The sequence below is a fragment of the Akebia trifoliata genome, chromosome 10 (genome assembly GCF_017979445.1).
Source record: "Akebia trifoliata isolate Shusen 1 chromosome 10, ASM1797944v1, whole genome shotgun sequence".
NCBI lineage: Eukaryota > Viridiplantae > Streptophyta > Magnoliopsida > Ranunculales > Lardizabalaceae > Akebia > Akebia trifoliata.
Window position 1 is genome coordinate 9,246,071 of NC_141384.1, and position 72,089 is coordinate 9,318,159.

General features: G+C 38.9%; 3 protein-coding genes across 3 annotated transcripts; 1 reads left to right on the forward strand and 2 right to left on the reverse strand.

Annotated features, from left to right (window-relative positions):
* The first annotated feature begins 32,955 nt into the window (after window positions 1-32,955).
* On the forward strand, window positions 32,956-40,527 carry LOC147393085 (metaxin-like protein). The gene is made up of 6 exons (XM_086455715.1): window positions 32,956-33,314; window positions 35,203-35,543; window positions 35,712-35,788; window positions 35,963-36,023; window positions 39,638-39,809; window positions 40,020-40,527. Exons 1-6 carry the CDS (start codon window positions 33,158-33,160, stop codon window positions 40,205-40,207), a joined length of 996 nt encoding a protein of 331 aa, XP_086311841.1. The 5' UTR covers window positions 32,956-33,157; the 3' UTR covers window positions 40,208-40,527.
* Window positions 40,528-40,975: 448 nt separating this feature from the next.
* LOC147393086 (nitrate regulatory gene2 protein-like) lies at window positions 40,976-45,817 on the reverse strand. Its single transcript, XM_086455714.1, is given in 6 exon segments — window positions 40,976-42,037; window positions 42,385-42,608; window positions 42,718-42,929; window positions 43,016-43,666; window positions 43,669-44,221; window positions 45,718-45,817. Coding segments are annotated over 5 exon segments (2,247 nt in total). The 5' UTR covers window positions 44,111-44,221; window positions 45,718-45,817; the 3' UTR covers window positions 40,976-41,319.
* Window positions 45,818-57,917: 12,100 nt separating this feature from the next.
* Window positions 57,918-70,798, reverse strand: LOC147393087 (uncharacterized). The gene is made up of 4 exons (XM_086456509.1): window positions 69,145-70,798; window positions 67,484-67,888; window positions 67,079-67,284; window positions 57,918-58,410 (listed from the first exon to the last, which is right to left on the reverse strand). Exons 1-4 carry the CDS (start codon window positions 69,560-69,562, stop codon window positions 58,168-58,170), a joined length of 1,272 nt encoding a protein of 423 aa, XP_086312635.1. The 5' UTR covers window positions 69,563-70,798; the 3' UTR covers window positions 57,918-58,167.
* Between the last annotated feature and the right edge of the window lie 1,291 nt (window positions 70,799-72,089).

Below are 72,089 nucleotides of genomic sequence, written 5' to 3' on the forward strand. Positions count from 1 at the left end.
AGGATTGTTAGGTGGCAAGTACTTCTTTCTAGGTCATTTGGCCACCTGCGGGTAAAAAGTTAGGCATTAATATATCGTTTACACAATGAAAACGCATGATAATTTATTTAGGTCAGATTGGATTAAATGTTAAAGTTGCATTAAGAAAGCCTAGAATTTGGTTGAGGTTAAAAAAAAATTTTTTTGTTAGCACGAAGCTGGGATTTGTCGACACGGAACTAGATATTTATCAGCACGGAGCTGGGGTTTGTCAGCACGGAGCTGAAGGTTTGTCAGCACGGAGCCAAAGATTTGTCAGCACGGAACTAAAGATTTGTCAGCACGAAGCCGAGGGTTCATCAACACGGAGTCGGAGGTTTATCAGCACGAAGTCAAAGGTTTATTAGCACGGAGCCGAATGTTTGTCAGCACGGAGCTGGGGGTTCATTAGCACGGAGCCGGAGGTTTATCAGCACGAAGCCGAAGGTTTGTCAACACGGAGCTGGGGGTTTATCAGCACGAAATCGAAGGTTTGTTAGCACGGAGCCGAAGGTTTGTCAGCACGGAGCTGGGGGTTTATCAACACAAAGCCGAAGGTTCCTCAGCACGGAGCTGGGGTATGTCAGTACGGAGTCGGAGGTTTGTCAGCAAGGAGCTGGAAGTTTTTCGACACGGAGCCAGAGGTTTATCAGCACGGAGCTGAGGGTTTATCGGCACGGAGCCAATAGTTCATCATAGATTATGGACATGGTTGAGATTGAAAGATTGATATGGTACGGGTTGGGGATCCGACTCGAAATGGATATGGGTCGTGAACCCATCTGAAAGTGAGTATGGGTCGTTGACCTAATTAAAAGTGGATATGGGTCGTGGACCCATTAGGATATAGATATGGGTCATGGAGCCAATTGGAAGTGGATATGGGGTGTAGGCTTATTTAGATATGGATATGGGTCGTAGACCCAATTGGAAGTAGGTATGGATCGTAGACCCATTTGGAAGTGGATATGGGTTGTAGACCCTATTTGAAATTTGGAGGATTGTTAGGTGGGAAGTACTTCTTTCTAGGTCATTTGGCCACCTGCGGGTAAAAAGTTAGGCATTAATATATCGTTTACACAATGAAAACGCATGATAATTTATTTAGGTCAGATTGGATTAAATGGTAAAGTTGCATTAAGAAAGCCTGGAATTTGGTTGAGGTTAAAAAATTTTTTTTTTGTTAGCACGAAGCTGGGATTTGTCGACACGGAACCAGATATTTATCAGCACGGAGCTGAGGTTTGTCAGCACGGAGCTGAAGGTTTGTCAGCACGGAGCCAAAGATTTGTCAGCACGGAACTAAAGATTTGTCAGCACGAAGCCGAGGGTTCATCGGCACGGAGTCGGAGGTTTATCAGCACGAAGTCAAAGGTTTATTAGCACGGAACCGAATGTTTGTCAGCACGGAGCTGGGGGTTCATTAGCACGGAGCCGGAGGTTTATCAGCACGAAGCCGAAGGTTTGTCAACACGGAGCTGGGGGTTTATCAGCACGAAATCGAAGGTTTGTTAGCACGGAGCCGAAGGTTTGTCAGCACGGAGCTGGGGGTTTATCAACACAAAGCCGAAGGTTCCTCAGCACGGAGCTGGGGTATGTCAGTACGGAGTCGGAGTTTGTCAGCAAGGAGCTGGAAGTTCTTCGGCACGGAGCCAAGGTTTATCAGCAAGGAGCTGAGGGTTTATCGGCACGGAGCCAATAGTTCATCATAGATTATGGACATGGTTGAGATTGAAAGATTGATATGGTACGGGTTGGGGATCCGACTCGAAATGGATATGGGTCGTGAACCCATCTGAAAGTGAGTATGGGTCGTTGACCTAATTAGAAGTGGATATGGGTCGTGGACCCATTAGGATATAGATATGGGTCATGGAGCCAATTGGAAGTGGATATGGGGTGTAGGCTTATTTAGATATGGATATGGGTCGTAGACCCAATTGGAAGTAGGTATGGATCGTAGACCCATTTGGAAGTGGATATGGGTTGTAGGCCCTATTTGAAATATGGAGGATTGTTAGGTGGCAAGTACTTCTTTCTAGGTCATTTGGCCACCTGCGGGTAAAAAGTTAGGCATTAATATATCGTTTACACAATGAAAACGCATGATAATTTATTTAGGTCAGATTGGATTAAATGTTAAAGTTGCATTAAGAAAGCCTGGAATTTGGTTGAGGTTAAAAAAAATTTTTTTTTGTTAGCACGAAGCTGGGATTTGTCGACACGGAAGTAGATATTTATCAGCACGGAGCTGGGGTTTGTCAGCACGGAGCTGAAGGTTTGTCAGCACGGAGCCAAAGATTTGTCAGCACGGAACTAAAGATTTGTCAGCACGAAGCCGAGGGTTCATCAGCACGGAGTCGGAGGTTTATCAGCACGAAGTCAAAGGTTTATTAGCACGGAGCCGAATGTTTGTCAGCACGGAGCTGGGGGTTCATTAGCACGGAGCCGGAGGTTTATCAGCACGAAGCCGAAGGTTTGTCAACACGGAGCTGGGGGTTTATCAGCACGAAATCGAAGGTTTGTTAGCACGGAGCCGAAGGTTTGTCAGCACGGAGCTGGGGGTTTATCAACACAAAGCCGAAGGTTCCTCAGCACGGAGCTGGGGTATGTCAGTACGGAGTCGGAGGTTTGTCAGCAAGGAGCTGGAAGTTTTTCGACACGGAGCTAGAGGTTTATCAGCAAGGAGCTGAGGGTTTATCGGCACGGAGCCAATAGTTCATCATAGATTATGGACATGGTTGAGATTGAAAGATTGATATGGTACGGGTTGGGGATCCGACTCGAAATGGATATGGGTCGTGAACCCATCTGAAAGTGAGTATGGGTCGTTGACCTAATTAAAGTGGATATGGGTCGTGGACCCATTAGGATATAGATATGGGTCATGGAGCCAATTGGAAGTGGATATGGGGTGTAGGCTTATTTAGATATGGATATGGGTCGTAGACCCAATTGGAAGTAGGTATGGATCGTAGACCCATTTGGAAGTGGATATGGGTTGTAGACCCTATTTGAAATTGGAGGATTGTTAGGTGGGAAGTACTTCTTTCTAGGTCATTTGGCCACCTGCGGGTAAAAAGTTAGGCATTAATATATCGTTTACACAATGAAAACGCATGATAATTTATTTAGGTCAGATTGGATTAAATGGTAAAGTTGCATTAAGAAAGCCTGGAATTTGGTTGAGGTTAAAAAAATTTTTTTTGTTAGCACGAAGCTGGGATTTGTCGACACGGAACCAGATATTTATCAGCACGGAGCTGGGTTTGTCAGCACGGAGCTGAAGGTTTGTCAGCACGGAGCCAAAGATTTGTCAGCACGGAACTAAAGATTTGTCAGCACGAAGCCGAGGGTTCATCGGCACGGAGTCGGAGGTTTATCAGCACGAAGTCAAAGGTTTATTAGCACGGAACCGAATGTTTGTCAGCACGGAGCTGGGGGTTCATTAGCACGGAGCCGGAGGTTTATCAGCACGAAGCCGAAGGTTTGTCAACACGGAGCTGGGGGTTTATCAGCACGAAATCGAAGTTTGTTAGCACGGAGCCGAAGGTTTGTCAGCACGGAGCTGGGGGTTTATCAACACAAAGCCGAAGGTTCCTCAGCACGGAGCTGGGGTATGTCAGTACGGAGTCGGAGGTTTGTCAGCAAGGAGCTGGAAGTTCTTCGGCACGGAGCCAGAGGTTTATCAGCAAGGAGCTGAGGGTTTATCGGCACGGAGCCAATAGTTCATCATAGATTATGGACATGGTTGAGATTGAAAGATTGATATGGTACGGGTTGGGGATCCGACTCGAAATGGATATGGGTCGTGAACCCATCTGAAAGTGAGTATGGGTCGTTGACCTAATTAGAAGTGGATATGGGTCGTGGACCCATTAGGATATAGATATGGGTCATGGAGCCAATTGGAAGTGGATATGGGGTGTAGGCTTATTTAGATATGGATATGGGTCGTAGACCCAATTGGAAGTAGGTATGGATCGTAGACCCATTTGGAAGTGGATATGGGTTGTAGGCCCTATTTGAAATATGGAGGATTGTTAGGTGGCAAGTACTTCTTTCTAGGTCATTTGGCCACCTGCGGGTAAAAAGTTAGGCATTAATATATCGTTTACACAATGAAAACGCATGATAATTTATTTAGGTCAGATTGGATTAAATGGTAAAGTTGCATTAAGAAAGCCTGGAATTTGGTTGAGGTTAAAAATTTTTTTTTTTTAGCACGAAGCTGGGATTTGTCGACACGGAACCAGATATTTATCAGCACGGAGCTGGGGTTTGTCAGCACGGAGCTGAAGGTTTGTCAGCACGGAGCCAAAGATTTGTCAGCACGGAACTAAAGATTTGTCAGCACGAAGCCGAGGGTTCATCAGCACGGAGTCGGAGGTTTATCAGCACGAAGTCAAAGGTTTATTAGCACGGAGCCGAATGTTTGTCAGCACGGAGCTGGGGGTTCATTAGCACGGAGCCGGAGGTTTATCAGCACGAAGCCGAAGGTTTGTCAACACGGAGCTGGGGGTTTATCAGCACGGAATCGAAGGTTTGTTAGCACGGAGCCGAAGGTTTGTCAGCACGGAGCTGGGGGTTTATCAACACAAAGCCGAAGGTTCCTCAGCACGGAGCTGGGGTATGTCAGTACGGAGTCGGAGGTTTGTCAGCAAGGAGCTGGAAGTTCTTCGACACGGAGCCAGAGGTTTATCAGCAAGGAGCTGAGGGTTTATCGGCACGGAGCCAATAGTTCATCATAGATTATGGACATGGTTGAGATTGAAAGATTGATATGGTACGGGTTGGGGATCCGACTCGAAATGGATATGGGTCGTGAACCCATCTGAAAGTGAGTATGGGTCGTTGACCTAATTAGAAGTGGATATGGGTCGTGGACCCATTAGGATATAGATATGGGTCATGGAGCCAATTGGAAGTGGATATGGGGTGTAGGCTTATTTAGATATGGATATGGGTCGTAGACCCAATTGGAAGTAGGTATGGATCGTAGACCCATTTGGAAGTGGATATGGGTTGTAGGCCCTATTTGAAATATGGAGGATTGTTAGGTGGCAAGTACTTCTTTCTAGGTCATTTGGCCACCTGCGGGTAAAAAGTTAGGCATTAATATATCGTTTACACAATGAAAACGCATGATAATTTATTTAGGTCAAATTGGATTAAATGGTAAAGTTGCATTAAGAAAGCCTGGAATTTGGTTGAGGTTAAAAATTTTTTTTTTGTTAGCACGAAGCTGGGATTTGTCGACACGGAACCAGATATTTATCAGCACGGAGCTGAAGGTTTGTCAGCACGGAGCCAAAGATTTGTCAGCACGGAACTAAAGATTTGTCAGCACGAAGCCGAGGGTTCATCAGCACGGAGTCGGAGGTTTATCAGCACGAAGTCAAAGGTTTATTAGCACGGAGCCGAATGTTTGTCAGCACGGAGCTGGGGGTTCATTAGCACGGAGCCGGAGGTTTATCAGCACGAAGCCGAAGGTTTGTCAACACGGAGCTGGGGGTTTATCAGCACGAAATCGAAGGTTTGTTAGCACGGAGCCGAAGGTTTGTCAGCACGGAGCTGGGGGTTTATCAACACAAAGCCGAAGGTTCCTCAGCACGGAGCTGGGGTATGTCAGTACGGAGTCGGAGGTTTGTCAGCAAGGAGCTGGAAGTTTTTCGGCACGGAGCCAGAGGTTTATCAGCAAGGAGCTGAGGGTTTATCGGCACGGAGCCAAAAGTTCATCATAGATTATGGACATGGTTGAGATTGAAAGATTGATATGGTACGGGTTGGGGATCCGACTCGAAATGGATATGGGTCGTGAACCCATCTGAAAGTGAGTATGGGTCGTTGACCTAATTAGAAGTGGATATGGGTCGTGGACCCATTAGGATATAGATATGGGTCATGGAGCCAATTGGAAGTGGATATGGGGTGTAGGCTTATTTAGATATGGATATGGGTCGTAGACCCAATTGGAAGTAGGTATGGATCGTAGACCCATTTGGAAGTGGATATGGGTTGTAGGCCCTATTTGAAATATGGAGGATTGTTAGGTGGCAAGTACTTCTTTCTAGGTCATTTGGCCACCTGCGGGTAAAAAGTTAGGCATTAATATATCGTTTACACAATGAAAACGCATGATAATTTATTTAGGTCAGATTGGATTAAATGGTAAAGTTGCATTAAGAAAGCCTGGAATTTGGTTGAGGTTAAAATTTTTTTTTTTGTTAGCACGAAGCTGGGATTTGTCGACACGGAACCAGATATTTATCAGCACGGAGCTGGGGTTTGTCAGCACGGAGCTGAAGGTTTGTCAGCACGGAGCCAAAGATTTGTCAGCACGGAACTAAAGATTTGTCAGCACGAAGCCGAGGGTTCATCAGCACGGAGTCGGAGGTTTATCAGCACGAAGTCAAAGGTTTATTAGCACGGAGCCGAATGTTTGTCAGCACGGAGCTGGGGGTTCATTAGCACGGAGCCGGAGGTTTATCAGCACGAAGCCGAAGGTTTGTCAACACGGAGCTGGGGGTTTATCAGCACGAAATCGAAGGTTTGTTAGCACGGAGCCGAAGGTTTGTCAGCACGGAGCTGGGGGTTTATCAACACAAAGCCGAAGGTTCCTCAGCACGGAGCTGGGGTATGTCAGTACGGAGTCGGAGGTTTGTCAGCAAGGAGCTGGAAGTTCTTCGGCACGGAGCCAGAGGTTTATCAGCAAGGAGCTGAGGGTTTATCGGCACGGAGCCAATAGTTCATCATAGATTATGGACATGGTTGAGATTGAAAGATTGATATGGTACGGGTTGGGGATCCGACTCGAAATGGATATGGGTCGTGAACCCATCTGAAAGTGAGTATGGGTCGTTGACCTAATTAGAAGTGGATATGGGTCGTGGACCCATTAGGATATAGATATGGGTCATGGAGCCAATTGGAAGTGGATATGGGGTGTAGGCTTATTTAGATATGGATATGGGTCGTAGACCCAATTGGAAGTAGGTATGGATCGTAGACCCATTTGGAAGTGGATATGGGTTGTAGGCCCTATTTGAAATATGGAGGATTGTTAGGTGGCAAGTACTTCTTTCTAGGTCATTTGGCCACCTGCGGGTAAAAAGTTAGGCATTAATATATCGTTTACACAATGAAAACGCATGATAATTTATTTAGGTCAGATTGGATTAAATGGTAAAGTTGCATTAAGAAAGCCTGGAATTTGGTTGAGGTTAAAATTTTTTTTTTTGTTAGCACGAAGCTGGGATTTGTCGACACGGAACCAGATATTTATCAGCACGGAGCTGGGGTTTGTCAGCACGGAGCTGAAGGTTTGTCAGCACGGAGCCAAAGATTTGTCAGCACGGAACTAAAGATTTGTCAGCACGAAGCCGAGGGTTCATCGGCACGGAGTCGGAGGTTTATCAGCACGAAGTCAAAGGTTTATTAGCACGGAGCCGAATGTTTGTCAGCACGGAGCTGGGGGTTCATTAGCACGGAGCCGGAGGTTTATCAGCACGAAGCCGAAGGTTTGTCAACACGGAGCGGGGGGTTTATCAGCACGAAATCGAAGGTTTGTTAGCACGGAGCCGAAGGTTTGTCAGCACGGAGCTGGGGGTTTATCAACACAAAGCCGAAGGTTCCTCAGCACGGAGCTGGGGTATGTCAGTACGGAGTCGGAGGTTTGTCAGCAAGGAGCTGGAAGTTTTCGGCACGGAGCCAGAGGTTTATCAGCAAGGAGCTGAGGGTTTATCGGCACGGAGCCAATAGTTCATCATAGATTATGGACATGGTTGAGATTGAAAGATTGATATGGTACGGGTTGGGGATCCGACTCGAAATGGATATGGGTCGTGAACCATCTGAAAGTGAGTATGGGTCGTTGACCTAATTAGAAGTGGATATGGGTCGTGGACCCATTAGGATATAGATATGGGTCATGGAGCCAATTGGAAGTGGATATGGGGTGTAGGCTTATTTAGATATGGATATGGGTCGTAGACCCAATTGGAAGTAGGTATGGATCGTAGACCCATTTGGAAGTGGATATGGGTTGTAGACCCAATTGGAAGTAGGTATGGATCGTAGACCCATTTGGAAGTGGATATGGGTTGTAGGCCCTATTTGAAATATGGAGGATTGTTAGGTGGCAAGTACTTCTTTCTAGGTCATTTGGCCACCTGCGGGTAAAAAGTTAGGCATTAATATATCGTTTACACAATGAAAACGCATGATAATTTATTTAGGTCAGATTGGATTAAATGGTAAAGTTGCATTAAGAAAGCCTGGAATTTGGTTGAGGTTAAAATTTTTTTTTTTGTTAGCACGAAGCTGGGATTTGTCGACACGGAACCAGATATTTATCAGCACGGAGCTGGGGTTTGTCAGCACGGAGCTGAAGGTTTGTCAGCACGGAGCCAAAGATTTGTCAGCACGGAACTAAAGATTTGTCAGCACGAAGCCGAGGGTTCATCAGCACGGAGTCGGAGGTTTATCAGCACGAAGTCAAAGGTTTATTAGCACGGAGCCGAATGTTTGTCAGCACGGAGCTGGGGGTTCATTAGCACGGAGCCGGAGGTTTATCAGCACGAAGCCGAAGGTTTGTCAACACGGAGCTGGGGGTTTATCAGCACGAAATCGAAGGTTTGTTAGCACGGAGCCGAAGGTTTGTCAGCACGGAGCTGGGGGTTTATCAACACAAAGCCGAAGGTTCCTCAGCACGGAGCTGGGGTATGTCAGTACGGAGTCGGAGGTTTGTCAGCAAGGAGCTGGAAGTTCTTCGGCACGGAGCCAGAGGTTTATCAGCAAGGAGCTGAGGGTTTATCGGCACGGAGCCAATAGTTCATCATAGATTATGGACATGGTTGAGATTGAAAGATTGATATGGTACGGGTTGGGGATCCGACTCGAAATGGATATGGGTCGTGAACCCATCTGAAAGTGAGTATGGGTCGTTGACCTAATTAGAAGTGGATATGGGTCGTGGACCCATTAGGATATAGATATGGGTCATGGAGCCAATTGGAAGTGGATATGGGGTGTAGGCTTATTTAGATATGGATATGGGTCGTAGACCCAATTGGAAGTAGGTATGGATCGTAGACCCATTTGGAAGTGGATATGGGTTGTAGGCCCTATTTGAAATATGGAGGATTGTTAGGTGGCAAGTACTTCTTTCTAGGTCATTTGGCCACCTGCGGGTAAAAAGTTAGGCATTAATATATCGTTTACACAATGAAAACGCATGATAATTTATTTAGGTCAGATTGGATTAAATGGTAAAGTTGCATTAAGAAAGCCTGGAATTTGGTTGAGGTTAAATTTTTTTTTTGTTAGCACGAAGCTGGGATTTGTCGACACGGAACCAGATATTTATCAGCACGGAGCTGGGGTTTGTCAGCACGGAGCTGAAGGTTTGTCAGCACGGAGCCAAAGATTTGTCAGCACGGAACTAAAGATTTGTCAGCACGAAGCCGAGGGTTCATCGGCACGGAGTCGGAGGTTTATCAGCACGAAGTCAAAGGTTTATTAGCACGGAGCCGAATGTTTGTCAGCACGGAGCTGGGGGTTCATTAGCACGGAGCCGGAGGTTTATCAGCACGAAGCCGAAGGTTTGTCAACACGGAGCTGGGGGTTTATCAGCACGAAATCGAAGGTTTGTTAGCACGGAGCCGAAGGTTTGTCAGCACGGAGCTGGGGGTTTATCAACACAAAGCCGAAGGTTCCTCAGCACGGAGCTGGGGTATGTCAGTACGGAGTCGGAGGTTTGTCAGCAAGGAGCTGGAAGTTCTTCGGCACGGAGCCAGAGGTTTATCAGCAAGGAGCTGAGGGTTTATCGGCACGGAGCCAATAGTTCATCATAGATTATGGACATGGTTGAGATTGAAAGATTGATATGGTACGGGTTGGGGATCCGACTCGAAATGGATATGGGTCGTGAACCCATCTGAAAGTGAGTATGGGTCGTTGACCTAATTAGAAGTGGATATGGGTCGTGGACCCATTAGGATATAGATATGGGTCATGGAGCCAATTGGAAGTGGATATGGGGTGTAGGCTTATTTAGATATGGATATGGGTCGTAGACCCAATTGGAAGTAGGTATGGATCGTAGACCCATTTGGAAGTGGATATGGGTTGTAGGCCCTATTTGAAATATGGAGGATTGTTAGGTGGCAAGTACTTCTTTCTAGGTCATTTGGCCACCTGCGGGTAAAAAGTTAGGCATTAATATATCGTTTACACAATGAAAACGCATGATAATTTATTTAGGTCAGATTGGATTAAATGGTAAAGTTGCATTAAGAAAGCCTGGAATTTGGTTGAGGTTAAAATTTTTTTTTTTTGTTAGCACGAAGCTGGGATTTGTCGACACGGAACCAGATATTTATCAGCACGGAGCTGGGGTTTGTCAGCACGGAGCTGAAGGTTTGTCAGCACGGAGCCAAAGATTTGTCAGCACGGAACTAAAGATTTGTCAGCACGAAGCCGAGGGTTCATCGGCACGGAGTCGGAGGTTTATCAGCACGAAGTCAAAGGTTTATTAGCACGGAGCCGAATGTTTGTCAGCACGGAGCTGGGGGTTCATTAGCACGGAGCCGGAGGTTTATCAGCACGAAGCCGAAGGTTTGTCAACACGGAGCTGGGGGTTTATCAGCACGAAATCGAAGGTTTGTTAGCACGGAGCCGAAGGTTTGTCAGCACGGAGCTGGGGGTTTATCAACACAAAGCCGAAGGTTCCTCAGCACGGAGCTGGGGTATGTCAGTACGGAGTCGGAGGTTTGTCAGCAAGGAGCTGGAAGTTCTTCGGCACGGAGCCAGAGGTTTATCAGCAAGGAGCTGAGGGTTTATCGGCACGGAGCCAATAGTTCATCATAGATTATGGACATGGTTGAGATTGAAAGATTGATATGGTACGGGTTGGGGATCCGACTCGAAATGGATATGGGTCGTGAACCCATCTGAAAGTGAGTATGGGTCGTTGACCTAATTAGAAGTGGATATGGGTCGTGGACCCATTAGGATATAGATATGGGTCATGGAGCCAATTGGAAGTGGATATGGGGTGTAGGCTTATTTAGATATGGATATGGGTCGTAGACCCAATTGGAAGTAGGTATGGATCGTAGACCCATTTGGAAGTGGATATGGGTTGTAGGCCCTATTTGAAATATGGAGGATTGTTAGGTGGCAAGTACTTCTTTCTAGGTCATTTGGCCACCTGCGGGTAAAAAGTTAGGCATTAATATATCGTTTACACAATGAAAACGCATGATAATTTATTTAGGTCAGATTGGATTAAATGGTAAAGTTGCATTAAGAAAGCCTGGAATTTGGTTGAGGTTAAAAAAAAAATTTTTTGTTAGCACGAAGCTGGGATTTGTCGACACGGAACCAGATATTTATCAGCACGGAGCTGGGGTTTGTCAGCACGGAGCTGAAGGTTTGTCAGCACGGAGCCAAAGATTTGTCAGCACGGAACTAAAGATTTGTCAGCACGAAGCCGAGGGTTCATCAGCACGGAGTCGGAGGTTTATCAGCACGAAGTCAAAGGTTTATTAGCACGGAGCCGAATGTTTGTCAGCACGGAGCTGGGGGTTCATTAGCACGGAGCCGGAGGTTTATCAGCACGAAGCCGAAGGTTTGTCAACACGGAGCTGGGGGTTTATCAGCACGAAATCGAAGGTTTGTTAGCACGGAGCCGAAGGTTTGTCAGCACGGAGCTGGGGGTTTATCAACACAAAGCCGAAGGTTCCTCAGCACGGAGCTGGGGTATGTCAGTACGGAGTCGGAGGTTTGTCAGCAAGGAGCTGGAAGTTTTTCGACACGGAGCCAGAGGTTTATCAGCAAGGAGCTGAGGGTTTATCGGCACGGAGCCAATAGTTCATCATAGATTATGGACATGGTTGAGATTGAAAGATTGATATGGTACGGGTTGGGGATCCGACTCGAAATGGATATGGGTCGTGAACCCATCTGAAAGTGAGTATGGGTCGTTGACCTAATTAAAGTGGATATGGGTCGTGGACCCATTAGGATATAGATATGGGTCATGGAGCCAATTGGAAGTGGATATGGGGTGTAGGCTTATTTAGATATGGATATGTGTCGTAGACCCAATTGGAAGTAGGTATGGATCGTAGACTCATTTGGAAGTGGATATGGGTTGTAGGCCCTATTTGAAATATGGAGGATTGTTAGGTGGCAAGTACTTCTTTCTAGGTCATTTGGCCACCTGCGGGTAAAAAGTTAGGCATTAATATATCGTTTACACAATGAAAACGCATGATAATTTATTTAGGTCAGATTGGATTAAATGGTAAAGTTGCATTAAGAAAGCCTGGAATTTGGTTGAGGTTAAAAAATTTTTTTTTTGTTAGCACGAAGCTGGGATTTGTCGACACGGAACTAGATATTTATCAGCACGGAGCTGGGGTTTGTCAGCACGGAGCTGAAGGTTTGTCAGCACGGAGCCAAAGATTTGTCAGCACGGAACTAAAGATTTGTCAGCACGAAGCCGAGGGTTCATCAGCACGGAGTCGGAGGTTTATCAGCACGAAGTCAAAGGTTTATTAGCACGGAGCCGAATGTTTGTCAGCACGGAGCTGGGGGTTCATTAGCACGGAGCCGGAGGTTTATCAGCACGAAGCCGAAGGTTTGTCAACACGGAGCTGGGGGTTTATCAGCACGAAATCGAAGGTTTGTTAGCACGGAGCCGAAGGTTTGTCAGCACGGAGCTGGGGGTTTATCAACACAAAGCCGAAGGTTCCTCAGCACGGAGCTGGGGTATGTCAGTACGGAGTCGGAGGTTTGTCAGCAAGGAGCTGGAAGTTCTTCGGCACGGAGCCAGAGGTTTATCAGCAAGGAGCTGAGGGTTTATCGGCACGGAGCCAATAGTTCATCATAGATTATGGACATGGTTGAGATTGAAAGATTGATATGGTACGGGTTGGGGATCCGACTCGAAATGGATATGGGTCGTGAACCCATCTGAAAGTGAGTATGGGTCGTTGACCTAATTAGAAGTGGATATGGGTCGTGGACCCATTAGGATATAGATATGGGTCATGGAGCCAATTGGAAGTGGATATGGGGTGTAGGCTTATTTAGATATGGATATGGGTCGTAGACCCAATTGGAAGTAGGTATGGATCGTAGACCCATTTGGAAGTGGATATGGGTTGTAGGCCCTATTTGAAATATGGAGGATTGTTAGGTGGCAAGTACTTCTTTCTAGGTCATTTGGCCACCTGCGGGTAAAAAGTTAGGCATTAATATATCGTTTACACAATGAAAACGCATGATAATTTATTTAGGTCAAATTGGATTAAATGGTAAAGTTGCATTAAGAAAGCCTGGAATTTGGTTGAGGTTAAAATTTTTTTTTTGTTAGCATGAAGCTGGGATTTGTCGACACGGAACCAGATATTTATCAGCACGGAGCTGAAGGTTTGTCAGCACGGAGCCAAAGATTTGTCAGCACGGAACTAAAGATTTGTCAGCACGAAGCCGAGGGTTCATCAGCACGGAGTCGGAGGTTTATCAGCACGAAGTCAAAGGTTTATTAGCACGGAGCCGAATGTTTGTCAGCACGGAGCTGGGGGTTCATTAGCACGGAGCCGGAGGTTTATTAGCACGAAGCCGAAGGTTTGTCAACACGGAGCTGGGGGTTTATCAGCACGAAATCGAAGGTTTGTTAGCACGGAGCCGAAGGTTTGTCAGCACGGAGCTGGGGGTTTATCAACACAAAGCCGAAGGTTCCTAAGCACGGAGCTGGGGTATGTTAGTACGGAGTCGGAGGTTTGTCGGCAAGGAGCTGGAAGTTTTTCGACACGGAGCTAGAGGTTTATCAGCAAGGAGCTGAGGGTTTATCGGCACGGAGCCAATAGTTCATCATAGATTATGGACATGGTTGAGATTGAAAGATTGATTTGGTACGGGTTGGGGATCCGACTCGAAATGGATATGGGTCGTGAACCCATCTGAAAGTGAGTATGGGTCGTTGACCTAATTAGAAGTGGATATGGGTCGTGGACCCATTAGGATATAGATATTGGTCATGGAGCCAATTGGAAGTGGATATGGGGTGTAGGCTTATTTAGATATGGATATGGGTCGTAGTCCCAATTGGAAGTAGGTATGGATCGTAGACCCATTTGGAAGTGGATATGGGTTGTAGGCCCTATTTGAAATATGGAGGATTGTTAGGTGGCAAGTACTTCTTTCTAGGTCATTTGGCCACCTGCGGGTAAAAAGTTAGGCATTAATATATCGTTTACACAATGAAAACGCATGATAATTTATTTAGGTCAGATTGGATTAAATGGTAAAGTTGCATTAAGAAAGCCTGGAATTTGGTTGAGGTTAAAATTTTTTTTTTTTGTTAGCACGAAGCTGGGATTTGTCGACACGGAACCAGATATTTATCAGCACGGAGCTGGGGTTTGTCAGCACGGAGCTAAAGGTTTGTCAGCACGGAGCCAAAGATTTGTCAGCACGGAACTAAAGATTTGTCAGCACGAAGCCGAGGGTTCATCAGCACGGAGTCGGAGGTTTATCAGCACGAAGTTAAAGGTTTATTAGCACGGAACCGAATGTTTGTCAGCACGGAGCTGGGGGTTCATTAGCACGGAGCCGGAGGTTTATCAGCACGAAGCCGAAGGTTTGTCAACACGGAGCTGGGGGTTTATCAGCACGAAATCGAAAGTTTGTTAGCACGGAGTCGAAGGTTTGTCAGCACGGAGCTGGGGGTTTATCAACACAAAGCCGAAGGTTCCTCAGCACGGAGCTGGGGTATGTCAGTACGGAGTCGGAGGTTTGTCAGCAAGGAGCTGGAAGTTCTTCGGCACGGAGCCAGAGGTTTATCAGCAAGGAGCTGAGGGTTTATCGGCACGGAGCCAATAGTTCATCATAGATTATGGACATGGTTGAGATTGAAAGATTGATATGGTACGGGTTGGGGATCCGACTCGAAATGGATATGGGTCGTGAACCCATCTGAAAGTGAGTATGGGTCGTTGACCTAATTAGAAGTGGATATGTGGTCGTGGACCCATTAGGATATAGATATGGGTCATGGAGCCAATTGGAAGTGGATATGGGGTGTAGGCTTATTTAGATATGGATATTGGGTCGTAGACCCAATTGGAAGTAGGTATGGATCGTAGACCCATTTGGAAGTGGATATGGGTTGTAGGCCCTATTTGAAATATGGAGGATTGTTAGGTGGCAAGTACTTCTTTCTAGGTCATTTGGCCACCTGCGGGTAAAAAGTTAGGCATTAATATATCGTTTACACAATGAAAACGCATGATAATTTATTTAGGTCAGATTGGATTAAATGGTAAAGTTGCATTAAGAAAGCCTGGAATTTGGTTGAGGTTAAAATTTTTTTTTTTGTCAGCACGAAGCTGGGATTTGTCGACACGGAACCAGATATTTATCAGCACGGAGCTGGGGTTTGTCAGCACGGAGCTGAAGGTTTGTCAGCACGGAGCCAAAGATTTGTCACCACGGAACTAAAGATTTGTCAGCACGAAGCCGAGGGTTCATCGGCACGGAGTCGGAGGTTTATCAGCACGAAGTCAAAGGTTTATTAGCACGGAGCCGAATGTTTGTCAGCACGGAGCTGGGGGTTCATTAGCACGGAGTCGGAGGTTTATCAGCACGAAGCCGAAGATTTGTCAACACGGAGCTGGGGGTTTATCAGCACGAAATCGAAGGTTTGTTAGCACGGAGCCGAAGGTTTGTCAGCACGGAGCTGGGGGTTTATCAACACAAAGCCGAAGGTTCCTCAGCACGGAGCTGGGGTATGTCAGTACGGAGTCGGAGGTTTGTCAGCAAGGAGCTGGAAGTTTTCGGCACGGAGCCAGAGGTTTATCAGCAAGGAGCTGAGGGTTTATCGGCACGGAGCCAATAGTTCATCATAGATTATGGACATGGTTGAGATTGAAAGATTGATATGGTACGGGTTTGGGATCCGACTCGAACTGGATATGGGTCGTGAACCAATCTGAAAGTGAGTATGGGTCGTTGACCAAATTAGAAGTGGATATGGGTCGTGGACCCATTAGGATATAGATATGGGTCATGGAGCCAATTGGAAGTGGATATGGGGTGTAGGCTTATTTAGATATGGATATGGGTCGTAGACCCAATTGGAAGTAGGTATGGATCGTAGACCCATTTGGAAGTGGATATGGGTTGTAGACCCAATTGGAAGTAGGTATGGATCGTAGACCCATTTGGAAGTGGATATGGGTTGTAGGCCCTATTTGAAATATGGAGGATTGTTAGGTGGCAAGTACTTCTTTCTAGGTCATTTGGCCACCTGCGGGTAAAAAGTTAGGCATTAATATATCGTTTACACAAAGAAAACGCATGATAATTTATTTAGGTCAGATTGGATTAAATGGTAAAGTTGCATTAAGAAAGCCTGGAATTTGGTTGAGGTTAAAATTTTTTTTTTTGTTAGCACGAAGCTGGGATTTGTCGACACGGAACCAGATATTTATCAGCACGGAGCTGGGGTTTGTCAGCACGGAGCTGAAGGTTTGTCAGCACGGAGCCAAAGATTTGTCAGCACGGAACTAAAGATTTGTCAGCACGAAGCCGAAGGTTCATCAGCACGGAGTCGGAGGTTTATCAGCACGAAGTCAAAGGTTTATTAGCACGGAGCCGAATGTTTGTCAGCACGGAGCTGGGGGTTCATTAGTACGGAGTCCGAGGTTTATCAGCACGAAGCCGAAGATTTGTCAACACGGAGCTGGGGGTTTATCAGCACGAAATCGAAGGTTTGTTAGCACGGAGCCGAAGGTTTGTCAGCACGGAACTGGGGGTTTATCAACACAAAGCCGAAGGTTCCTCAGCACGGAGCTGGGGTATGTCAGTACGGAGTCGGAGGTTTGTCAGCAAGGAGCTGGAAGTTCTTCGGCACGGAGCCAGAGGTTTATCAGGAAGGAGCTGAGGGTTTATCGGCACGGAGCCAATAGTTCATCATAGATTATGGACATGGTTGAGATTGAAAGATTGATATGGTACGGGTTGGGGATCCGACTCGAAATGGATATGGGTCGTGAACCCATCTGAAAGTGAGTATGGGTCGTTGACCTAATTATAAGTGGATATGGGTCGTGGACCCATTAGGATATAGATATGGGTCATGGAGCCAATTGGAAGTGGATATGGGGTGTAGGCTTATTTAGATATGGATATGGGTCGTAGACCCAATTGGAAGTAGGTATGGATCGTAGACCCATTTGGAAGTGGATATGGGTTGTAGGCCCTATTTGAAATATGGAGGATTGTTAGGTGGCAAGTACTTCTTTCTAGGTCATTTGGCCACCTGCGGGTAAAAAGTTAGGCATTAATATATCGTTTACACAATGAAAACGCATGATAATTTATTTAGGTCAGATTGGATTAAATGGTAAAGTTGCATTAAGAAAGCCTGGAATTTGGTTGAGGTTAAAATTTTTTTTTTTGTTAGCACGAAGCTGGGATTTGTCGACACGGAACCAGATATTTATCAGCACGGAGCTGGGGTTTGTCAGCACGGAGCTGAAGGTTTGTCAGCACGGAGCCAAAGATTTGTCAGCACGGAACTAAAGATTTGTCAGCACGAAGCCGAGGGTTCATCGGCACGGAGTCGGAGGTTTATCAGCACGAAGTCAAAGGTTTATTAGCACGGAGCCGAATGTTTGTCAGCACGGAGCTGGGGGTTCATTAGCACGGAGCCGGAGGTTTATCAGCACGAAGCCGAAGGTTTGTCAACACGGAGCTGGGGGTTTATCAGCACGAAATCGAAGGTTTGTTAGCACGGAGCCGAAGGTTTGTCAGCACGGAGCTGGGGTTTATCAACACAAAGCCGAAGGTTCCTCAGCACGGAGCTGGGGTATGTCAGTACGGAGTCGGAGGTTTGTCAGCAAGGAGCTGGAAGTTCTTCGGCACGGAGCCAGAGGTTTATCAGCAAGGAGCTGAGGGTTTATCGGCACGGAGCCAATAGTTCATCATAGATTATGGACATGGTTGAGATTGAAAGATTGATATGGTACGGGTTGGGGATCCGACTCGAAATGGATATGGGTCGTGAACCCATCTGAAAGTGAGTATGGGTCGTTGACATAATTAGAAGTGGATATGGGTCGTGGACCCATTAGGATATAGATATGGGTCATGGAGCCAATTGGAAGTGGATATGGGGTGTAGGCTTATTTAGATATGGATATGGGTCGTAGACCCAATTGGAAGTAGGTATGGATCGTAGACCCATTTGGAAGTGGATATGGGTTGTAGACCCAATTGGAAGTAGGTATGGATCGTAGACCCATTTGGAAGTGGATATGGGTTGTAGGCCCTATTTGAAATATGGAGGATTGTTAGGTGGCAAGTACTTCTTTCTAGGTCATTTGGCCACCTGCGGGTAAAAAGTTAGGCATTAATATATCGTTTACACAATGAAAACGCATGATAATTTATTTAGGTCAGATTGGATTAAATGGTAAAGTTGCATTAAGAAAGCCTGGAATTTGGTTGAGGTTAAAATTTTTTTTTTTGTTAGCACGAAGCTGGGATTTGTCGACACGGAACCAGATATTTATCAGCACGGAGCTGGGGTTTGTCAGCACGGAGCTGAAGGTTTGTCAGCACGGAGCCAAAGATTTGTCAGCACGGAACTAAAGATTTGTCAGCACGAAGCCGAGGGTTCATCGGCACGGAGTCGGAGGTTTATCAGCACGAAGTCAAAGGTTTATTAGCACGGAGCCGAATGTTTGTCAGCACGGAGCTGGGGGTTCATTAGCACGGAGCCGGAGGTTTATCAGCACGAAGCCGAAGGTTTGTCAACACGGAGCTGGGGGTTTATCAGCACGAAATCGAAGGTTTGTTAGCACGGAGCCGAAGGTTTGTCAGCACGGAGCTGGGGGTTTATCAACACAAAGCCGAAGGTTCCTCAGGGGCTGGGGTATGTCAGTACGGAGTCGGAGGTTTGTCAGCAAGGAGCTGGAAGTTCTTCGGCACGGAGCCAGAGGTTTATCAGCAAGGAGCTGAGGGTTTATCGGCACGGAGCCAATAGTTCATCATAGATTATGGACATGGTTGAGATTGAAAGATTGATATGGTACGGGTTGGGGATCCGACTCGAAATGGATATGGGTCGTGAACCCATCTGAAAGTGAGTATGGGTCGTTGACCTAATTAGAAGTGGATATGGGTCGTGGACCCATTAGGATATAGATATGGGTCATGGAGCCAATTGGAAGTGGATATGGGGTGTAGGCTTATTTAGATATGGATATGGGTCGTAGACCCAATTGGAAGTAGGTATGGATCGTAGACCCATTTGGAAGTGATATGGGTTGTAGGCCCTATTTGAAATATGGAGGATTGTTAGGTGGCAAGTACTTCTTTCTAGGTCATTTGGCCACCTGCGGGTAAAAAGTTAGGCATTAATATATCGTTTACACAATGAAAACGCATGATAATTTATTTAGGTCAGATTGGATTAAATGGTAAATTTGCATTAAGAAAGCCTGGAATTTGGTTGAGATTAAAAAATTTTTTTTTGTTAGCACGAAGCTGGGATTTGTCGACACGGAACCAGATATTTATCAGCACGGAGCTGGGGTTTGTCAGCACGGAGCTGAAGGTTTGTCAGCACGGAGCCAAAGATTTGTCAGCACGGAACTAAAGATTTGTTAGCACGAAGCCGAGGGTTCATCGGCACGGAGTCGGAGGTTTATCAGCACGAAGTCAAAGGTTTATTAGCACGGAGCCGAATGTTTGTCAGCACGGAGCTGGGGGTTCATTAGCACGGAGTCGGAGGTTTATCAGCACGAAGCCGAAGATTTGTCAACACGGAGCTGGGGGTTTATCAGCACGAAATCGAAGGTTTGTTAGCACGGAGCCGAAGGTTTGTCAGCACGGAGCTGGGGGTTTATCAACACAAAGCCGAAGGTTCCTCAGCACGGAGCTGGTGTATGTCAGTACGGAGTCAGAGGTTTGTCAGCAAGGAGCTGGAAGTTCTTCGGCACGGAGCCAGAGGTTTATCAGCAAGGAGCTGAGGGTTTATCGGCACGGAGCCAATAGTTCATCATAGATTATGGACATGGTTGAGATTGAAAGATTGATATGGTACGGGTTGGGGATCCGACTCGAAATGGATATGGGTCGTGAACCCATCTGAAAGTGAGTATGGGTCGTTGACCTAATTAGAAGTGGATATGGGTCGTGGACCCATTAGGATATAGATATGGGTCATGGAGCCAATTGGAAGTGGATATGGGGTGTAGGCTTATTTAGATATGGATATGGGTCGTAGACCCAATTGGAAGTAGGTATGGATCGTAAACCCATTTGGAAGTGGATATGGGTTGTAGGCCCTATTTGAAATATGGAAGATTGTTAGGTGGCAAGTACTTCTTTCTAGGTCATTTGGCCACCTGCGGGTAAAAAGTTAGGCATTAATATATCGTTTACACAATGAAAACGCATGATAATTTATTTAGGTCAGATTGGATTAAATGGTAAAGTTGCATTCAGAAAGCCTGGAATTTGGTTGAGGTTAAAATTTTTTTTTTGTTAGCACGAAGCTGGGATTTGTCGACACGGAACCAGATATTTATCAGCACGGAGCTGGGGTTTGTCAGCACGGAGCTGAAGGTTTGTCAGCACGGAGTCAAAGATTTGTCAGCACGGAACTAAAGATTTGTCAGCACGAAGCCGAGGGTTCATCGGCACGGAGTCGGAGGTTTATCAGCACGAAGTCAAAGGTTTATTAGCACGGAGCCGAATGTTTGTCAGCACGGAGCTGGGGGTTCATTAGCACGGAGCTGGAGGTTTATCAACACGAAGCCGAAGGTTTGTCAACACGGAGCTGGGGGTTTATCAGCACGAAATCGAAGGTTTGTTAGCACGGAGCCGAAGGTTTGTCAGCACGGAGCTGGTGGTTTATCAACACAAAGCCGAAGGTTCCTCAGCACGGAGCTGGGGTATGTCAGTACGGAGTCGGAGGTTTGTCAGCAAGGAGCTGGAAGTTCTTCGGCACGGAGCCAGAGGTTTATCAGCAAGGAGCTGAGGGTTTATCGGCACGGAGCCAATAGTTCATCATAGATTATGGACATGGTTGAGATTGAAAGATTGATATGGTACGGGTTGGGGATCCGACTCGAAATGGATATGGGTCGTGAACCCATCTGAAAGTGAGTATGGGTCGTTGACCTAATTAGAAGTGGATATGGGTCGTGGACCCATTAGGATATAGATATGGGTCATGGAGCCAATTGGAAGTGGATATGGGGTGTAGGCTTATTTAGATATGGATATGGGTCGTAGACCCAATTGGAAGTAGGTATGGATCGTAGACCCATTTGGAAGTGGATATGGGTTGTAGACCCAATTGGAAGTAGGTATGGATCGTAGACCCATTTGGAAGTGGATATGGGTTGTAGGCCCTATTTGAAATATGGAGGATTGTTAGGTGGCAAGTACTTCTTTCTAGGTCATTTGGCCACCTGCGGGTAAAAAGTTAGGCATTAATATATCGTTTACACAATGAAAACACATGATAATTTATTTAGGTCAGATTGGATTAAATGGTAAATTTGCATTAAGAAAGCCTGGAATTTGGTTGAGGTTAAAATTTTTTTTTTTTGTTAGCACGAAGCTGGGATTTGTCGACACGGAACCAGATATTTATCAGCACGGAGCTAGGGTTTGTCAGCACGGAGCTGAAGGTTTGTCAGCACGGAGCCAAAGATTTGTCAGCACGGAACTAAAGATTTGTCAGCACGAAGTCGAGGGTTCATCAGCACGGAGTCGGAGGTTTATCAGCACGAAGTCAAAGGTTTATTAGCACGGAGCCGAATGTTTGTCAGCACGGAGCTGGGGGTTCATTAGCACGGAGCCGGAGGTTTATCAGCACGAAGCCGAAGGTTTGTCAACACGGAGCTGGGGGTTTATCAGCACGAAATCGAAGGTTTGTTAGCACGGAGCCGAAGGTTTATCAGCACGGAGCTGGGGGTTTATCAACACAAAGCCGAAGGTTCCTCAGCACGGAACTGGGGTATGTCAGTACGGAGTCAGAGGTTTGTCAGCAAGGAGCTGGAAGTTCTTCGGCACGGAGCCAGAGGTTTATCAGCAAGGAGCTGAGGGTTTATTGGCACGGAGCCAATAGTTCATCATAGATTATGGACATGGTTGAGATTGAAAGATTGATATGGTACGGGTTGGGGATCCGACTCGAAATGGATATGGGTCGTGAACCCATCTGAAAGTGAGTATGGGTCGTTGACCTAATTAGAAGTGGATATGGGTCGTGGACCCATTAGGATATAGATATGGGTCATGGAGCCAATTGGAAGTGGATATGGGGTGTAGGCTTATTTAGATATGGATATGGGTCGTAGACCCAATTGGAAGTAGGTATGGATCGTAGACCCATTTGGAAGTGGATATGGGTTGTAGGCCCTATTTGAAATATGGAGGATTGTTAGGTGGCAAGTACTTCTTTCTAGGTCATTTGGCCACCTGCGGGTAAAAAGTTAGGCATTAATATATCGTTTACACAATGAAAACGCATGATAATTTATTTAGGTCAGATTGGATTAAATGGTAAAGTTGCATTAAGAAAGCCTGGAATTTGGTTGAGGTTAAAATTTTTTTTTTTGTTAGTACGAAGCTGGGATTTGTCGACACGGAACCAGATATTTATCAGCACGGAGCTGGGGTTTGTCAGCACGGAGCTGAAGGTTTGTCAGCACGGAGCCAAAGATTTGTCAGCACGGAACTAAAGATTTGTCAGCACGAAGTCGAGGGTTCATCAGCACGGAGTCGGAGGTTTATCAGCACGAAGTCAAAGGTTTATTAGCACGGAGCCGAATGTTTGTCAGCACGGAGCTGGGGGTTCATTAGCACGGAGCCGGAGGTTTATCAGCACGAAGCCGAAGGTTTGTCAGGTGGGGGTTATCTGCAAGCCGAAGGTTTGTCAACACGGAGCTGGGGGTTTATCAGCACGAAATCGAAGGTTTGTTAGCACGGAGCCGAAGGTTTGTCAGCACGGAGCTGGGGGTTTATCAACACAAAGCCGAAGTTCCTCAGCACGGAGCTGGGGTATGTCAGTACGGAGTCGGAGGTTTGTCAGCAAGGAGCTGGAAGTTCTTCGGCACGGAGCCAGAGGTTTATCAGCAAGGAGCTGAGGGTTTATCGGCACGGAGCCAATAGTTCATCATAGATTATGGACATGGTTGAGATTGAAAGATTGATATGGTACGGGTTGGGGATCCGACTCGAAATGGATATGGGTCGTGAACCCATCTGAAAGTGAGTATGGGTCGTTGACATAATTAGAAGTGGATATGGGTCGTGGACCCATTAGGATATAGATATGGGTCATGGAGCCAATTGGAAGTGGATATGGGGTGTAGGCTTATTTAGATATGGATATGGGTCGTAGACCCAATTGGAAGTAGGTATGGATCGTAGACCCATTTGGAAGTGGATATGGGTTGTAGGCCATATTTGAAAGTGGACCCGTTGGAAGTGGGTATGGGTCGTGGACCCATTTGAGAGTGGATATGGGTCGTGAACCAATTTTAAGAGTGGATATGGGTTGTGGACCCATTTGGAAGTAGGTATGGGTTGTGGACCCATTTTGACACGAATATGGGTCGTGGACCCATTTTGAGAGTGGATATGGGTTGTGGACCCATTTGGACACGAATATGGGTCGTGGACCCATTTTGAGAGTGGGTATGGGTTGTGGACCCATTTGGAAGTGGGTATGGGTCATTGACCCATTTTGACACGAATATGGGTCGTGGACCCATTTTGAGAGTAGATATGGGTTGTGGACCCTTTTTGACACAAATATGGGTCGTGGACCCATTTTGAGAGTGGGTATGGGTTGTGGACCCATTTGGAGGTGAGTATGAGTCGTGGACCCATTTGAGAGTGGATATGGGTCGTAGACCCATTTTGAGAGTGGATATGGGTTGTGGACCCATTTGGACACGAATATGGGTCGTAGACCCATTTTGAGAGTGGGTATGGGTTGTGGACCCATTTGGATATGGATATGGATGGAGTTGATAGTGGGTCATGTTGGGTCGAGATCAATTTCGATAGGTAGAGTGTAGGCGAGCTCCGTTTGGATCAAACACAAAGTAACGAGTGATAAGCCCTAAGTTTAACAATAGAAACGGTGTATTTACTCATTTTCAAGCCTTAAAATGTAAAAGAAAAATAAAGTCCAAGAAGAAAAGTTGTCAAGACTGATGTAAGGGATGAAATGAGCAGAATTTTTTTTTTTTTTTTTTTTTTTTTTTAGGGATCTGTTTTTAAAAAACGGATATGCATAATTTATACCTATCCGTTTTTTAAAAACGGATATGTGTAAATTATACCTATCCTTTCTTGTAAAACGGATGGGTGTAGTTTATATTTATCCGTTTCGCAAAAACGAACCAGAAGCGATTATTTCGGCCATGGACACTATGCTCACTGGTTGTGAGTACATTGTTCACTGTTCTTATTCTTAGGCCGAAATTTTTTTTTTTATGCAAAGCAAGATGAGTAAACTTGAAAATGAAGATGCTTCCCTTTTACCTAGGGGAGAGTAGGAAAATAAAAAATCCTAAATTCTATACAATGTTGCCTTCACGGGCTTCAAAATGAAACTTACGATATTGCCTCTTTCAATTGGTAAAATTACAATAGTGAGGGGGTTGATAAATCATCTTTTCAAAATAGTGTCCTATGCCTCTAACCATGTTTAATGCATGTGGCTATAGGAGGTTTCACGGTTACCCATTCTTCAAACCTCGATGCATACCGAAATACGCACGTCTTAGGTTGGTGATTGGGTTGGATGTGTTCGTCCCCGTACCCGAAATAAGCGATCTCGAGTCGTGAAACTACTAGGCATCCAGGTTTTAAACTTTTATAGGTAAATGATGTTTGTGCAATGGGCTATGCAAGAGTAGGTGCACGAGTGCATTTTAAAAACAATAAGTATCAACCCCCTTTTACAAGCATTCAACCCACAAAATGTAAAGAATATTACAACCATTCCTCAAGAAAAAGAAGACAAAATATCAAACAACACAAACAACAACAATGTTAGTAAACACATATCGAAATTTGTTCTTTTTTATAAAAATGGCCAAATGGTCATGGTTTGGTTTGAACCCGCAACGTCCCCAGTAGAGTCGCCAAGTTGTAGACATGAGAATGTTCACTTTTGAACCTCAATGCTATGTGGTTTGGAGTCGCCACCATTCTTTTTGTAAATGGGTGTGAATGGGCACCCGAATCGATTCTTTTAAAAAAAATATTTTTTTATGACATTGTAGTGACTCTCAATCATGGAAAAGGTATAGTCTACCTAAGATCTAAGTAAGGGGATTCGGTTAGAGAATGGGGAAGGTGTTAAGCACCCCATTCTCTCCACCTATGGTGGTTATCTTTAAATTTTGTCATTTTTAAAAAGAATAATATAACAACTAAAGTGCATGGGATGCTTGAAGTGGGTGGGTGCACATGGTGTGTATGTACCTCTTTAAAAGAGGATTTGATGTTGGTGTTGACATAAGAAATATCTTATGGAAGAAGACATTCTATGGAATCAACACACTTTTGCATGAGTTGAGATGTTGGTTTAGGATTTTAGAGAAATTCCATGGATGGAGTACCCTTAGATCCATAACCTTAATGCATGCATGTTTAGCTAGAAACTTAGTGTTTTAACCCCATCACGAGAGTTACACATTTCTTCATCATAGCCAAACATGTGTGAGGTGTGTGCATAGTGTACATTATGATGCATGATATGAGAATGGGTTAAAAAGGGGCTTCAACCTCCATCCTTTCGACCAAACCGCCTCAAGCATTCCATGCCCAAGGTTGAGGTTCAATCTACTCGGGATGAAGGAGGGTTCTCCATTACATCCTAGAGGCTTCTAAAAAAGAAAATAGAGGGTTAGAAGAAGAAGATGTAAGATAAAAGAAAATAAATAAATAACTACTATCCCACCTTGTCCCCTTGGAAGTCTTGAATGAACTTGAGCTTGAGAAGTGAACTTGAGAGTTGAAGGATGTAGTTAAGGGTGGGTTGAGAGAGTTGAAGGTTGAGAGATGAGAGATGAGTAGAGAATTTGGTAGAGTTTTAGGTTGAGAGATGGGGGCTTGAGAGCATGAGTTGTTCATGGAAAATGAGGGTATTTATAGAATTTTTGAAGAATTTTTGGGGATAAAGTGGTCTAACCCTAAAAATAAAGAAAATGGACATAAGGTTTATGTTGTTTCTTTTTGGATTTTCCATTTGTATGAGGGCAAAGATGACATTTGTGAAGAAACCCTAAAAGCATTCTTTAATCCTTGGTTTTTTGATAAATAGAGGTGAGAGAACAAAAGCACTTTTGGGAGGGTGAATAAGGGAGTGACATGTGTAAAGGTGATGTAGTAGGTAAAAAGTAGATCTTGGTTCATTTGTAAATAACAAATAAAGCAAGGGTGGAAGTATATTTTTGAAATGGACCAATGGGAGAACTCCATGTATGTACTTGAAGATTCTCACCTTTTGAGGGCATAATGGAAAGTTCTCTCACCTTTATGGATTATTACCAAAGACCAAATAACCTTTTTGGTTTGACTAAACTTTTTTAGAAGGGCATTCTTGAGTTTTCACAAAAGGAAAGTTGACCCTCCAATTAGATGATGCATTGGGTATTGGGGGCTTATGAAGTGTCAACATGTGTCATCTTGTGAAGGGATGAGAGAATGAAGTTGGAGTGGGCTTGGTGTTGGGCTTGGGTTTGGGTTAGGATATGGACTTGGGTTTAGGCTTAGAATGGGCTTGGCTTTGGATTTAGGATATGGACTTGACTTTGGATATGGGTGATGGAACGGTGAATGGAGAATGGTTACGGGTTAGGGACAAGGTTGAGCATTCAAGCTATATGAAATGATGTATGCATGTATGCATGAATAATGATGCCAAGTGGCAATGCGGGTCCATTGAGAGGCTTAAGTTCTAAATCGGAATCAACTCGAGGAAATTTGGATCTTCCTAACGGGTTCATGCAAATTGGGGTGTCTACACATGTGAATGGAAAATTTGAGGCCAGGGATGAGAAAATGCAGTAGCATTTGCAAAAAGTCCAAGAAGGGTTGAGGAGAGTTGAAAATATCAGAGTAATGCAAATTCCTTGAGTAGACAATAGGCATGTTGTTGCCTTGGCATTTGTGGCCTTGATGTTGGCAGCCACTAAAAAAATAAAACTCCCACTCAGATTTTAGGAGAAACCAGCCATTGAAGAATAAGAACAAGTTACTCTCACCATAGCAAAAAGAGATCAAAATTGGATGGATTCTCTAGTAGACTTTGCGGACATGAGATTTTCATTTCCGAATATCTCTCCCACTTTGGGTTTGGAGTTGCCACCATTCTTTTTATAAAAGGGTGTGAATAGTCACCCATGATAAATTTTTGGAAAACATGTTATTTTAGCATTTTTGTGACTCTCGTACGGATATGGCTCATTGATCCAACTTTGGATCTAGGTAAGGGGATCCATATTAGGGAGTAGGGAAGGTGTTAGGTATCCTACTCCCTCTACCTTTTGTGGTAGTCTTGGATTCGGTCATTTTGAAAATAAAATTAAAAAATGGTCGGAAAGATCTGATATGTGTCATCGAGTACGAGAAACTTTGATGTTGATTTAAACCATTGAGAGTACCCTTATTGAAAACGGGGCCTTCTGATGACTCAAACCTTTCGTGGTGTGTGCATAGGTGTAGAGAAATGGGAAAAGTAAAAGAGGAGAAGTTGGCGGGGAGAGAAGGGGGATTATTTGTCCAAAACCCACCTTGATCTTTTTGACTTTTAAGATATGTGCTTCCTTGATTTGATCTTATTTTTCTTGAGAATAAGTAGAGAATTGAGTTGATAAGTTGGGAGAATTGAGAGTGAATGGTGAGTAGAATGTGAGTAAAGTATTGAGAGGGAGTTTTATATTTTTTCTTAAATTTTCATTATGTATTTTTTTTCATTGAGTTTTATTAGGGGTTGTGAGTGGAGAATGGGGGGGGGGGTTTATAGAATTTTATGAGTTATTTTTAGGGGTAAGATGGGATGGAATAATGAGAAAGGGTAAAATGGTGTGAGGTTTGTAGGAGGGGTGTCTATTAATTGAAGAAGATGGAAAGGTATTTGTGGAAAGATGTTGAAATTGATCATTTGTAACCCAAATGGGTTGAGTATTAGGTGAAGTGGAATAGATGGTGTATGGTTGAGAGAATAATGGTAGTTGATTGATTGAGTATTTTGTGAGATAAAGAGAAGTGGTGCTTGGTTTAAGAGAATGGGGGTGAAGAGAGTGGTTGATTAAATTTTGGGAGGGTGAAGGAGGTCGTGACATGTGTCAAAAGGGTGTGGAGATGGAGTGTTAGATGAGTTGATTGGAGAGAATGAATGTTTGATTGAAGATGAGGAGTATGGATTTGACTTGTGAGAATAGATTTGTAAGAAATGATGAGGGTAGGTTAGAGAAAGGTATGAATTGAGATGTGTGGGTAAGTGATTGTTTAGAGAAAGGTGACGGGAGTAGGTAGTTGGATAAAAGAGGTGAATTGAGGTAGTGACATGTATCCTACCTTGATGATCTTAGGTGATTGGTTGTGATGTTAGGCTTGGGTAAGATAGTTGGGTAATGAGTTGAATATGTATATTGTTAGGTTGAGAATCCAATGGGCTTAGGTGGTAAGTTGGGTTTGGGTATAGTAATGGGTTGTGGTTGAATAGTAATGGATTTAGATCATGGTTGGGATAGGTTGAGAAATGAGAGGAATGGTGAGGAATCTTCAGTCCATGGGCCATATGGAAAGGGCCTTAGGCCATTTATTGAAATAAATAGAAATTTTTGAAGGTTTGAACTTTGGGGGCCCATTCCAATTTTTATAGATTTTGGGGCATTTTGCGTTGAGGGCCCACTCAAATTTGAGTCTCTACAAACTTCTTGAAGATATGGAAGTTGCCAAGTGATGCTTAGAAAGCAAGGTAGCTCAGAACAAAAACTGTACACCCTATTCGAAAATTAGTTGTGCAGGAAATCCTTTTGATGACAATTATTAAGGTGCTTGACCTTGGAAGAAGCATAATAAATTTTAAAAGAAATGCACGAAGGAAATTGCAGAAATCACTTAGAAAGTAGATCTGCACAAGGTTTCTCCCAAGGTTATTTCTAGCCATACATTCAGAAGGATGCCCTTAAGTATGTAAAAAAATGTGATAAAGGCCAGAGACATGCTCAATTAATCCATCAGCCATCAATGCAACTGGAATTAGTTATAAGCTCTTGGTCGTTTGCTCATTGGGGTATGGACTTGGTGGGACTTTTACTGAAGGCTCTAAGGAACCTAATATTCCTTTTTGTAGCTACATATTATTTTACAAAATGGGTTGAAGTAGTTCATTTAGCATAAATCAATTAGCAGGAAGTAAAGAAGTTCATCTAGGAGTACCTTTCAAAAGGAAAATGCCCAAAATTATAAAATTAATCAAACAATCCACAACCATGCCAACAGAATAAAAACATAAAAAATAAAATAAAAACTAGGTCAATTTTGCAATACACTAATATTTGGAATTTTCAAGTTTGATCCTCAAAATTATGCCTAGTAGTGTCGCTACTGAAGTGCCCTCGATCAACGGGTGTGGGTTTGATTTTTTATTTTTTTGAGTCGCCAACTAGTTTTATGGTCTAAGAACCAAAGATGACTCTAAACAAATTAGAAACACAAAACTATGAAGAGATTGTAGGTACGGGGATCAAGTAACGGGATTGGAAATGTTAGACACCAATCCCGCCTGGTGAAAATCGATCTCTACTCTTCTCAAAGATTTACATTGAAAAAAATTGCCTAAATTGGTTCCCTCAGAAAATGGCGGTGAGCGTTCCTCGTGTAAATCTTCTTGATTTGTCTTTGTTTCTAGATCTACTCTCAATCTTCGTGATGAGACTTTCTTCTTCTATATATAAATATTTTCTTGTGGTATTTTTTTAGGTTGAAAATTAGGGCTTGCGGAGTTAGATATTGATTTGGGGCTTTACATTTAGGGTTTTGAAAAAGTTTGGAGAGTTTTTGACCTCTGTTTTCTAAGGTTTTTCAAGACATGCGAGATTAGGTGGTAGAGTTCCCTTTTTAAAGAGTTTTATTGATAAGATTATGATTTAATTAGGTTTCTTAGAGATGAAATCTATCTTTAACTAATCTTTTAAGTAGTTTAGATAAGATTTCAATTAATATTATTTGGATTTTGATTATTTAATTTATGTAGAATGAATTTTTTAAATTTTAGAAAACCCCTCAATGGAGAGTTTTTTATTAAATTATTTTGAATTTTTTGGGACCCCCAGTGAAGGATTCTTTATTAAATATCAAGTGGACCCTACTTGAATAAATGAGCCGCTAATTGAAATTTGGCCCATGGGTTTAATTAATTGAATTTATCTGTTCGACAATTTTAATTTGATTTATTAAGATTTCACTTTACATTAATCAATAGTTTTATATTTTTTAAATTTTAAGGTTGGAAAATATCATTTTGCCTTCAAAGATGACTTTTGAGTTAGGATGCCATTTTTTGACATTTTGGAATGTTTCATAATCAATTTTTTGTAAGGAATTCAATGAGAGTATTAGTTTGTGTCATTTATAGATTTTTGACGTGCAATGATAATGGATCCTATGAGGAGCATTTTTGTAATGTTGTCGAATTTTGTGAAAATTTACGAAAAAATTTATTTGGTTTTAGTTTGTTATTTTATATGTTTGAAAGGATTTTCCTAAGCATAATGTAGTCTCTAGGGATGTCCTGGTTTTAGGGGTATTTTGGCAATTTGATTATTTTTTTATGATTTTTCTTGTAAAACTTCTTTTATTCTCAAAATGATGATTTCTATATTTTGGATCATATTTTCTTAGTGTAGTGAGGTTTCTAAAATTTGTTTACTTGAAATATCTCATCCAAGCTTTGAAAATATATCTACTAACAAATAAAACTTTAGAATATGCATCCATCATCGGGAACTGCCACAATCGAGTTGACAAGTTGATTAATTAAGCAAATCCAATCAAAGTTTCTTTCCTTAATGAAAGTAAAAACATCATTAACTATAATAAAATGTTGTAGGTTCATTCCATCCCTCTGCTACTGCATTCCATTCATTTTCATCAAGTGCGTTGAGAAAAATTCTCATACGAACTTTCCAATGTGCATAATGAGTTCCATCAAAATATGATGATCAAGAGATTAAGCATTCTTCCCTTCTCATAACCATACTCATAATACAAGAATCACACACTAATGATGTTAAGCCCTAAAAAGGTGTAACCTTGCTTAATACTAATTGAAATTACTGATAATAATACCTAGAGGAAAGGGAGGATGGTGAATAGGTATTTTGAGAAGTCAAATCTATTTTAAAATTTTAAACGAACAATAATAACAATAGACAAATGGATTTGCATAAATAACACACAGTAGTAGAGTTTTAGAGAAATTCAAATCACACAAGAAGCACAAATTTATAGTTTGGTTCGGTGACCTCGACCCCTACTCCAATCTCGAAAAGCTCAAAATCTTGAGCTGATGTTTTTTATTCAATGCTTTCAGATTATAATGCTTACACAAAAAAGCGAGACCACCGCCCAAAAACCTCTGCTAAGGACTTTCATCGAGGTCGTTTTTTAAGATTTCTCAACGATAAATCTTAGTGGAAAAAATATCCAATGGAGCAACTTTTTCTCTTTCTTTAACTCAAAATATTATCAAGAGAAGGATCAGACAAAAAGAAAGAATATGTCAAAAACTCAGAACTTTATCTCTCAGATTTATAGAAATTTTACTTTTCTTTTTCTTGATAAGAAGCTCTGAGAATTCTCTCCTATTTATAGAAGAGAAGAGATAGGGTTTGAAGAGAAATCCTAACAAACTAGAATAAAATTTGGAGGAGTCAACAAACTTGAAGAAACTGAAAAATCAAAAAATTCTCAAAAGATATGGTATTTTGAAACAAAATTTGAAAAGTTCGTATGAATGCTTCTAAGCGCTCGGTCGATCGAACGAGGTTGGGTCGATCGAGTAACCAAAATCAAGAGCTATGAGACTTTCAGGTTCGGTCGATCGAACAGCTTCGATAGTCCGAGTGAATAGAAAATGAGGTTGTCAAGTTTTGGGTTTGGTCGACCAACAATATTCGATCGCCCGAGAAAGAAAAAAATGAGATTGATAACTTTCGAGTTCGGTTGACCGACAATATTTGGTTGTCCGAGAAAGAAATGAAGAGCAAGACTCAACCACGGGTTTGATCGACTGACCAAGGACACTCACACACTAATCTAAATTTCTTCAGTCCATTTTTGATGAGTGTTGAACTTGGTCTTAACTTTCAATCTTCTTAAACTCGAATATCTTCTTCAAAACCTCCTTAGTGATTGATCTTCAATAAGATTTAACTTTGACGAACTATTTTCAAACTAAAAACTTACGATCTTATACATTAATCATTTAGAAAAATTTACAAGAAAATAAATTTACATAAGAAAATTATGGATGAGAACAAATGTGTCTACATAAACCTTTTCCCATTTAATGGCCAGTATAACTCGTTAGACAATCCAACGTATTAGTAACTTGCTAGATGATCCAACATTTTTAGTTGTTTGGGCATTTCTGTCAACTTATTCCAGAAAAGCTGTATAGTCCAACGACTTAATTATTTATTTATATATATATAACCTTCTTTTATAGTAATTTTCGGTTTTAAAAAATGCTTTAATTTCTTCAAAGTCGTCATAGGGTCTATTATGTAATTTTCCCTAATAAGTGTGGCTCCGTTGAGTAATGAGTTGTGGGGCACTTAAAAGTCATAAAAACCTTACATAAAACCTTTATATGTGAGTTGTGACTCTTTTGTTCCAAACAAGTCTTCTCCAGTTACACATAATCTCATAAATCCTGCCACAACAATTCTTACAATAATCTCAGAAACCCTAATCATGGCTGTTTCTTTGAATCTCAAGCATTTGTAGTTTCTGTCTCTTCTTGTTATTTGAAAAAGAAATCAGAGCAGAAACAATCAATCTCTCTAAAATGGATGAGGAGAAGGCGAAAGGGCTTGTTCTTGTTGCAAGGAAGGCGTGTTTTGGTCTCCCAACTGCTTGCCCTTCATGTTTACCAGTTTACATTTATCTTCGATTCTCAAACTCGTCGTTCGATGTTCGTTTCAATCTAACTCATCCTGATTCAGGTAAATTCTCTATCTTCGTTTTCTTCGACATCTCAGGTTTGAAATTCTTATCTGCATTAAGTGTTGTTTTTGTTTTTTGTTTTGTTTTTTTTTTCAGTGCAATTGATCCTGATTTCTGTTAAATCTTTGTATTGGTTCTCCTGGGTATCTTAAATTTGAAATCTTATATATGAATCACAAATCAGATTAAAAAACTTTTTCATCATGTCCATTTACAGTGAACAGAGCTGAGGAAATCAACCTGACTACAACTTTTTCTGTTTATATATATATATATATAGATATAACTGAGGAAATCATCCTGACTACAACTTTTTCTGTTTATATATATATATATATATATATATATATATATATATATATATATATATATATATATATACATGGAAATGTTTGGGAAAACGTTGAGAGACTAGGCACTATTTGACTTTGGGAAAGAATTGCAGAATTCTTAATCTCATTGGTTTTGTTATCTTCACTTAATAATACTGGAAATTGCTAATAAGTGAGGTGTGCTACTTACAAATGGTAGAGATTCTCAACTTTCTCTAGTGTTGCTATTTTTTGATCCTTTGATGTTTTTTTTATTACTTATTACCAAAAAAAGGTGGGCTGGGATGGTCTATCTTGGGAGTTCGAGTGTAGGAGGAATGTTGATGATTGGGAATTTGAGTTCATTGCTAGCCTCATTAGTGGAGTTCCAGACTGCCCCATCTTTTCTTTGGAAGAATATTGTTAGGTGTGGAAGAGAGTAGTTGTGATGGTGCATTTTTTGTAAATTTTTTTTTAATCATTCTCTAGCCCATGGTCTGCTGTTGCTTTTTCTTTTTTCTAGCTTCTGCAATTTTGAGTATCAAGATTCCATCAAAGGTTTTTTTTTTTTTTTTAAATTTGACTAGCCACCTTAAAATCCTTTCCATTGATAATCTCATGTCCCGAGGTATTATGTATGTCAATTGTTTGTTTACTTTGTAAATCTAGTGGTGAATCCGTTAACCATCTACTCATTTGCTATCTCATTTTTTTTTATTCAATTGGTCACTTTTGGTCACTTTTTAGGATGATTTGTTTTTCCCCTCTATTTGTTTTAAATTATTATTATTATTATTAATTTAGGATTTAGCATTTCTAGGCTTTTAGGAAGCAAAGAGACAGTTTTATGGAGTTTGTCCCCCTTTCGCTACTTATTGGGCCATCTGGAAGGAAAGGAATAGCAAAAGTCTTTCTAGGAAGGAACTTACTCTTCATGAGGTCATTATCAGTAATCCTTGGGCTCTTTTTGCTGCAAAGCTATTGATGATCTTAAGGGGTTCTCTTTCAAGGATTTCTTTTTTGGATGGGATGTTGTTGGCAGAAATTGTTAACTCTTTTTTTTCTTGGTTATTTTGATAGCATTATCTTCGATGTCATTGGTAGGTCTCCTCAACCTCCTCTCATAGTTTTAAATAAGATTTTATCGATATCAACAATTGATGAAGTGAAGATGTTTGTGCTTGGGTAGGACCAGTGGCAACTAAAACACAACCCTGTGATCTAGTAATTGATTAGATTCTTCAGTTGATTGGAATGTCTTAGTCTTCATTTTACTAATCAGACATATTGAGTGTTTGACCACAATGTTGTCTTTTGATTTTATAAATTGAATGCACACAAATACATGCATGCACATTATGAAGGTGTTTACTTTTAAAGTGTTTAGATTTACATCTGTTTGAAACAAAGGGAAGAGGATAGGTTAAATGTCACAAAGGTTTTTTTTTTTTTTTTGTGGGGGAGGGGGGGAATGAAGAACTAACTCTTGGCTATCTATTATATTTCATTTTGTTTGCATCCAACCATGTTCCTCTCAGGATCATGTGTTTCTGACTTTAGCTTTAAATCTTGCTAGATCAAATACCTTATGTTGAGTCTGGAGCTTATGTGGTCTACAACAATGAAAGGGGTGGGGTTATTGAAGGTTTAAAAGAGGACGGTATTGTTGATTTGGACGCTGGACTCCCAAGTCACACTATCCCAGAATGGTTGTCAACAAAGGCAATGATTAGTTCATGGCTCGTAGATGCAGCCATGTATGAACTATGGGTAGGATCTGATGGAAGTGCCGCTCATAAGATATATTTTTCTGATCTTCCATGGCCGATTGGAAAGATTCTCCACTTTAAGCAAACTCATGCGGCGAAGCAGTTGCTTGGGATAACGAAAGAGAATGCCGAACGGAGAGAAGCAGAGGTTCTTAACTCCCCATTGCTTTCTCTGCATTAGCAGCACCACAATGGGCATTTTTTCCCCTCTTCCTTCCTTTTTTCTTATTTATTGGGGTTTTTGTCACTGCTCTTTGCTAAAAAGCACAAAATAAAGGGCTTCCTAGTAAACATATGAAGCTTTATCTATTGACAGATTTATAGGAGGGTAGCCATTGCATATGAAGCGCTATCAACAAGGTTAGGGGAGCAAAAATTTTTCTTTGAAAACAGGTAACCTGGATACCCTATTGTACTTGCAAATAAAAAGGATGCCCCCTATCATGGATTTATGTTTGTTTTAGTGATTTGAGTTGGATGCAAATATTTACCTTTTAGAACTCATTACTACGAGCAAATAAAAATATATAAATTTGGTTGATATACTTGTTTGTTCTTGGTGCACAGGCCTACAAGTTTGGATGCAATTTTCCTTGGACATACCCTTTTTACCCTTCAGGCTTTACCAGTGAGTTCTCAATTCTATTTTGTGGTGATATTATAGATTGGACTCTGACTGCTAGTTATCTATATGTTGATTATAAATATGCCTTTGATCTGGGGCGGAGCTACATAGGGGTGAGTGGGGGCTATAGCCCCCATTGAAGTTTTAGAAAAGGAAAATTCTGGTACATAAGCAAAATATTAGAGCCCTTTCACCTTTTTGCAAACTCATTTCAATCTGATGATATGCAGTATTTGACTTTGGCCTTCATTGATAGAATAACGATGGAGGTTGTGTGATATATAAACTCATTTCAAAAAGACAAAGTCATCATTTTATCTGAAGTTTCTAAAATAACCCTGTGTGATTTTCCCTTCTCCAAGGCATCAATATTAAAAAAGATTGAAATTAGAGTCCGACTAGCTTTACTAAGGAAGGATTCCACCCCTACTAAAGGTCCAGGCTCACCTTGTGGCATCCAAAAGCATGATTTGATGTTTCAAGGTTGTAGAGGACAATATTCTATGAACTTTGAAAAAGAAAATTTTCAAAAAAAAAAGGTTATTTTTGCTGTTGAATTTTAATTTTAAAATTGGAAGTTAGGTAGAAGTTCGGTAGCCGTCCATTTTCAAAACATTGGATCAAGCCCAAAAGAAATTGTTTTTTTTTTTTTTGGACGAGTTTTTCCACGAAATTTAGAGGGCTGTGGTGTTGGATTCCTAATGTGGTAATCCATTTGAGCAAAATGACCCTTAGTAAGGCTTAAAATCTTACTAAGTAAGGAAAATATTTCTCTTGAAATTAACCTCTTTTTTTTTTATGTTACTAAAACACCTTTTTATATGCAATTATGGGCATTATTGTACCATTCATCAACAATAGAATGAATGGACTAGATCATTATTTAAAATCAACTGTTGGCTTAAGGAAAACATAAAGTATTTAAATATAGTTTACCCGTAAAATTATTTGGATTCATAAAATTAGTGGACATTAGATTTAGAAATAAACAATCAAGTTTTAACTATTTTCGTAAAAAAAAAATATTGGGAATTTTACTTCAATTTTGATTAGGCAATAGTCGAGATCAAGTTGACTCGTTCAAATCATCTTTTCTTGGAGGCGTCACATCATTTAAATTAGAATAAATTATTATAAATATCTATTACTTAAATTCATTATACCATGACTATTATAGCACAGCTTGGTATACTATCATTCACGAACGAATGGGATAGTCAATGTAAATTATCATTCACATTGACTCATCCAAAATCCATTATTACTTGTCCAATATTTTGAAGATATCGATCAAGACAATAAAACTCGGCCAAATCAGCTGGGTCTTTGTCTTGTTTGATAAGATAATTAATTTTTTTTAATGCTGACATCCAATGCTTTATTGGGACATTAGCTACGTAGCATCCTTCAATACTTTTCTTTTCCAATAATATCCTTAGTTTTTTCATCTTTTAACGAAAAATTTAAGAGTATTTGTCTGTTGGATATTAAATACTTCTTTATTGAAATAGGTAAGAGCATTTTGGTTTTTGGATGTTAAGTAATAAATGCTTGTGCAATAAATACTATAGACACATTTACAAAAATATCAATGGGATTTTTTATATTTAAAAAATGCTATTGCACAAGTATCAAAATAGCCTTATCTTTTCACTAAAATACAACACATTGGATGTTAGCATTCCTTGCACACACACACACACACACACACGCGCACACACACAGAGAGAGAGAGAGAGAGAGAGAGAGAGAGAGAGAGAGAGAGAGAGAGATCCAACTTGTTTTGTCCTATATGAGTTAGAAGTTTTGATGTGGGCTGATTTTTGGTGATGATTCTAACCCTATTTTACAAAATACATTGGATAAAATGTTGGACAAAACGGTGAATCTTGATCCTGGCCCATATATATATATATATATATATATATATATATGTATATATATATATGGGAAATGTTCGGCACCAAACATTTTACCCAACCATCTTTGTCCCACATGGGTTAGAAGTTTTGGAATTGGCTGATTTTTGGTGAGGAGATCATCATCACCAAAAATCAGCCCATTCTAAAACTTCTAACCCCATCAAAAATGGTTTACAAAAAATGGACGGTCCACGATTTTTCAACTTGTAAACATGGGGTTAGAAGTTTTGGAATGGACTGATTTTTGGTGAGGATGATCTCCTCACCGTAGAGATCATCCTCACCAAAAATCAGCCCATTCCAAAACTTCTAACCCATGTAGGACAAAAATGGTTGGGCAAAATGTTTGGTGCTGAACGGGACCCTATATATATATATAGGGTAGCGTTTGACAGATAACGTTAAAGGAATAACGTTGGGAGACAAAATTTGTCCTATATGGCTTAAAAGTTTCGGATTGGGCTGATTTTTTGTGAGGATGACCTATATGGTAAGGAGAACATCCTCACAAAAAATCAGCCCAACCTGAAACTTCTAACCCCATCAAAAGTGGTTTAGTATTAGAATTTTGTATACCACTTTTGATGGGGTTAGAAGTTTCAGATTGAGCTGATTTTTTGTGAAGATGATCTTTATGATGATCTCCTTGTCATAGAGATCATCTTCACAAAAAATCAGCCCATTCTGAAACTTCTAATACTACAAGCTCAATTCAATCTACCCAAAATATCTTCGAGAAACAACTCTTAAATTCTTTAAAGATTTTACAGCGAAAAAATAGTAGTCCCAGAATCTCTTGAAGCGAATGCTCTTGAACATGTGACCATTCCTCTCGTTCCATATTCCCCAACAAATCGCAAATGAAGCAATACTCCATAGAAACCTTTTTGAGTCGAAAAAAGACACCAATAGTTTGCCAATCCTCAAACAAAGAACATAAAGAAAAAGAAGAATACCCAAGGATGTTGAATATAGATATAAAGTGAGGTCGTATATCATGAGCAATCTTGCAATGGATGAAAAGGTGATCTATTGCACCAGTAATTTGAACTTACTGGTTTCATTCATATTTTGCTAAAATTTAAATTTTCATAAATTTGGAGATTGAATCTGGTCCTTTGAGCATAGGTAAACTCATGTGTTATCACTGACGCCCCAGTTGATTGCTTGATTAGTGAATCATTGATGCCACGTGTGTTTTTGGTATATGCTTTGATATGTAAGCTCAGTCAATCTTGCAATGGATGTACCATAATAGCTTATGCCTCTGGATGTTTCAGTAGTCGTGCATCACATACAATACATGTTTATAAATGAAAAACAGCAATAAACGTTGTTTTCTGTTAGAAAACCTCGTCTTCTCTTGGAAGAAGCAAACTTGATATTGTGTTATATTAAATTTCCTTTTTAAAATTTTCAGTTGATATTTACACAGTTCTTATTTGTGCTGTAGTCCCCCCCACCCTTTTTTTTTTCCTTTAATGAGATCAGTAACTCAATGATGATGCCGGGAATTGATCATCAACCATAGACTTTACCAACTAAACTAGCTGGCACATTCATAATTCTTATTTGCTTATTCTTTTGTCATCCACTCATCCTGATAAAATCTTGCCCAGTTCAAGCATTTTCAACTGGAGTTGTACACTTCAAGTAACAATATGTTCTCCATGATCTTTACTTGTGTGCCAATAGGATACATCAGTATTGCGAAGCAAGCTCTTGGAACATGGCAACCTCATTAGATACTCCGAAAATCTTAAGATGGAGTTCTTGGAAGCTGGTTCTTCATCTTCATCTGTATTGCGATCTCCTTTTGATCCTTCATTTTCATCGACGTCAAGTAAAGGACCTCCCTCAAATTGGAGTAAGATGTTTATTGTTTGAAGCCATCTATTTCTATAATTAATTCATTATTTATTTATTCTAGTCAAATGAGTAAAGCTGGGATCACTTTTAATAACCTTCCTTGTTTGTTATCCTCTGATCCATACACAAACAAGTAATTAATTAATTACTCATTTTCCTTTCTTGTCTTTCTATTTTAGTCCTAATTTGATGGTGCTGTGTTTTGTAGATACAAAGCCCAAAAGCAAACCCAAGAGGGAGAAGACACAGGAAGAAAAAACCTTCAGAAGAAGGGCCAAGTACTTCCTGGCAACACAACTGGTGGCCGTTCTCGTCTTTTTGTCTCTTATGGGTGGATCTGATGATGCCGAAGTAGAGATTGATGACGATGATGAGGGATACAATTATGATGACTAATGCATGCAGTCTTCTACCTAGCAAATGACCAATAATATCAGTATTTCTTTTCCTTGATTACTGGAGAAAGCTTCTGTCTCCTGGTGAGGATTTTTCCCCCCTGAAGATCTGTCTTTAGCCTTCTTTTCTCCCACATATATGAAGGGATAATTTTGAATTGTTGATCACTTTTTCTTTGCAAATTTAAAATTTGATTTGTGAATTAGTGGGAAATATTTCTTGGGTGGATCAAATTGGAGTTCTTTTGTCTGTTAATTTTGATTTATTTAAGAATTGAATAAATAATTACTATAAATAAATAGAAGTATAATTCTGATCGAGTGATGGAATAATACTAAAGTTATACTCGGCAGCAGTTCAATCTCATCCGTTGGAACAGTCAACAGATGTTTTTCTCGGATGGCTAGGATCATTTGGTCAGGTTGAGTTTTGATATTTAGGATACTTGGTCTCCAATTGAACATATTGAGACATTAGTGGGTTCTATTGCTCAGCTTTTACAAGGAGTGGGTGCATATGGTCCATGGTTCATATTGGGTCAGCTCAAACCTGAACCAGAACTAGACAAAGCTAATTCTGTATCTTGATCTGGGACTGAAACCTATATTACCTGGTTTTGCTCTGTTCAAATTTGGGTTTGTGGTCCTCATAGCAGTAGGCAGAAATAATTCGTTTCTTGGTTCACTTAGTTCACAAGTAAGGTTCGCTTGCGATACATATGATTAGGTTTTGCCAAGCTGGATCACAAATTGGTTAGTTTGTGGTTCATTATATTACACGAATAGCGTACAAATTGGTTGGTACAAGCTCATTTTTTACCAGTTCGATTAGTAGAAACAAATCTGGTAACATAGAGAGAAACAACTCCTGATGAAGCCTGGCCTTATCAGCTGTAGCAGTTGATTTCTCATGGATCCTAGTTGGACATTTGCTTAAATCTGGTTTGAAGTTCGGATTGATCAATCTCCAAATTCTGTTAGTGTATATCATACAAGGAGCATGTTTTTTTGTTTTGTTGCAGAAAGCAACAATAATATTATCACCTATTATGATTTAATTTAATTACATTTACACCTAATACCAAGCACAATCCATTAGAAAAAACCCAGAAATCACGATCTAGTCTTCACCGCCACGTGCGTACACGTGGCATTCTCCCATTGCTTAACCAGATCAGCATACCCTTCGGCCGAATTAATGGCAAATTCTGTTAGAGATGTAATGGCAACCGACATCCCGGCACACAATATCCTAACGGCAACCTCTGCTGTCTTCTCCGCTGTCATCACCTCCTCCACCTCCCCAACTTCCACCACCTCTAGATTCTTTCCAGAATCTGGTGAGAACCCAACACCAAATCGCTTTGATCCTGTTGGAAGCCGACGAGAATCTTCCCTTAATTGTTGGCTGTACAGTGATCCCATACCTGCTGCAAAGAAATCGATTCCATCAATCACAGGAATCTCATGTAGTGCTTCAAGGAATCTAGACCATTGTATGCAGATTCCAAATATCGGTGGGGCACCACTGGAACGTCGAGGGGAGAATGCTAATTTTGATGTATCGGAATCGCATTGTACACATCGAAGAAGCCACCCAGTTAAGGCACGCACGTAGGATCGCTGAGCAGTGATCCATGACTCAAAGCAAGCTCGCCAATTCCGAAGCTCTGATTCGAGGTTTATGGCAGACTGAGCAAGTCGGTGTGGTTCAGTATGTTTTTGTGTAGCGAATTTCGGGGGTGTTCCAGCCAATAAGAGCTTAGCTTCATCTACTGTGCGCTTCTGAAACTGGTGACACTCAGCCATCACTTTCCACATCCTCGCCAACCTGTTATTTGTCGAACATAAATCAGTTAATCTATGACCATTAATTGGCTAGTCATCATCGAGACATATCATGGACGCAGGGCTTAAAATGGACATCTACCCATATTTTTTCAATTCAGGTCTACTCCAAGGGTCCAAACCCGCTAAATTCAGAATCTAATAACTCGGATTTCAGATAAAGTCTGATCCATTTTGTGGACCCATGTTGGTCATCAGGCCCTTCAAAGGACGACCATGATGACTTGAAATCAATCTCATATTGGTTCTTTGTTTCACCATTTTGAATCACCAATGATTTAAAAAAAATAGTGCAACAGAAATTCTATTACAATGAACGTACATACATACCCTTGTATTAATTCCAGAATCTGTGGTTGCAACTCTTCATCTCTTAGTGTTTCAATCCTCTTTGAAACTGCTTCGACTGAATGTATCGAAACCTTAATCTGGGTATGAAGATCTCTTATTGCCATTCTCGTTTTAGCCACCACAGAAGGGTCCTTTCCTTTCACATCTTGGTTCCTGAGTTGATTACATTTCTTCTCATATGCTATTCGTATACGTTCTCCAGACTGTCAAGAAGACAACAAAAACACATAAAATCTTCAAATTCAGAATCTATTCTACTTTGTATGGAATTCTGTCGAAAGTAACTAAGATGAATGAGAGAGAGTACCGTACCTTTACTTCCTCATAGAGCTTCTTCTCCCAAGCATATAGTCTATCTAATGTTGATTGATGACTCCCCGAGAACATACAAGAGTCCTCGGAGAACTCACTACTACTATCACAACCCTCTTCCCTCAAATTCGAAGAATGGTGGAAGAATCTCGAGGAAGATGAACGGGATGATGCTGAATGGAATAAGGCAACTGGATTGAGCATCCTCATTGCTGCACGAAGAAGAAATGGATAATGTAAGACCGACCAATCCCAATTTGAAAAACTCGATAAACTTATTGTTGATAGATTAGAATACCTGTTAGTTCATTTGAGGTTGAACAATACTGAGCTCTACTCGCTTCCAACATCATCGAGACCTCATTAGCCGAATTGCAAACTATCATGAACTGAGTCTCAATATCTTTGATCACCTCAGCCATATTTGTAGGTCTACGATTGACAAAAACAGTAAAACCTGGCGTTTCTTCTTCCTTATCTTCTTGATTACTAACTTCAAGTTCAACTGAATTCTTTGCTTTCGATAGTGCAACACTCTCATTCCTGTGCGATTGTGATTGTAATCCCTTCACTTCGTGTTCTGTATCTGTGTCGGATTCAGTGTCGACTTCATCAAGGTCTTCAATTGTAACTTCTTCGTTAGCACAATTTAAGTCAATTTCAGATCTTTCGTCTCTTATTTCTAGTTCTTCATCTTCTTCGGCCCCATCTTCTTCTAAATCAGGGATTCCTTCTTCTTCACGAACTTGCCTCAGCCCTGTGATCTCATCATCCATGATTGTACGATCCAGACTACTCCTTGTGGGGTACCCATATGAATCCAACGATGTAAATGGGTTCCAAAAGTAATCCCATTGTGAAGTCTCAGGAGATGAGGGTGGAAAGATAGGCCTATTATTTGGAGACGAAGTGTAGAATGAGGAGTTCATCGGTGAGGACTGCATGGCAAGAACCCATCGATCCCAAAATGGTGCATTGGAGAGTAAGAATCAACTCTTACATTCTCGGGTGATTGGGGCCTCTCCTCAACAACAATTGCTGGATTCCCACCCGATCTCAAGTAATTCACTTTGATCGTAGAGGTGGTTTCGGAGGATTGGATTGGTGGTGTCGAGAAGGACTTTGAGGGGATTGAGATCATTCTTGGACCCGTTTTCCTTACGGGTGTGAACGGTGGGGTCGTCTTGTATGCATCCAAGAAGAACTCACGAGGTTCATCTCCCTCGACATAGTTACATAGTGCGGTGGCTACTCGTCTTAAAGACTGTATATAGGCAGTGTGCCCAGAAGCAAATCGGATTCTCTGCTCTACGGCTTGTTTGATAAATCTCTTCCTATCTTTACAAAGCTGGACGGCCTCCTCATCATCCAGCTTTGAAGTAGTACATCCCATCTGTCTTTCCCTCTCCAAACTCTCTAGGAATTCTTTAGGCCTAAATCAAAACAAGATTCACAAGGCAAAAAGCACGAATTTCTCACCAAATTCATAAGGATTTTGTGGAACCTGTTTGACATGAAAAAGGAGAAGTTTTATACCAGTTAAACTCATGAAGCAGAAATAATCACAAAGAAGTTGTCCTGAGAAACCCATTTTAGCATCTATCATACATTGATGGAACATTTAGGAGACTCAAAACTACAGAGAAATAGTTTTAAAAGATGGGGTTCCTTTCTTTATTCTTAAGTCATAGAGAAGATATAGGAGCATCAAACTTACACCCAACAAGAAAGTAATGGAGATTCTTTGAGCCTTCTCATCAATTTTTCACAAAAGGCTCCATGACTCAAAAAACTTCAAGACCCACCACCCCAAGGAACATAATTAACATGAACTAAATAAAGAAGAAAATTGTCTTTTATTGAAAAAAGTGTCGGAAAGGTGAATAAGCAGTGTATAAATTTCTAAAATGTCAATTAAATGGGAGTATCATAACAATTTGTGGAGTTAAAAAAAGTGTTTTTATTGTGAAATCTACTGCCAATACGTATAAAAATTAGTTCAAATAGGTATTTAAAACTCCAAAAAAAAAAAAAAAAAATAGAGGAAGAAAAACAGAACAAAGATCTACCAGTAGACATTTATAATCAATCATAGGAAGGTGAAATGGAAGCTCAGAAAATAGAAAAACTAAAACCATTTTCAAAATAACTTTTGTATGATCAAATCTATTTACAAAATATCAAAATGTGAAAAATGAAGATTCAAAAACAGATAATCAGAAAAAACAAAAACCCATTTTAAAAATTAAGTTTTTATGATATATCTACTTTTGAAATCTCTAGCAAGTAAAGAAATATAAATATTCAAATTCATAAACGTAAAACATAAAACCCATTCTAGAAACAAATATTTTATCATGAATTCTACTTCTAAAATATGTATAGTGTAATGAACAATGAAGATTCTCTCCAGGAATGTTAAATAAAAAATAATAAACCCATTTAAACAATAATAAACACTTGTGATGAAATCTACTTCTTAAAGCATCCAACAATTAAATAAAAATGAGGACTAATGGCCTGTTTGGATGAAAAGAAAATCTAAAACCCAATTTAGAAATTACATTTTTTTTTTTATTATGATCCTACTTCAAAAACCAATAATAGTTAAAGAAAATGAAGACTCAAACCCAAAAAAAAAAAAAAAAATAAAAAAAATGAACAAATCAAAAAAAAAAAAAATCAAATTTTAGGATGAAACTCTTTATAAACATCAAAAAAATCAAACAAAAATGAAACTTGAGCCTATTTGGATAAGCAGAAAAACTAGTACCCATTTTCTAAAAAGGATCTCTTTGGATCAGATAAACTTCATAACGAATACCCATTTTTATATAAAGAGATTTTATGATGAAAAAAAAACAACTAAAACTTGTATAAATTGAAGAGAAACAAATTTAAAAACCAGAGGAAAGCTCAAGTGATCCTATTTGAGAAGATTAAAGAAAATCTTAATTAAAAATTTTGATTTTTTGGATGAATTAGTGTGGAGAAACTGACCTGGTTATGGTAGACGAGATGAAAATGGAGGTGCAGAGAGAGAGAGAGAGAGACGTTGAGAAAAGTAACGGTCAAAATCTTAAGAGTAGGAAAAATAAAGATATTCAAAAAGGAAGAATAAATTGAGATCGAGAATAATATACGTCAACAAAATTGCCTCTATTACTCGCCTAAATTTCGAAAATGCCATTTTGTCACTATAATGTTCTTTTTAGTGACGAAAATACCCCTGAATGACTAATCCAATGATCCCCATTCATGGGCCATGAACCTAATTAGTGTAGATAATCTCATGGATGATCATAACTTCATAACCACCAGATTTATTGCATTATTTCCTATGATTAGATCATTACAAGGCCTATGAAAAACATGTTGTCGCGATACATTGAAGTGTTACAAAGCACTAAAAAGGTATGTGCCGCAACTGAGGCGTACATCTTTTTTTTTTTTTTTTGGATGAGACGTAAGCTTTAATTGTAAATAGAATATATATATATATTTTTTAAACTTAACTTTCATATTCAGTTAAGTATTTTTTTTTTTTGTACCTTGCTTCTCATACTACTAAATAAGTTGTTATATAGTGATGGATTTAGATCTTGAGAGTATTTTTCAATGGTGGATGTGAACGTTTTATAATGGTGGATAGTAGACATGATTAGCATTGGGTATTGATCATTGTCATTATTTCTTCATGATCGTGCATATCTCTTTGTGACATGACTAATACTATCTCTCGTCCGTAAATTGTGGCAATTGTATGACGTGTTCTTGGCTTATGGCATTATTTTAATTCGTTCAAGATTTTATGTTACCGTTATGCATGATTATCCTATTATTGACATTGTTCATTGCTTCTTGAATCTAAGTATTAGTATTTAAGGAGTTTCAAGTTCGATATTAAGAGATAATTGATTTGTGTATTTTTAATCTTCTATAATAATCTTTTAGAACAATATTGAATGCAAGTGGTAAATCATGCATAGTATGTACGAAGTTGATGTGGCAAGGGCACAAAATCATAGATCTTTTTACTAATGTATCCCGAAGAAAAAAATCTGTGATTATGTGCCTTTACCACGTCAATTGCGTATAATTTATGGTGCATTCATCACGACTTAACCTTTTAACCATCATCGAAGTTTCCAAAGAGTCATTTCTTTAAAGGTGGAAGAGATTTTGGTAATTTTAAGATATTTGATTGATTTACAATCACTGTAGATATAAGACTATATATAATTTTAAAAGCAAAAGTAATCGACAATAAAAAGTGAAAGAGGAATCTGATCCCGCCCAAAGCTTCCTAATGTTCGGTGCCTCGGTAACGAAACTTAATGTGACGAAAATGCCCTTGTAAGGTCCAAATATGTCGTCCTGACTTGATATGTCTCCCTTTTAAAATTCAAACTTTTTAATTAAAAATAAAACAGTTATACATGTGGCGTTTCCGCAAAGCTGTAAATCTGCATTGTATATAATTAATTATATATTACTGAAAAAAGCTTCTCCGCCCCCAAGAAAAGGAACAGAAGTGTTGAGTTTGCTTTCATGGTTGTGAAACACAATCTCAAGCCTGTCACGCCCATCAACTTGATTGATGGACAAACTTAGGTCAAGTTACGTACACCATGATTTGGGCCTTTGTTAGAATAAATCAACCGGACCTTAACTCGAGTCAAGAGCTCTGGTAATCTAGATCAAATAGATCAATCCAAACCTAGTGTTGTATACACAACATAAAATTATCCTTTATCGACGGTTCAAGGCCGTCGAATTTCATAAAATTTGACGGATCAAGGTGTTGAATTTTTCATTGTCGAATATTTTTTTTTAACAGAACGAAACCACCAAGCTAATGGATGATGAGAGAAATTTGATGACTCTAAACAAGGTTTTGTTAGATTTAATTTATATTTGATATTAAGTAAAATTAGTTTTACAACTTAAACTAGGACTTTATTTCTTAAGAGTTTAAGATAATTAGGTCTTTTTAATTATTATAAATAGGGGCACCAATACGTGACTTAGTGTGTGCTGAATTTTTTCCTTTATGGAAAATGGAGAATAAAGTAATATTTTATCTTTTTTTATTCTTTTTTTCTCTTGCACGTATGACTTATTTTTCTTTACTTGGAGATTTTGGATTGAGTCATTGATCGAAAAATCATAGTATTTGACGAATAAGTTGTGAATCCATTGCATAGATATTTCTACAATTGGTATCAGAGTGGGACGGTTTGTTGGGAGAAAGTGTTTGGCACAACTACGCAACAACTTGTTAAGAAAAATAGGGAGAACCGAACCAAGAAAACGAATCGAAAAGCAATCACAAGATGCAATCACACAAGAAATACAGATTTTACGTGGTTCCCTTAAGATTGAGATACGTCCATGGATCACATTGATTCCACTATGAAGAGAAAACTCACAATTATAAATTACACATTTTCACCAAAACGAGAAATATAAATGCCTCAAGAAACCTAATTAGAGTTTTACATAATATTAGAAAATAATGAAAATACCTTTGGAAAATTTTCTTTTTGGGGCCGTTGGCCCCCTTCAAACCCCCCAACGAACTTAGCGCCAAGTTTGATCGACGTGATTTGATTTACAATACCTGCTTGTTGACCAGTACTATCAGGCTCCACAAACCACAATAATTTCCCACTTGGAGGCTGATCAAGAGCATCTCCCACTAAACATGTTGCATCTGATAAGCAACACCTCCATAATAAATTCTGTGTGAATCATCATTGTCTTCTAAGTTTGAAGACCAATAGAAGCTGAACAACTCTTTAGCTTCTCAATAGTAATTTCTTTGGTGAACATATCTATAGGATTCTTAGTTGTGTGAATCTTTTACAAAGTAAACATCCCCTCCTCCAGTACTGGACATATAAAGTGATACCTGATGTCAATATGCTTCGTCCTCGAATGAAATGCTGAGTTTTTTTTGCTAAGTGAATTGCACTCAGACTATCATTGTGCAACTTGCAATCATCCGGCACCTTATCCAACTCCTTCAAAAGAGATTGAAGCCATATCATTTCCTTGCACACTTCTATAATTGCAACATGTTTTACTTCTGTAATCAAGAAAGTAACTATTTTCTATATTCTTAAAACTCAATTCACTACTACACTATCCAATGTAAAGGCATAAACTGTAGTGCTCTTTTTGCCATATAAGTCTCTTGCCATATTAAAATCAATATGCTCCCGCAGACTGATCTTTACTCTACCATAACATAAAGATAAATATGTGGTACCTGTAGACACCTCATTTTTGCACTCGCCTGATTAATCAACTCGTCAACCCGATCGCAACGATTCCCAATGATGGATGTTTATTCCTTTGTTTTATTTTCTTACCAGAAATGTTTCAGAAATCCGGATGAGGTATCTCGAGTTGACAAAACCTTAGAAATCACGCTACGCTAGGAAAATACGACTCTAGAAACATAGAAATTATCATTTTGCAGACCCAAAAAGAAGCTTCACGATAAAAATCACTAAAAATTGACCAAATTACCAAAATACCCCTAACATCAAAACAACCCTAGAGCCTACGTTACGATTAGGAAAATCCTTTCAAACACATAAAACAACAAATCGAAACCAAATAAATCATTTCACCAATTTTAACAGAATTCGACAAAATTACGAAAATACCCCTCATAAAGTTCATGATCATTTCACACAAAAAATTTCATAAACGACACAAACCAATATTTCCATTGAATTTCTTATGAAAAATCGATTCTAAAACATCTTAGAACATTAAAAATTGACTTAAAACGCGAAAAGTCCTCTTTGGGGGCAAAATGATAATTTCACAATTTTCATAATTAAAATTTTCGAAATTAATAAATAAAATATTAAATAATTAAAGTGAAACATTAATGAAATTAATTTAAAATTTTGAACTAAAAAAATCGATCAATCGGGCTCTCATGAAAAATTGTTGAGGGTTCGTGAGATATTTCTTTAAGGACCCCTCCATTTGGGGGTCCAAAGAATTAAAGATATAATAGAGGGGGGTTCTCCAAAAATTTAAAGTCAATCAAGCAAGACTAAAGTCAAGGTATTAAAGTCAATCAAGTGAGACTGAAGTCAAAATTAAAGTCAATTAAGCAAGACTGAAGTCAAGATATTAAAAGTCAATCAATTAAGACTAAAGTCAAAATATTAAAAGTCAATCAAATATGACCAAAAGTCAAAACCCTAATAGAGTTCTAATTAAAATACAACTCTACCTAAAACAATTCTAATTAAAACACAACTCTACCTAAAACAATTCTAACTAAAACACAACTCTAATTAAAAGAACTATAATTAAACACTAACTCTATCTAAATCAATCCCTAAAAAAATCTATAAATAGAGGTCCTCACACCCTATTTTCGTATCAAATCATAAACCCTAGGAAAAGTAGGTCAAGAAACCTCCCCAACCTTCCCAAAATCCTAATTTTGAAGCCCTAACTCCTTACCTAACATCCATACCTTAACTTTAGCTCAAAAAACACTCAAAAACCCTTTCAAAACACCTTCAAATCCATAAGAAAAATCAGAAAACTCACAAATCTAAGAAGAAGATACCTCAATTTGGATATCAGAAATCAAATCCGGGGACGGGCGAATAGCAAGGAAATACATACGTAGATACTCTTCGTTGGTGCTGAGGGAATCGTTGTAATCAGCAAGGTAATTTTCTTTTATATTTTTTTATTATAATTATTTGTTATTTTTGGTCTATTTTGCAATGTAATCGATTTTTGGGAAGAAGTAGAGACCGGCACTTGCCGGGCGGGGTTGGTGCCTAACACCTTCCAACCCCGTAACGTGATCCCCGGACCCGTATTTTCTTTCGTAGATTAGTTGTCTTTGTGTTTAAAGTCAGTATTCGGTTCCTAGACCGTAATAACTAGGTGGCGACTCCCAAACCTCAAAGGTCAAAAACAGATCCGCGCACCCCGCGGATCGAGGGCGCTTTCAGTACCCTTCAAATACCTCATAATCCACTACATAGTCTTCTAATGCTCTTTGCATGGATTATTCATAAATCTACTCACAACTCCCACTATTTGTGCAATGTTTGGTCTGGTACAGACCATGACATACTTAAGGCTATCAATTTCTAAAGCATATGGTACATTTGACATGTATTCCCACTGCTCATTTGTAGTCGTTTCTTATCTTCTTGAAAGTACATAATGACTTGCTAGAGGAGTGCTCATTGGTTTAGTATATGATCCAAGTTGAACCTCTTTAGTATTCTTTCAATGTATTGTGCCTGAGATAATCACAATTTTCTATTCTTCTTATCCCTACTGATCCGCATACCAATGATTTGTTTTGATGCACCCAAATCCTTCATAGAAAACTCGTTAGAAAATTGTTCCTTCAGCTTTGTTAGTTCGACCATGCTTGATTATGCAACAAACATATCATATACATATAAAAGAAGAATTATGTAAGAATCATCAAACTTCTTGAAATTACAACAATGATCAACATTACACCTTGTATATCCACTAGTAGATATAAAATTATCAAAGTTGATATATCACTATCTAGATCCCTGTTTCAACCCATACAAACTCTTTTTTAGCTTACAAACAAACTCTTCATTCCCTATTGTCTCATATCCCTATAGTTGCTTTATGGAAATGTCTTCATTCTAGTCACTATAAAGGAAAGTTGTCTTCACATCTAGCTGTTCTAGATGTAAGTCTTCTACTGCAACAATACTCAAAATAGATTTGATGGTACACAACTTCATAATAGGAGAAAAAATCTATGTATAATTGATGCTTGCCTTTTGTTGAAATTCCTTCACAACTAATCTGGCCTTGTATCTTTTGGTCCCATAATACTTTTCATTTAACTTGTAAATACATTTGTTATGCGAAGCCTTCTTATCCTTAGGCAGTTCAACCAAATCCCAAGTTGGACTTGTAGATAATGAGTTCATCTCATCATCCATTGTCTGCTCCCACTTAACCTCGGTCTCAACCTTCATGGCTTTATCACAACACTTTGGTTTACCATTGTCTGTCAGTAGTAAATAATGTATAGAAGAAATATATCAAGTTGGAATCTTTTCCTTGTGTAGTTTTGGTAGATCTTCGAAGTTCAAGTAGAGAAAATTGAAGAAGAGGATATTGCATTTTCTCCTGTCTAGTTTCATCCACAGGCCTAAACACATCCCTAGATGGTACATCATCAAATTCAACATGTCCATTATCCCTGAAATTTGTATGAACTTCTCTTCTTTGCACATTTTTCATGTACATTATATTTCCAGTAAATATGACATCCTTATTTCTAATAACTTTTCAATTTTCTAGATCTCAAAATGGGTAGTCAAACTCATCAATGCCATACCCAATAAAAATACTAACTTGCTCCTTTCATCAAAATCAATGTGGACATAAGAGATACAACCAAAAAATTTAAATGGAATAAATGTATCTGTTTTCCTATCCAAGCTTCTTCTGGTAGACCAAACTTTAAAGGAATTTAGGGTCCTCTGTTGATCAAGTATACAACAGTGTTTACAACATCTGCCCAAAATGACTTAAACAATTCTACATGTATCATCATGCTCCTAACGCGCTCTACGATGCTTCGATTCATGTGTTCTGCGATACCATTCTATTGAAGTTTATTAGGAATAGTTTTTTATCTTCTAATCCCAACCTGTGCACACTAGTCTTCAAATTCATCACTACAATACACTCCACCATTGTCTAACATCAGACATTTAATCTCAATGCAATTTCATTCTTAACCAAAGCTTTCTACTTCTTACGCATGCCAAATACATCAGACTTCTATTTCAAAAAATAAATTTAGAGGTTTCTTGTGTTACCGTCAATGAAGGTGATAAAGTAGTGAGAACCACCAAGAGAAGAAACTGTAGTTGGCCCTCACACATCAATGTGAACTAACTCCAATTTCTCTAATTTTGGAGTTCATCCAACTTTTGAAAACTCACCTTCTTCTCTTTTTCAAATATGTAATCTTTATAAAAGTCTAAATCCATCTCCTTTAACCCAGATAATTTAACCTTGGAGTACATTACCTTCATCCCCTTGTTACTCACGTGCTCAAGCCTACAATGCCAAGTATTAGCATCCACGCATGTAAAAGCCACTACTATAAAACCGTAGGTCATACATGTAACATAAAGAGTCCCCTCTTTTTTGCCACGAGCTTCCACCATAGACCCTTTGATCATCTTCCAAGACTTACCTAAGAACATGATGAGTATCCCCAACTCTGCAAGTTGCCCTATTCGTACGTCTTAAACAAAGTGGCCATCAAATCTATTATAGTATTCTCCTGAGAAATATTGAAAACCACAGACGTAGTGAGAAATAATCCAATAGTAGTCATGTTTCTTGTCGAGAATCTCCCAATCTTCATCTGTCATGTTCGTCGGCTACTTCATTTTTCCTTTCAGGGGACAATAAAGGTCCTGATAAAGAACATCATCGATTTGCATCTTCCATGATCCGAAGTTCGAACCATTGAACTTCTCGATTCTTAACTTCTCTTTGGCCATTGCTCCCACTCGTACTAAAACTTAGTTTCGATACCAGTTGTTAAGAAAAATAAGTACAATCAAGCCAAGAAAATGAATCGAAAAACAATCACAGGATGCAATAACACAAAAAAAAATACAGATTTTATGTGGTTCCCTCAAGATTGAGATACATCCATGAATCACACCGATTCCACTTCGCAATTACATATTACACCTTTTCACTAAAACGAGAAATATAAATACCCCAGAAAACCTAATTAGGATTTTACATAATATTAATAAAATTATGAAAATACCCTTAAGAAAATTTCTTTCAAGGGCTTCTTCCCTAAACCCCCTGGCTTGATTTACAATACCTAGCAAATATTATCAGGCTCCACAAACCACAACACAACTTTGATTGAAGAAGAAGATGACCAATGACTCAGGTTTCTCATTTTTGCAAAAGTTCAACAACTCCAACTATGATTTATGAAAATCGTGATTAGAGTCATATATGATAGGTCACAAGCTCTGGAACGTGACATGTGGAGACAACACAATGCCGCCAGAAGACCCTATGTCGAAGACAAATTGGAACGCCAAGGTTGGTCGAGTTCTCTACCCATCGGAATAATCTGTAGGTGACGACATGTTGGTTCGTATCTCAAATGCAAATACACCAAAAAAACATAGGATATATTTGCAGGTTTATTATCAAAGAAGAGCAGACATCGCCTTCAACTTTTAGAAAAGGAGATTGGAAGCCTTTAATAAAGAAAACTCTCTATGGTAGAGTATGTCTTTTGAATGAAGACAACGTGCAGGGAATTGTCCCTATTGGATCTGGAGAATAAAATCTTGAATGCCAAGATGAGAAAACTCTTGATCAACAGTCTACGACCAGAGAACGTAGCGTACATGGCGGCTATTGTCGAGTGGGCAACACAGCCTTCTGTGGATGAGTTAGAAAATTTGCTCATTAGCCACGAGATGGTGCTCATCAAAATTGGTACCTTGAAAACTGAAGACAAGAAAAAAGTCATGTTCTCCAAAGACTCTAAAGATAAGTGGCGAGGCAAATTCAAATCGAATTACAACAAAGATATATCAAAGAAAGCGAGAAATACCCACGTCAACGAAAAAATTGACAAAGACATAGGACAAGAAAACTAAAAAGTCACGTTATTGATGTGGAAAACCAGGGCACTTTGCACATGATTGTAGAGTGGAGTTGATTAATGTAGAAGTTAATGCAATCACTGAAGATTCTCGACATGCAAAAGCTAGCAAGCTAGGAGAGCCAATGATGATGAAGATTGGGATCCATAAGCAAATTATGGATCAACTACTGAAACGCAAAGTTTATCTGCAACAACAACCATCGAGATAATCGAAGAGCATGCATTCATAGTTGTGATGGAAAATCAACATAATGAAGCTAATGTAGCCTTAGTGAATTGAATATCTAAGCAGAACGCGACTATTGACTATGCATTCATAGTTGTGATGGAAAATCAACATAATGAAGCTAATGTAGCCTTAGTGAATTGAATATCTAAGCAGAACGCGACTATTGACTATGCAAAGGATTGGATTGTAGAACGCGACTATTGACTATGCAAAGGATTGGATTGTAGACTCAAATTGTTCGCACCACATAACGGGTGATGAAAAGTTCAAAGCCATGCATCTGTATGATGGAAATCGAGTAGTTGTGACGGCCAACAATTCACAACATCTGATAAAACATGTGGGTGATGCGGAAATCACTGCAAGGTTTGGCGAGGACCAATTACTACAAGGAGTTTACCATATTCCCAATATAGCGAAAAATCTATTATCAGTTCCAGTAATAATTAGGACAGGACAGTATATCTTATTCGGCCCATAATATATACAGATCTTTTTGAATATCAAAGTAGATGGCATACCTGTGATGAAAGGAATGCGAGTGAAATCTATGTACGTAATGTCGGTAGAAGAAGCGTATGTAGAGAAGAATAGAAAGAACGAAACACCGGACCTTAGGCATGCACAATTTAGGCATGCTAGATATAGTGAAAAGACAGTCTCATTTGAGGTAGTTGGGTATTGTGACACAGATTATGCGGATGACTTATCAACACACAGATCAACTATTGGATACGTAATAAACTTGAGTTCAGGAGTAGTATCTTGGAATAGCAAGAGACAACCAACGATGACACTTTCAACGACCGAAGCAAAATACAAAGCAACAGCTATGATAATACAAGAATATGAGTGACTCATGCATTTGATGTCAGACATCAAACAACAAAGTAACTATTCAGTTAGACTATACTGCAACAATGAGAGTGCGATTCAATTGATGAAAAATCTAGTGTTTCACACTCGTACGAAGCACATTAAAGTGCATGATCATTTCATCTAAGAGAAGGTACTGAAAGGAGATATTAGTCTTCTCTCAATTAATATCGAAGAACAAATGACAAACATATTCACAAATGGATTGTCTTTTTTGAAATTCTCTAAGTTTCGATGACAACTTGGTGTCATGAGTAAGGAATCGACACTGAGGGGAAGTGTTAAGAGTCATCACTGACTCTACTACAGTTTGACCGATGGAATTAGATTAGGATTTTGCCTTTAAGTTAGATTAGGTATTGATAGATTTAATTTATATTTGAGTTTAAGTAAAATTAGTTTTACAAACTTTTTAATTGTTATAAATAGGGGCACCCATACATGATTTAGTGTGTGCTGAATTTTTCCTTTATGAGAATAATAAAGTGTTGATTTATTTACTCCTATTCTTCTTTCTCTTGCACGTATGACTTATTTTCTTTACTTGGAGTCCTTGATAAAAAAATCATGATATTTGACGAAGTAAGTTGCGGATCCATTGCGTAGAGATTTCGACAGGCCCAATTAAATCCCATTGACCCAGTCAATATAATCCAATTAAACTTTTTGATCAATCAATCTGCATCCTTGACCATTGATCTACTTCAACTTTTTTTGTTTTTTGAATAAAGAAGGGTTCTAATTCAAATAATGACCAAGGAGTCAAATGAGGGGAATGAAATGAATGAATTTTCAATGTCGTCACTTAACCAAAGAAATCAAATGTTATCTCAAAATTTAATCTCTTAGCACCAAGCACTAATATAATTGAAGATGATCACATGATAGAAACCAGTCTTGATCAAAATCTTCGGTACAGATTGAAGAGATTTTGAATACAACGTTGAAGGGTTGGCCTTAAATCAATTTCCGACATCTTTATCCCAGTAATAAGAGAGATTTCAACATCAACAAGCGCACTAAGAAAGACCTGATAACGTCGATCATCCTACCTACAAAGTAATATCTTCAAGATGTAACATGAAGGAGTTCGCAACCATCCGATGATGCTCAATTGAGTTCTTAAGGGGAGTAAAATTAGTTTTACAAACTTAGATTAGGACTTTATCCTTTTAAGAGTTTTAAGATCTTAATTATGACTTTATAATTGTTATAAATAGGGGCCCCATACATGATTTAGTGTGTGCTGAATTTTTCCTCTATGAGAATAAAATGTTAATTTATTTACTCTTATTCTTCTTTTCTCTTCCACGTATGACTTATTTTTCTTTACTTGGAGTCATTGATAAAAAAAATCATGGTATTTGACGAAGTAAGTTGCGGATCCATTGCGTAGAGATTTCGACAGGCCCAATCAAATCCCATTGACCCAGTCAATATAATCCAATTAAACTTTTTGATCAATCAATCTGCATCCTTGACCATTGATCTACTTCAACTTTTTTTTTTTTTTGAATAAAGAAGAGTTCTAATTCAAATAATGACCAAGGAGTCAAATGAGGGGAATGAAATGAATGAATTTTCAATGTCGACACTTAATCAAAGAAATCAAATGTTATCTCAAAATTTAATCTCTTAGCACCAAGCACTAATATAATTGAAGATGATCACATTATAGAAACCAGTCTTGATCAAAACCTTCGGCACAGATTGAAGAGATTTTGAATACAACGTTGAAGGGTTGGCCTTAAATCAATTTCCGACATCTTTATCCCAGTAATAAGAGAGATTTCAACATCAACAAGCGCACTAAGAAAGACCTGATAACATTGATTTAAGAGAGAATTTGGTACTAAAGGCAGTCGATCATCCTACCTACAAAGTAATATTTTCAAGATGTAACATGAAGGAGTTCGAAACCATCGATGATGCTCAATTGAGTTCTTAAGGGGAAGCAATTTTCAGCACAAATCTCAAATCTTTTCTTCCCCAACTTCCATTTGTTTTAGTTTTGGTGTGATTTTATCATCTAATCTCTACTAACCTGAGCTAGTTGTCACTCATGCATGCAACATTGCTTGTGGAAATACAGAACACGCAATCAGAGACTCACATGAAACAATTGAGCATCAATGCGCGGCCTGGAATCCACCCAAGAAAACTGAATCCTGATAGCCAACATTAATTTTAGAGAGATTATACTGCCACATCTGGCTTTTGCTAACGCCAAACCCAATTCTTATGAAAATGAGTAGTGATAATCTGACTCCCCCACGTGGCATATTCAAAATACTCTCCTGGTTATATTACTCATTTGGTCTTCACTTTAGTAGAGGTAGTAACAAGACTAACAGACGTCTCAAAAGAAAAGGAAAAAATAAAAGGTATTATAAGATCTTGGTGAAATAAATACAGAATATCATTTACTCGCAACAAAACAACTAGCATTTGCAACACGAGTTTTGTTTCAGGTGTAAATAACAGAATATATACTACAAAATTTCCGATCATGATGATCAGTTGGTCCACCCCACCAATAAATGCCCTGGGTGTGAAATTTTTCAGTAAATATAAATAAAACATATTCATATTTCTATTTTTAGTGATAATTTCGCTCTTACCATTAACAAGGGAACAAGATTGGAGACCCATCTCTTTTAAGCTTGCGTTCTGATAAATCGAGTTTGCTCAGCTTTTCTTCACACCAAAGTAATTGTTCCTTGCTGATCCTCATCATCCTAAGAACTCTTGATATAACTTTGATGTCAATGAGTCCAAACAATAGCTCCACTCCCTCCGGTATTGCTGGCCACGACTTTGTTTTCCATCCTTTCTTCTTGTACAATTCCTTCAATTTCATCTCCCTCTGAAGTTCAGAGAGTTTAGAGATTGCATCAGTAGTTGAAAAAACATGACTAGTAAATTGGAACTAGAAAAGAAGCTCATGCTGACAACTTGTGCATCTCCTCTAAAATACAGATTTAATAATAATTGGTGAGAGCATTAATAGGCAACAATTGACACCATAGGCTTTGTGGATGCAAAAATCCGAATCCAATCCACCTTAAGGAATCAGAACTTGACTAATGTACCCCTCAAGATCTTCTGACTATTCCTCCTCTAATCAATCATAAACAAATAGAGAAAAGATGAGAACACGAGCAACTACATCCCTGGGCTCCCTAAGAGCCATTCATTATAAACAAGAGAATAATTGTTACATGGTGTTTCCGGTTACATGATGGCTTCCCCTCCCTTTTTTTAATCCCCCACCCTGGCATAATATATCTATTTAAATATAGATTAAAAAAAAAACCTAAACCTAGTAAGGAATCTTAATCCTTATCCAAATAAGGAATTCTCCTTGGGAAAAGGATCCTTCCATATTGGCACAATATAGATACTCGATATTTAGAAAATAATCCTAATAATACCATTCGTCAGATTTATATACTCAATATACATCTCGAGATTCGCATAGATTGGTGCCAACCTAGCCAAGTTCATGAGATGTGAGTTAACCCTCCCCCCCCCCCCCCCCCCCCCCCAAACTTCACCTTGCTAAAAGAATATTAGTGCCATATGAATGGTTTATGTAGACACCTAATTTTGCACTCGCCTGATTTAGCAACTTCCCAACCTAATTGTTATGGATTCCTAATAATGCGCAAAGAGTAATTGAGAACTGAAAGTTTGGCAGGCCTCTCCAAGCTTATTTTTTTATCCCTTGCCAAATCACCAAAGTCCTCTCCAATACCTTCCCTCCAATGGTGTGCCTAGACATAAAAATTATGCACGCTTAGGTCCGCATCACACAAAACCTCGAAATTCCCACTGCAAAACCACAAAACTTGCAAAACCCTCAAACTCCAGGCTCAAAAACTTAACCTATGTTGACCTTTAGACTGAGTCAACTTGATTGACTTAATTGGACTTTTTTATTATTCATATATGCTAGACTAGGGTGTATGATTTTCTTTGCTTTCTTTTTGAAATTGGTGATATTTTTATTATCTTTTATGTGTGCGGTTGATTATTTTGGCCCCATGGGTCCATGCAAAAATCTCTAGGCACAATCCACCCTTTTGCACACACCACTTACATGCATTGCTTTAATTTCCTAGGCATCATTAGGTTGCATAATTTCATGTCCCCAAAAGCCAAAGTATTACTAGCATGATGGCCTGATCCCCTCAAAAGGACATCGTATCCACGTGCGAAAGCTACAACTCCAATCTCGTACCTATATAATATATCAAATTGGAGCACCAGTAACGTTCGAGTGGTTGAAACCAAGAGGTACACAAGTGTACCTAGACTGGAGCAACCTAAGTCATTGTCCTAAATAAACCCACATGACATGTATTAAACCTAGACCCTCTAATTTAGGTGCAATCTTATAGGTCACGACTCAAACCAATAAAGGGTTCTCAGGTTGCTTTAATCAAGCCATTCAAATTTAAAATCGATAAAACCGTGTCACGCAATCAAGATAATCAATCAATCAATCAAGTAATCCAACCCAAGGGTTCATATCACAACACTAGTGGCACCAACCCGATCAAAGATCCATTTGAATACGGATCAAATCCACCAGAGACCCAATCCGTCTGCCCACCAATTCGAATGGGTTGAGCCATTCTGGATCAAATTATGCATTATTTTTCTTGTCACCGAATTTGGGCGAAGACCCATTTCAAAAACGTTCTCTTCGGAACCAAGATGCTGCTTAAATTTCAACAAACAAGACCCAATCATGACTTGACCAATTCATCAGGGTCCAACCCCTTAATCAAACAGAGATCCAATTCACCACTTAGATCTGATCCATGAATAGTTTGGTCTATTCAGACCCTAGTCTATTTTGACATCCAATTAGTTGATCCTTTTTTGACTTTGGTCAAACCAGTTAAGTCAATCTTTCATGCACGCACCAACCCATTCGAAGATCCAATTTGACCTTGGACTCTATGACTTGATTCAATCAGACCCTTTTTTGGTTTACTACCTATTAATTGGACCATTTCAATAAGATCTAACTAATCAAAGGACCTAGCCTATCATTTAGTTGACCACAGTTGGTCATCTCATAAATCCTAGTTACATTGTATAATCAATTTTATTCAATCCACCCAATCCAATCAGTTGGTCACCTATCTATCCAGCTACCTAATCAAATCACCCATCCTAACAAGGGGTGGGAATGGATCGTGTTGTGTTGAGGTAAAGGTATTCTAAAATTTTACTCAACCCAAACTCGACCCATTTAATAATTGTGTCAAAAACTTAACCTGAACCTGACACCTTTATTAAATAGACAACTTGACCAGCCCCATGTAACCCATTCAGTAAAATTCTAATCTTTAATTTAAAAAAAATTCACCCCCAAAATAAAATACCGTTACTAAAAATAAAGTCACACAACCATAAACCAATATTTACCAACGAAAATCAAGCATTTAAAAAAAAAAAAAAAACATAAACTAAGTTTCACGACCGAAAATGTACCACAAACAATTAAAGGGATGGGAAAAGAAGAAAAACAAAATGTGTCCATAGCCTAGTTCAAAAACTACATATCTCCACCTATAACCTAAAAAAAACAGCTTTTCATAATCTATATCTCCATCCCTGTCACCATCACTCCTCCAACCAGTCTTCTAGACTTCATGGCAAAACTCATATTCAAAAAATAAAAACAAAAGCTTGATCCATGAAATTGAAAAAATATGGCCACTAAACTTCCCAAATTTAAATTTTAAAATTTAATGGTGAAAACTAACTATTTTTCAAAAGTAAAAATTTCAAAGTTCTTAGAATTTTGTCCTCTACATCCATGTGGCATTGAATCATGTTTCTCGATGCCACAAGGTAATGTAGTCAAAAAAAAAAAAAATTCCTTACTTGGGAAAGTGGTTTTCTTTTCCAAACTAAAAGCTTAACCCTTACTTATTTGAAAAATATCTTAAACCATCTTATATATTTTATAACTTTTGAAAAAAAAAAATGTACTATGAAAAGGTTCTACAAATTTCTAACAAAAATATAGTTAATTTTAAAAATCCTAAAATTATTTTTGATATTTGATATTTGACGTCCTTAATCTAGACATGACCCCACTTAATAATCATGTTAGACGGGTCAACACTGTTATGACCCAAACACAATTAGGCTTAACCCAAATCCACTAATTTCGTGTCATTTTTTAGTTGTGTTCGCGGGTCATATTAAGATTGTCACCCCTAATCTTAAGCGAGTCATCCATCAAGTCACCTAATTTAGTGATCTATCTGAGTCACCTAGTCAAGTTACCCTATTGAGTCACCTAGTTACATCTTATCGAACCAACTAACCAAGTCATTTAACTGGGTCATCCTATCGAGTCACCTAGTCTAGTCAATCCTAACTAAGTTTATTTCGTCAAATTTAGCTATCCAGTCCATGGTTTAAAATCTCGTTTCGATCTAGTGTTTCAATTTTTGATGAAATGATACCGAAACAATCCTGAAACATTCGATACATTCAACTAATGTTTTAAAAAAAAATCTTTCAAAAGAGACTGTGGTCAAAGGGTATATCATCGATTTGAAACATAGGGGAATCTCAAATATATTTACAAAAATATGAGGTTGTTATCTAAAAAACATAGGCTCCTAGAAAAGACCAAGGTCAAGGGCATGTCATACGATGAGAACAAGACCAAGCATACGTTTTGAGATTAAAAAAACCCAAAAAAGAGACAAAAAAGAAGGATAAGAATAAGAAGAAAATGATGAGGGAAGAAACCTACAACAATGGCACTCATCCGACGAGGACATTGCCCAGGTACATCTCTCTTTTCAGTTTGGAGATTGTCATATCTGGGCTAGTTGAAATCCCGAAACATTATATAAAACATTACAAAACAAGATGAAATTGAAAATCATGATCCAATCAACTTGACCTAGTCAGCTGATCAACCCAATCTAAAAGATCAAATCCAATCTGAGCTACTCAATCACCCCAACTTACATTAATCAAACTTGTGTGAACTCCGTTGAGCCACGAATTGATTTCCATTGTCAAAAAATAATTGTCGACCTTACATCGTTCCAAAATCTAAAGATCAATCTTTTTTCTTTACCAGGTCGACAAGTTTGAATGTCTAACTAGTCAAAACAATCAAAATAAGGAATGAAATCAGAATCAAAACTCGTCGAGATCTGCAAGATAATGGTGTCATTTCATGCTTCAATTGAAGAAGTGAAGACTACAAAGAAATCTTTTGCCCTCCCAGTTCCCCTGACTCAACGACCTTTGGAAGTCTACAAGCTCGGGAACAATAAAAAGGAATAGATTATTGAAAAACCCAAATTAGCCAATAGGATAGCTCAATTAGAAGCAACATTGACAAATCTAAAAGTGTTGACGAGTTTGTTGCAAGCATCGAAGCTATGAGAATCTTCCCCACTACTCGTTTGCCTGAAAATTTTATTATGCCCATCATGGAGAAATGTAATGGCCTCGAGCTGGCCGAGAACTCATTTGACGATATATACCAATAACATTCTTCTACAAGGACTAACTGATGAGCAAATGACATAACTCTTCCAAGTTAAGACTTGGATGTCAAAAGAGTTGCTGAGTCAATACAAGTGTAATATCGAAATCGAGCTCTCCCAAAAGGACTTACAAGCTACAAAGCAAAAAAAAATCAAGAAACATTCACTGAGTTTATAACCTATTGGAGGGCCAAGATTGCATAGATGTGGGATCGACCTTCTAAAAAGAACCAAGGGGCAATCATTTTGAGGAATCTCACCTAGATCTAGGCTTAACTCTTTGCAGCGTAATATCTACCGACTTTGAATCTTTGCCACATGTTGGGAGCTAGCTCGATGATGCATTTGCTCTTGGAAACTCACCAATCCATCTAAAAACAAATCCAAGAAATCCTTGACCAGTTCTAAACCCAACACCGATTATCTCTAGATAGCCAACACTTCCGCCCAACCAATCGCCCAAACCCCTACTCAACCAAGGCCATAAAAACAATGCACCAACCTCGAGATGACCCTAAGCACTACTTTTCAAAAATTACTAAGAAAAGGACTTATCTTGTTCTTGTAGCCTAAACCATTGCCAACCCCCCTCCCCTATTATCACAATATCAACCTATTTTGCAAGTTCCACCAAACAACTGACCACCTCACCGATAATTGTATCAATCTACATCATGCCATCCAAGACCTTATCGATCAGAAAAAAGAAAAAAAAATCATCATTCTTGCTCCAACCCCACCCAATGTTAGTAACAATCCTATGCCAGTTTATCAAGACCAATTACCACCAACTCTGAACAGATCTCATCCTTTGAGCCACGGTTCAATCCAGTCATCCTCACCCACCCAGAAAGTCCTCAAGAGAAGATCTCAATCATTTAAGAGTTTTGTAAATACAAGATTGTAGTCACAATAGGAATGTCGGAATGGAAAGCAAGAATGATCAAGTAACTCAAGTCCTATCAGACAGGCCTGAGACCTTGAGTCCTTTGACATGATTTCTTTGAGCCCACAGTAGGAATGAATAACGATTTTTTGACGCCCCCCCCCCCCTCTCTTACATATGCCCCCATCACAAAACCATAGATCTTTTGCCTCAAGATACACAAAACCAAAAATATTTTCTTGTGTATCCCGAAGCAAATGATCTACGGTTTTGTTATGGGTGCGTTAGATTATCACAACTCTTTTGGAATTTAGAGCTTAAAATCAATGATCTTTCCAACCTGATTTTTGGCATCCTTCACATCTCAGATATGAGAATATCCTAATATATTAAATGCTACAAAAATATACAAGATTGAAAAATACAAAACGAACATCCACATAAAATAAATCACCAAGTTTATATCCCCACCAAATTAACCCGATTCATTAAAAGCTCATTCTTTCACACACGACAAATCATTGAGTCCACGTGGTGTTAAGTTTAAGATGAATTAGAAAGAGTCAACTGGTCACATGATCACATCATTCGGAAATTTAGCAACCTTTGCTTCGTAAATAAGTTCAACCAAAATGAGATTTTTTTTCTTTTGACAAACACAAAAACAACTCAAAAAATTCATCATTTCAATTTTCAGAATATGAAACAGTCCCCAAAATCAAATTTTGTGTTATGTAAGACAATCCAAAAATATTACTCATCTTGCCCACTCCCATGGGAAAAATAGTCCAATAAACCCCTTATCATGCCAAAAATCCTAAAAATAGTTCCAAAACACCATTTGATCAACTCAAACAATCTTGAAAACACCCATTTACCAAGCCAAGCTATTCAAGGCATACTGGGATGCTCGCACCACATGACTAGGGAGAATTACCTTGATTCTTTAGTCACTAAATCAGTCCCAAGACGTGAATTAGAGCAGCCCCAAAACTTAAAAAACTACTCCCAATCTTAAAAAAAATGAGGGTGCCTTTGATGGCATTCAAGCAATTCCCCAAATCTAATGACCCGGATAGAAAAGAAGAGACATTAGTACATTATTGGATTGAAACCAATGGATCAAGATGGTCTCAAATAATAACTTGTGTACTTTTAAATAATGTATTCTTAGCATTGAACATAATAGGATATTCCTGCATTCGAGATGCGAAAGATGTCAAAAATTGGATTGCAAGGTTATCGATTTTAAGCCTAGAAAATCCAAGAAGGCAATTTTTATGTGGGCACACCAGAAACATGTCTGGTGTTTTCTAATGTTTAAACACCGTATTTTATGTCGTTTACACTATGAGTCTCAGGCTTTTAGCGTTTTTTTTTGTATTGGGTGTCTAACAGTTTCTACTTATGACGCACAACACATAAGCATAGAGGTGATTCTTTGACATAGATTTAAGTCTGGATTGAGCCCAAACTTTCGGGATTTGATCAACTCAGCTTGTCTAAAATAATGATGATTAGATTTTTCCTCTAGGATAGCTTTGATCTTAGCCTTGACCATAGTCTCCCTTAGTTGACCTTTGATTAGCCATGGATTGTAGTAGAGATCAATTTTTACTCAGGCGAAGCCGACGCCTAACACCTTTCAGTCTTCGTAACTAGACCCCTTACCCATGTACCGTAAACCGACCCAAGCCCTACTTGAAGTCACTTTTTGGTTTCTAGACCTAAAATTAGGTGGTGACTCCCAAAAAACCTCCAAAGAGTATTTTATCCCCCACAAGCTGCATCATGATATAAATTCCCACACCAACTGAGCATGTGCCTCAATGTCATCCTTCCCTCTAAGTGGTTGTAATCATCATCATCATCACCACCATTATCATTATCAACACCATCATCAAAAAGTTAACCCAAAACATTTTAGTCAGCTAAGCAAGTCATGTTCTTCCATTCGATTCTGTCTAAGCCATGTTGATATTTTATTCAAATGTGATATACCCACTCTCACTGTCTCAATCTACATCCTTGTTAGTCGTCCTGTTACTCTTTAGAAACTTCAACTTGCATGTTTTTTTTTTCTGAGAGGGACTGTTAATTGATATTCGTTGCACATGATCAAACCTTCTTGATCAACTTTTCCTCCCTGAATTAAACCACCAATGCCTCGGCCACAAAAATTGGGATCGGCAAAATGAATCCTATTTTTCCATTCTTAAGTGAGTCTAATAGGCATTGTTCGAAAAACAAATGTGGCTGCAATTTATTTTAAATGAAAATAGAAAAGAAAATGTCTATAGAACACAGAAAGGATGCACTAGCCCCTTAGCACATGTATCACAAACAAATTTATTTAAGCACATACACATGATATCTAAGTAGTGATTACATAAGCCCGCAAGTGTTATCTCAAAACACAAGCCCAATAGTTGACTGCCTCCATCTAACATCAACAATCGGCAAATATGGAGCTTCCTAGAACCATAGCTACCTAGATTTACGGACCATGGATGAAAAAGATAAGCCTGCCACCTCCATTGCACATACATAAGTTGATCATTAACTTGTACCCATGACTGATGAAGGCATCCCAGGTATTTGAGCCATTGGATTTTCAGTGAAGAACTATAAATTCGACCTAGTATATAATAGACATATAAAAACAGTTTTGGATTGCCAAAAGAAATCTAAGAGTGTTTGACGAGACTGATTCGGAGTTTCAAGATTTAATTTTGGAAATATTAGGCCTTATTTTCTTTTAGAGCAAATTGGATGCCAACTTTAAAGGGGTATTCTTTGAAGATTTTGTATCTAGATGGGATTCTTTATGCTCGAACTAGTATTGTAGGTCTTAGTATTTTGTTTCCTTGTATAAGGTTGTTGTAATGTGGCTGGTTATCTCAACCGGTAAGTTTATTTTAATATATCTTGATTTACCTATCAAAACATAAGAATTGGAAAGGTAGGCATGAAAGATTCTTTTTTACTAAATTCATGAAAAAACTTAAGGATGAAGATAGCAGTGATTATAAATAAAAAGATGCTATCAATTACAAAAATGAACCAGAAATACAGAATAGAGATAAGAAAAGACAGTTATGACATACCTTTTCAAGAGAAGATTGAATCTGTTGAAGAGGACTTGCAATCTGGTTTTGACCTCCAAATAAATTAAGAACAGTACCTGTTTTTTTCTTGTCCATCTTCAAGAAAAAGTGGAAGGTCAAGATTGAGCTCTCAATAATTTTAATAAGGTTGGAGGTAAGGACTGGTGAAAATGACTCTTCTCCTTCATTCTCTTTTTTGTCCGAACCTGAAAACAAGCCATCAAAGCATTAGAGTATAAATTTAAAATATATTTCCAGATTTCTTGGAAAAAAAAATCATCTGTTTTAGGCAGATTCAGCCTAGATAGAACCCTGACTCTAGGGTTGTACATGGTGCACACAAAGTTAGCATAGACGTGAACTAAGCTTCTCTATGAAGCTACCAGTAAAAGAGAAAAGTTTTACCTTGAATACTCGGAACATGAAGCAACTTGGGAAAGGAATTTCTCGTTCGAGCATAAATTTCCACCCTGAGACCCTGTTCAAAAGGCTCATTTTCAATAAACCTCTGTAACAAAACCTCAAATTGCTGATACTGCTGAGCAGTATGGTTGTAACAGGTGGGATTTTCAGGTTGGGACAATATTTTCTGGCTCAGCTGTTTGTATTGGCAGTGGAGTGCTTCCCAAGTTAAGCAAACATGTGCAACATATGCAGTTTCAAGATCTTGGTATGGCTCATCTTGCTGCTTCTGCAGGGGCTCACCAACATCTTGAGGTTCCTCCCACTTCTTCAGAGAGAGGCAACGAAGGGTGGGTGTCAGCTTCTTAGATGCAGATCTTTGTGATGGGTTTGAAGGAATTCGAGAGCCTGTAATGTGATAAAGCATTGAGTTGCCATTGAGTTTTGAGTCTGTACTTTAACAAGCAATACAGTTAAAATGGGAAAGTCCATTCCAAGCCTCAAAACTGGTAAATATTCTTTTTTGATAAGTAAAGATCATTTCATTACAAGTGGTCGAGATGACCAGATAAAACGAAATAATACAGAACAACCAAACGACAAATATTGTGGCAAACATTCAGGATTTGTTCAAAGGAAGAGGAGAGTTGTGTCACACAAAAACACAAAGGTCAAAATACAAACGGACCAACTTATGAATTACTGTTAGGTCAGTGTGCCACCACTTGGAAGGGTGATATCCCCCAAATACCATAAAAAGTGGACAGTCAGGAGATTCATCTACATTTGCAAATTTCAACACAACAGAAATGTCATTTTAGGGGAATATTTTTACGAATATCCTGCGGATAAATTAGCTCCCATACAGGGTGAAGGCCTAAATGTTCTAAACAAGTAATTAAATTTCGGTTTCAGCATCTATTTTGGTCAGCTTGGATGAAAATTGATGAAAATAATGAGAATTTTCATTTAAACTGTAGGAAATGAAAAAACATTCATAAGTCCTCAAACTATTATAGACAATCATATGAAGTGTATAAATGACAATTAGTAGCATTTTACTATATGTTGGTGTAGGTATCTCAGAGTCTTAACAGCCAGAAACAATAATATTTTACATGGAAAGATAATAATAATAATAATGTCACATTGACTACATGCACCTTAATATGTAGACATTTGCGTAAATCAAAACTATTAAGTACAACATTCACACACAATATTCTCAATTTATAAATTACTAATTAGAACATGAATAATTGTACGTGCATGATTATATGAATGTGCTCAATAGGCTTAGAACACCTTAAAATAAGATGATAGACAGTTACCTAACTAACCCCAAACCTACCATTTCTACTAGTGAATGCTAGTAACACGGAGTTTTTCAAGTTCGTAGCTAATCTGTCAAATCATGATACCGATATAATGGATACACATCAATATCAATGAATTAGGAAGTTTCAAAAGTTGCCAATAGATATAAAAGGCCATCTATCTCATACTTGGGGGAACAAGAAAATTAACATTTACAAAAAGCTAGGAACCTCAATTAATATTTTGCTGACCCCAATCAACATTTAGCTGACCCCAAAGCTTTGGGAGCTTCGATTATATAATTGATGAAAAGAAAGCAATGTAAAATGAACTTAAGGAAGTTTTACCTGCTTCATGCAACTGTTGAGCACTCATTCGATCAAAGAACAGCATTCGATCACAATACTTATTGTACAGCTCATCAAACCCACAAAGAGCGCCACAATCTTCCATCTCCGAGCCCCTCCATTCACTAGAACTTGTTTCCTCTTCTTCTTCCTCTTCCAGGCCCGACTCTTCAGGTATCAAAACCATGAAACTGTTCCTTCTCAATTCTTTCAGTCGCCTTTTCACCTCATTCATTATAAAATCATCATCATCGTCCTCCTCAATTTCGCTAGCAGGATCAGTTTTGGCTGATTTAATCAAATCGTCCACATTATCGATCTTCAATTCTTCCAGTGGTGGCACCAGCTTACCCCCGGAGTCATTTTCTGGGTTAGGTTTATGGGCTTTTTTGAAGCTTTTTACCCTGAAGAAATTCATCTGTATTTTCTGGTTATATGCCAGCAATTACACAAAACAAAATCAGATTCTTTTGCTCAAAGGGTTCAAAAGATCAATTTGCTCGGTGATTCAACCCCAATTCACCACAGAAAAGGCATCTATCTTCACTGAAACAGAATAACTTCCACATTGGAAGAATAACATAATATCGAACCGAAAGTAAGCGAAGGAACCTAAAAATCACCCTTTCCAGCAGGGATTGGATACTTCTTAAACCCTGAAATGTTTGAAACAACTTCAAAATCCTCCTCCTTTAGAGCTAAGATAAATTCTCTCTACAACAACAATGTCGATTTCTAAAACTATAGGGAACTCAAAAGTATCCGAAATGATTCTACTTCAAAACTCGTGAAAGCTCAAACAATACGCTAAAAAAAACCCTAAATCTAGAAAAATCGAACTTAGTGTACTATTTCCATAAAAAATCAGTGTTTCAGAAGTACATCAAAACCAAAAAAAAAAAACCTTTGAAATTCCAGAAGATTAACTGGTCGCTTCGTTCCTTTGTTCTACAAAAGGAATCTATAATATTTTTTTCTGAAAACTGCAAGAAATCAATGAAACATTCACCGTGCAGAGAGATTAAGATTTATGAAAAGCTCAAAATGCAATTACTGCAAAAATCCAGTATTTCTAAAATAAGCTAAAGCTAAAAACCCCAAAGAGATCTAGAAATTTCAGAAGATTTGCTGATCGCTTTGCTCCTTCTCAGAATCATCATTTCTGAACAAAAAGAAGTGCATTTCCTGCCAAAATCCGCCATTTCTGAAGTAGATCGATCGAAGTGAAAAACTTTTGAGAAATCAACAAATTTCAGAAGATATGCAGATAGATTAATCCCTTCTTCTCAGAATCAACATTTCCTTCCATAGAAATCTTAACATTCTGAAAAACTCTCGGCACTCTTTAAAATGAAAGAAATCGAACAAATTTCCTCGACAGAAACAGATTTGAGAGTTCAAAAAATACTTAAGAAATCTCAGAAACCCTAAGGCCAGAACACTCAGCTCTGAAAACCCAAAAGAGTGATTTCTAGCTAAAATATGAACATAGGTGAGAGGCAATAAATTTAAAATGCTAAAAATAAGAGAAATGAGTAATAAACGATTAATTTCCATTCTTCGAAAAATGGATTTTTGATGTTTCCAGAGATTTTTTAATTTGTTTTATTATTTCTTTCTCAGGAATCGGAGCACGAAATCCTAGAAAATTTGGCGGGAAATAACCCCTTACAGAGAATATTGTCAGAGAAGAATAGCACTTAGACAAGAAAGCTCAAAGGACGAAGTTTGTTTTATTTGTGATTTAGAAATACCCCCACACATTTTAGTGAATATTAGAGATATACTTGTGTTTTGAAACTGAAGACATGCCTCTCTTGACCTTTCTCTTCTTAATAAACAAATGGTAAAATGATCCAAAGGGCCTCTGTACAACGTATCAAAGAAAAAAAATTGGATTTATGTGAAATAAAGATGATGGAATTTAAGGTAGAAAATCAAGATTTTTCTACAATGAATTAAGGTAAGTAACAAAGGAGATGAGTGATGTTAGACTGAAGATTTTGAAATTGGTTTTGATTTGGGGGAGAAAAATAAAATATAAATTTTAGAGAAGTAGTAGAAAATATTGGAATTTTGAATTAGAAAAATCTAGGACTTTTTGCATGATTAATGCTAGGTCGAAAAACAATGAACTAGAGATAAGATTCAACAGATTAAAAAATTATATAGTCAAGATTGAAGATTTTGAATTTGATTGATTTTAGGAAGAAAACTCAATGGTGTTAATCCTATAAAGGAAACAAGAAAACCCAATCCTAGAAAAAATTGATTTTCTTCTCTCCGAGCTTCACGCTTAATTGGTTAAGAAAATTATTTTGATGGTGACTTTGTTTGTGCTTGATCTGTTGTTGAGGCTTTTGTAGATTTTCTTTTCTCCAGACTTCACACTTTATCAGTTGAGAAAGTTGCTTTGATGATGACTTTATTTGTACTCTTGATCTTTTGTAGAGGCTTCTGTAAGTTTTCTTCTCTCCGGCCTACGTGTTTTATAGGCTAAAAAAGGATTTCTTGACTTTTGAAAATGACTTTTGAACTTGATCTTCTGTATAGGTTTATATAAATTTTCTTCTCTTCGGACTTTGCACGTTATCAGTTGAGAATGATTTGTTGGTTTCTGAAGAAGGACCTTTAAGCTTGATCTTCTGTAGAGGATTATGTAGATTTTCTTCTCTCCAGACTTCGTGCTTTATCGGTTGAGAAGGATTTGTTGGTTTCTGAAGAAAGGCTTTTAAGCTTGATATTCTATAATGGTTTACATAGATTTTCTTATCTCCGGATTTCGTGTTTTATCGATTGAGAATGATTTATTGATTTCTGAAGACAGACTTTCGAGCTTAATCTTCTATAGAGGTTTATGTAGATTTTCTTCTCTTTGGATTTTGTGTTTTATCGGCTGAGAATGTTTTCTAGACTTCCAAAAAATGATTTTATGCTTGATCTTC

What these genes read in the sequence shown, in the direction of transcription:
- LOC147393085 (XM_086455715.1), top strand. Translation starts at nt 33,158, where the DNA reads ATGGATGAGGAGAAGGCGAAAGGGCTTGTTCTTGTTGCAAGGAAGGCG. An exon ending in CCGAACGGAGAGAAGCAGAG is followed by an intron (nt 35,544 to 35,711) that starts GTTCTTAACTCC and finishes ATCTATTGACAG; the next exon opens with ATTTATAGGAGGGTAGCCAT. An exon ending in AAATTTTTCTTTGAAAACAG is followed by an intron (nt 35,789 to 35,962) that starts GTAACCTGGATA and finishes CTTGGTGCACAG; the next exon opens with GCCTACAAGTTTGGATGCAA.
- LOC147393087 (XM_086456509.1), bottom strand. Translation starts at nt 69,562, where the DNA reads ATGAATTTCTTCAGGGTAAAAAGCTTCAAAAAAGCCCATAAACCTAAC. An exon ending in TCAACAGTTGCATGAAGCAG is followed by an intron (nt 67,889 to 69,144) that starts GTAAAACTTCCT and finishes ATCACATTACAG; the next exon opens with GCTCTCGAATTCCTTCAAAC. An exon ending in TTCAATCTTCTCTTGAAAAG is followed by an intron (nt 58,411 to 67,078) that starts GTATGTCATAAC and finishes TCTGAACTTCAG; the next exon opens with AGGGAGATGAAATTGAAGGA.